Source organism: Bidens hawaiensis, unplaced genomic scaffold (assembly GCF_021521415.1).
Source record: "Bidens hawaiensis isolate Kalapana, Puna unplaced genomic scaffold, B.hawaiensis_p1.1 tig00032424_1, whole genome shotgun sequence".
NCBI classification, from domain to species: domain Eukaryota; kingdom Viridiplantae; phylum Streptophyta; class Magnoliopsida; order Asterales; family Asteraceae; genus Bidens; species Bidens hawaiensis.
Window position 1 is genome coordinate 115,659 of NW_027495519.1, and position 72,089 is coordinate 187,747.

The 72,089-nt window shown below is 36.2% G+C and overlaps 1 protein-coding gene and 1 pseudogene across 2 annotated transcripts; both read right to left on the reverse strand.

Annotated features, from left to right (window-relative positions):
- Positions 1-2,093: 2,093 nt before the first annotated feature.
- On the reverse strand, positions 2,094-3,486 carry LOC143583487 (uncharacterized). The gene is made up of 2 exons (XM_077065780.1): positions 3,109-3,486; positions 2,094-2,507 (listed from the first exon to the last, which is right to left on the reverse strand). The coding sequence occupies exons 1-2, from the start codon at positions 3,484-3,486 to the stop codon at positions 2,094-2,096; spliced, it is 792 nt and encodes a 263-aa protein (XP_076921895.1).
- An 18,259-nt stretch (positions 3,487-21,745) lies between these two features.
- LOC143583488 (uncharacterized) lies at positions 21,746-53,287 on the reverse strand (annotated as a pseudogene). Its single transcript, XR_013144180.1, has 23 exons — positions 52,811-53,287; positions 40,487-40,548; positions 35,863-35,962; positions 35,681-35,765; positions 32,597-32,636; positions 32,255-32,503; positions 31,689-31,785; positions 31,530-31,604; positions 31,077-31,175; positions 30,634-30,750; positions 30,435-30,550; positions 30,227-30,326; positions 29,394-29,752; positions 27,626-27,950; positions 26,840-27,054; positions 26,546-26,764; positions 26,272-26,458; positions 25,668-25,915; positions 25,498-25,590; positions 24,546-24,646; positions 24,086-24,458; positions 23,171-23,308; positions 21,746-23,078 (listed from the first exon to the last, which is right to left on the reverse strand). The product of XR_013144180.1 is annotated as an uncharacterized LOC143583488 (transcript).
- Positions 53,288-72,089: the final 18,802 nt, after the last annotated feature.

Here is a 72,089-nt window from a genome sequence, read left to right on the forward strand (position 1 = left end):
CGTCACACCCCAACCTACGACGGAAATATCGGAGCGTGAACTGATTGCCACAGCTCTCAAGGTTACTATCATGCAACATTATAAATTTGAATATCTAATTAATAAAATTTAAATAAAACAAATATTCAAATACAATATCCAAACAAAAACAAATAGTGCATCATAAAAACATAAATCTCATTAAATTTCTCTAACTTTATTCCTTAAGTAATCTTCAACTTGAACTAACTTCACATCACATGATAACCTGCATATGGGTTAAAAGTAAAGTAGTTTTGTCAACACAAGGTTGACTGAGCAACACACCAGTTTAGTGTATATATAATATATATAAAAATAGATAGTGCAACAAGTCATATGAGATAAACAAATCAACCAATAAGCAAAGATAAATGAGATGTCGAGAAGCACGATGGCTATAATGACTGGCGTATGATCATACTATTATGAGATTATGTTGGACCTCTCCGAATGCGGTTCACATAAAGCAAGTAAGCACATAACAAGTATGGTATAAAATTTGTTAGCACATAAGACAATAGTTGCAGTTTTGTGTAAAAGTATATATGAGAAATATAATTTACGCATATGTCCCCAAAACATTAAAGCGGTAAAATAGGGGAATGTGGAACTTACCTCAAAAGACGAACAACGGTGATTGAGAATATTAAGAATGCGGGAAATCACGCGTTGCTGATGAAGCCTAATAAGGAAAAAGAGAATACGAGTACGTTTAAGTAAATGAAGTAGATCAATTTTGAAAGCTCAATAATTATAATTATTAAGTTAATATTATCCCCTTTAATCATAATTAATAAAAGTATATATAAAGATATTATATGTAAGATTATTAGTTTATTAAATTATATATAAAATATATTATAACAATTTATCACATATAAAATTAAAATGCATCTTTTAAAGTATTATTAGTTATATATGTTATATAAATATATTTATACAAAGTTTGCTTGTTATATATGTTTATATATTAGATCATTAATTATCGGTTTATTATATATACATATATATATATATATATGTTTGCATATAAATACGAACTAAAGACGCGAGAAAACAAGTGTTATTTTGTCGGTTTTCAATAAAATAGTTTTAATTAATTATTATTATTAATAACATGTTTATTAATTGATTTAAAAGAAAATAAACAAAAAAGTTGCTATAAATCTAGGGTGGCAGGGGGTTGAAACCGCGACCTACACCCCCCCTCCCCGTGACTCCAAGACTTAACCAGCTGGGCTACCTTAGCGACGTGCAACAAGAACCAGAACTTATTATATATATACAAACACAAAATAACCCAGGTTTGAATATGAATCCCAATTGAGAGATCATATCCATGTACGATCAAACAAGTTTAGGGCTTTTAATCATTAAGAAACACCAATCCTAACCATGTATATTAATTACCTTATATCGATTTGATTGATGGTGAATGAGACCAAGTTATTTACGGCCAAAGAACACACCGGAGATCTGCCGAGATCAAAACGAAAATGTAATTGATTATGGGGGGAATATAGGCGACGAGGTGAGAGTGTTGTGGGTGATTTTAATTGACTCAAAACACTCGTTTATATAAGAATAAATTTTAGGGTTTAGTTTGATTTTTAAAAATCGGATAATGGTTATCGATTTGGCCGAATATTTCAAATAGATAATGACATGAAGGTCATAAATTACTCGAATGTTCCAAAAACCAAACAAATTCTGAGTTAAATCCGCGTTTTCATCAACAATTAAGAATCCGGGTCGCGAAATGGGTATAAGGGTCGGGTTAATGGGTTGGTTGAACCAGCTAGATGTAATTTAATTAATAATATTATTATTTAATCTAAGTTTTCACTTTTAGTCCTTATAGTATAAAGATAGTTACCACATGCTTTCAAAGTTTAGTTTTGGGGTAAATCTTGCCAATTCATGAAAGTTATAATAATAATAATATAATAATCAATTTAAACACGATAAATGAAGAAATTTTTATTGATGCGAAGTCCTGGGCCCGTAAATGGGTTGGGTAATGGTTACAAAGGATAGGCCGGAAACCCGAATTGTTACAGTATCCCCTACTTTTAGGAATTTCGTCCCGAAATTAGATAATCACCAACAACGAAAAGATGAGAATATTTGAGTTTCATCTGGTCTTCACGCTCCCACGTAAACTCGAATCCTTGCTTGGAATTCCAACGAACTTTAACTAGAGGAATGTGGCTCTTCTTAGTAACTTTATCCTTTTGATCCATGAACTCAACGGGTTGATCAACAAAATGCTTAGTCTCGTAAATACTAACTTCATCGAGAGGGATGTTGAGATTGCCCTCGGCAAGACACTTCTTGAGGTTAGATGCATGAAACACAAGGTGAATATTAGAGAGTTCAATAGGAAGCTTGAGTCGATAAGCAACAGGACCAACTCTATCGAGAATTTCAAAAGGACCAATGAAACGAGGAGCTAGTTTTCCTTTCTTTCTAAAACGAGCGACTCCCTTCCAAGGGGATGCTTTGCGTAAAACAAAATCACAAATACTGAACTCTAGGGGTTTACGTCTCTTATCAGCATAACTCTTCTGACGACTATGAGCAGCAAGGAGGTTTTGGCGGATTTGAGCAATACGATCAGTAGTTTCTTAAACTAATTCAGGACCAGTGATCTGAGATTCACCAACTTCGTTCCAACAAATCGGGGAGCGACATTTACGACCATAGAGGGCTTGAAAGGTGTCATACCAATGCTAGAGTGAAAGCTATTGTTATAATAGAACTCGATAAGCGGTAGATGTCCCAATTGCCCCCAAAATCGAGGACACAAGAACGAAGCATATCTTCTAAAGTTTGAATCGTTCGCTTGGATTGACCATCAGATTGCGGATGATAAGCAGTACTAAGATCCAAACTAGTACCCAAGGTAAATTGAAGAGACTTCCAAAAGCGAGAAGTGAAACGACAATCACGATAGGATATAATAGATAATGGAGTTCCATGATGACAAACAATCTTCTCAACGTAAATATGTGCCAATTGATCAACAGAATACGTCTCTTTGATATAAATAAAATGAGCACACTTGGTTAAACAATCAACGATTACCCAAATACTATCGTGTTCATTGCAGGTAGAAGGAAGCTTAGTGATAAAATCCTTAGCAATACTTTCCCATTTCCACTCGGGGACGGGTGGTTGCTCGAGTAAGCCAAAAGGTCGGTGATGTTCAGCCTTCACTTTGGAACACGTGAGGCATTTAGAAACATACAAGGCGATATCTTTCTTCATTCCAGGCCACCAAAAGATAGAACGAAGGTAAGCGTACATTTTATTTGCACCGGGATGAATGGAATATCGTGACTTGTGAGCTTCGTCCATAATAAATGTGCGAAGATCATCACGATTTAGGATCCATAAGCGGTTTAGAAAGTAAACCAGACCATCGGGTTTAGTTTCAAGTTGGGTTTTGGCACCACACGACATCTCTTCATACATACTGCCTTCGGTGACGGATTCGTGTTGAGCATCGAGAACACGCTTTTCGAGATCATTTTGACCAAAACGAAAGTAAGGAGTATGGATTTGAGTGGTTTCTTACGACTGAGAGTATCGGCCATGACATTTCCCTTTCCAGGATGATAGCGAATTTCGAATTCGTAGTCGCTAAGAAACTTGACGCATCGACGTTGTCTCATATTGAGTTCTTTTTGGTCAAAAATGTGTTGGAGAATCTTATGATCGGTAAACACCACACACTTTGTACCATAGAGATAGTGTCTCCAAATTTTCAAGGAAAATACGACAGAACCAAGCTCGAGATCGTGTGTCGTATAGTTTTTCTCGTAACCTTGAGTTGTCTCACAGCGTAAGCGATAACCTTGCCTCGTTGCATGAGAACGCAACCAAGACCTTGGTTAGAAGCGTCGTATAAAATGATAAAATCTTCATTTCCTTCGGGAAGTGCAAGAATAGGAGCATTGCAAAGCATGTCCTTAAGGGTTTGAAAGGCTTCTTCTTGCTTTAACCCCCACACGTAGGTTTTACCCTTGTGTGTTAATGCGGTGAGGGGCGATGCGATCTTTGAAAAGTTTTGAATGAAGCGACGGTAATATCCCGCCAAACCAATGAAAGATCGAACTTCGGTGGGAGAAGTAGACGGGTTCCAATTCTTAACAGCTTCAATCTTCGCGGGATTAACAAGAATATCCTTGTCGTTGATAATGTGGCCCAGAAACTGAACTTCCTTTAACCAAAACTCGCACCTAGACAACTTGCATACAATTGCTCTTTACGAAGCAGATCAAGAACAGTATGGAGATAATTCTTGTGGTCGTTCTCTGATTTCGAATAGATTAAGATTTCATCAATGAAAACAATAACGAACTTGTACAAGTAGGGTTTACACACACGGTTCATAAGATCCATAAAAACCGCGGGTGCGTTAGTTAACCCGAAAGGCATAACACAGAACTCATAATGCCCGTAACGAGTACAAAAAGCGGTCTTGGGGATGTCTTTTTCACTAATTCGGAGTTGATGATAACTCGAATGGAGATCGATCTTCGAGAAGCATGCAGCTCCTTGAATTTGATCGAAAAGATTGTTGATTCGAGGGAGTGGATAGTGGTTCTTGACGGTAAGCTTGTTGATTTCACGGTAATCGATGCACATGCGGAATGAACCATCTTTCTTCTTAAAAAATAGCACAGGTACGCCCCAAGGAGAAGAACTCGGGCGAATAAAACCCTTGTCCGAGAGTTTTTTGATTTGGCTCGAGAGTTCTTGCATTTCGGAAGGTGCAAGACGGTAAAGGGCTTTAGCTACGGGGTTAGCTCCGGGTATAAGCTCAATTCGGAATTCAACTTGACGAATCGGAGAAAGACCAGTGACATCATTGGGAAAATCGCGTACAATCGGAATATCGGATATTTTCTTCTCTTTCCGCTCTTTTTTCCACTACAAGAGCTAGGAAGGCGACACATTCCTTGCGTAAATAACGTTGAGCTTGAAAGCACGACATAAGTTTAAGCTTAGACGTTGGAGTATAACCGAAAATGTTAAGAACGCGACCATTCTCGAGAGGTATACGGATGAACTTTTCAAAACAAACAACTTCCGCACTATTAAAGGTTAACCAATCCATCCCTACGATAACATCAAAATTACCCATTTGCATCGGAATGAGGTCTATATGAAATTCGACTTTGTTAAGAATTATGAGGCAATACCGAACTACCAAATCAATAACAATAGAATTCATGTCGGCTACTTCTAAGGTAAAAGGCTTAGATAACTTATCTCGAGGCTTATCAATAATATACGCAAAATCCAAAGAAGTAAAACTCTTATTGGCACCCGTATCAAATAATATCAAAGCATAATGATTATCAATGAAAAACGTACCATTCACCACATCGCTAGAACTTTGAGCTTGATTCACATTCATTATAAATGTACGACCATTGGACCCTTGAGGGGTTTGAGCAACTTGGTTCAAAGGAGGATCTTGAATAGTAGGAGCTTGAGTTGATGCCGATAGAGGAGCCATAAGCTGAGGCAAAGGAGGAGCATGGGTTTGCGGTGCATAGGCTTGGAGTTAATAGGTTTGCACCTTGTAGGCTTGAGCAGTATAGTATGGTGCAGGGTACATTTGGGCTTGCGGTGGATGATTAACATAGTGAGGTGCAGGCGTAACATGGGCTTGGTGAGCATGGGCATATAATGGGCAAGCGTTACGAAGATGGTTAGGGTCTTTACAGTGGTAGCAAGCACGGGTGTTGGAAAAACAGGGCTGAGTATGGTTTGCAGCAGGCCTAACAGTAGGGGGTGCAGACCGGGTTTGGATGGCTTGAGAGCCAGGCGGTGCACGACAAGAGTTAGCAAAGTGGCCATAACGGTTGCATTGAGTGCACAGTCGGCAACAGGATTGAACAGGATAGTGACGGTTACACTTGGCACAAAGGGGATGAGGACCAAAGTAAGTCTTCTTGTTTGGGGATTTAGGGTCATTGGGAGTTTGATTGTTGGGTTGGTTGACGGAGCAGTTTTGGTGGTTGGTCTTACGTTTGTTGTTGTTGTTCTTGTTGAAGCTGTTATTGTTGTTGTAAGCAGGCTTGGTTTAGACTTTGGCATCAGTGGAAGAGTCGGCCTTAGATTTTTCGGGAGTAGGCTTGGAGTCATTGTGTGACAAGGTTCCATCCCGAACATGACTATCGGTGAGAGAGGCAGCTAGGTCCATCGCCTCACCGATAGTTAGAGGGTCACGACTCACCACGGCATCGCAAAAAGGGGCGGTAGACCGCGAATGTATTTCTGGAAGTCGCGAGCCTCGGGGGTTACCAAGTGGGGTACAATTCGGCTAAGCTCACTGAAACGGTTAGAGTAGGTGGAGTTATCCCCACCAATTTGTTTAAGCTCCCAAAACTCAGTCTCAAGTCTCTGCAGTTTGTGTTCCGGACAAAACTCTTTCTTCATTGCCTCCTTAAGTTCCTCCCAAGGCATGGCTACGACCAAGTCAGATCCTTGGTCATTCCTCAAGGCATTCCACCAGATAACAGCTCGACTCTCTAATAGGCTTGAAGCGAACTTGGAACGTTTGGCATATGGGTATTCGCAATGGATGAATATGTTTTCCATTTCCTCAAACCATTGAAGCAAAATGGTGGCGTTTTCCTCACTGTGGAAGGATGGAGGTTTGGTGCTCAAGAAGTTATGGAAATCATGGTTATTTGGTGCGGTCGAGGTGGTTGAACCGTTGAAGTTAAGGCTTTGGATCTGAGTGACAATCATGGGCATTGCAGCATCAAATTCCTTTGTGAACCTAGCAGCTAAGCGGCGATCGCGTGAACCAGATGAACCTTGGTGACGACGGTGGTTTCAGAGTGAAGACATTCTACGAGAAAAATAAGAGTAAAGATTTATGAGTTGAAGGATCATATGTGTAAATATTCATGAGTTGACGCAACTAATGAGGTTAATGTGAGATAACTAGAATGAGGAGACGGGATTAGTTAAACAATATTAAGTTTTTGTTGGTTAATTTAGCTTCATAATAACTAACGAAATGCATTTGCGGATGTTGGCCTTCCATGAGCTTTCCATGGCCATTTGAATGGCCCAACAAAATTAACAAATAAAATCAAGGTAGTTGGACGGCCCATGAGAGTTACATGGCATTTTAACTACACCAACTAAATAACGATTAACAGTAGGTGGGTTGGACAGCCCATGAGCGTTACATGGCATTTTAATTGTCCTAACCAATTAACGAATTATCAATGCGATGAAGCTGGAGGCCCATGAGCGTTTTATGACATTTTAACTATCCCAACTAAATAACGAACTATCGAAATAAAATTTGGGATAGTTGGAGTATCTCGTGAATCACCACGTTGATTACTCCAACAAAAAAAATACGAAAAAAAGTTGAGAAACGGATAGTCGAGGTTTCCGACTAACCATTTAAAATAACATAACACCATAATCGGAGTGGTTACCGAATTTAAGCCACGAACCATCCGTGAATTCGATTATTATAAGGAATGCAATCGCTAATGTGGTCACGGTTGACAGACTAGGGTGTCGGTCTTATGGCATTGGTGTCCTACTTTGGCCTATAAGATCGAGTATTGTGGTCAGGTTATCCTCAAGGAAAGGAATAGCATCTTACCTTTGGTTCTTGGAACCGTTTTGTCAAGGCCCGACTCATAGTCCTCCCCCCCCCCCTTCAAGTTACTACAAAGACTTGCCACATAACCTAACCCTAAGGCGAACGAGCAAAAACAACAGGTGGGAATTCTTAAGGAATTTCCCAAAATAAAGGCAATCTATTTTTAAAATTTTGAATTTTGAAGCATAGCCTCGGAGTGGTGTGTGTGTGTACATGACTATAAAATAATTATTAACTAAGGAAAGCAGTAAACAATTTAATAGAACATGTAAGGTAGGCAGATAAGCACGTATAGGGGTCCTAAGCATGTGACTACCTTAGCGACGTGAAACAAGAACCATAACTTATTATATATATACATACACAAAATAACCCAGGTTTAAATATGAATCCCAATTGACAGATCATATCCATGTACGATCAAACAAGTTTAGGGTTTTTAATCCTTAAGAAAAACCGAACCTAACCATGTATATTAATTACCATATATCGATTTGATTGATGGTGAACGAGACCAGGTTGCTTACAGCCAAAGAACACACCGGAGATCTATCGGGATCAAAATGAAAATGTAATTGATTATGGGGGAATTATAGGCAACGAGGTGAGAGTGTTGTGGGTGATTTTAATTGACTCAAAACACTAGTTTATATAAGAATAAATTTTAGGGTTTAGTTTGAATTTTAAAAATCGGATAATGGTTATTGATTTGGCCGAAGATTTCAAATAGATAATGACGGGAAGGTCGTAAATTACTCGATTGTTCCAAAAACCAAACAAATTCTGAGTTAAATCCCCGTTTTCATCATCAATTAAGAATCCGGGTCGCGAAATTGGTATAAGGGTCGGGTTAATGGGTTGGTTGAACCAGCTAGATGTAATTTAATTAATAATAATATTATTTAATCTATGTTTTCACTTTTAGTCCTTATAGTATAAAGATAGTTACCACATGCTTTCAAAGTTTAGTTTTAGGGTAAATCTTGGCAATTCATGAAAGTTATAATAATATAATAATAATCAATTTAAACACGATAAATGCAGAAAACTTTATTGATGCAAAATCCCGGGCCCGTAAATGGGTCGGGTAACGGTTACAAAGGAAAGGCAGGAAACCCGATATGTTACAATTTCCGTCGTAGGTTGGGGTGTGACAGATTGGTATCAGAGCCGATGGTTTAAGATAGGTCGTTAGTGGTACCATAGTAACATGCTTAGGAGCCCCATACGTGCTTATCTGTTTACCTTTATGTGTTTAAATTAAATTATTTACATCTTTCTAGGTAATTATTTATTATTTATCGTATTGTATGCACACACACACACACAAACTCCGAGGCTATGCCTCAACATTCAAATAAAACTTTTCGAAATTAGACTACCTTTATTTTCAAGAAATTCCTTAAAAATTCCCACTTGTTGTTTTTACTCGTTCACCTTAGGGCTAGGTTATGTGGCATTTCCCTGTAATAAATGAAATGGGAAGAGAAAACGTGAGTTGGGCCTTGGCAAAACGGTTCCGAGAACCAAAGGTAAGACGCTATTCCTTACCTGGGGATAACCTAACCACAGTACTCGACCATATGGACCCGAGCGAGACCCAAAAATGCCATACGACCGACGCCATAGGCGTCAGCCGTGACCACATTAGTGGTTGCATTCCTATATATTTTTAAACCGAATTCAAGGTGATTCATGGATTAAATTCGGTAACCTTTCGATTTTGGTTTTATGTTATTTTAAATGGTTAGTCGGGAATCCCGACTATCCATTTCTCAACTTGTTTTCGTATTTTTGTTGGAGTAATCAACGTGGTGATTCAAAAGATACTCCGAATACCCAATTTTTATTTCGATAGTTCGTTATTTGGTTTGGTCGGTTAAAATGCCATGTAACGCTCAGTGGGCCGACAAACATCATTGCATTTTTAATTCGTGAATTAGTTGGACAATCAAAATGCCATGTAATGCTCATTGGATGTCCAACTCAGTTGTTTTTTTTTCGTTAGTTCGTTGGGCCATTCAAATTGCCATGGAAAGCTCATGGAAGGCCAACATCCACACTTTATATTTCATTAATTTATTGTAAATCCTCATTTTTGGCTCCTATAGAATGTCGTCTCTAAGAAACGATCATCGCAACAACCACCACGACAACAAGCGTAAAGTCTGTGACGTTAACCAACCCAATAACCAACCTCCTCCTAACCAAAACCAAACTGCCTCGAACAAAAAGACTTACTTTGGTCCTCATCCCGTATGTGCCAACTATAACTTTCATCACTCTACCCAAACCCCTTGCCGGCTATGCACCCAATGTAACCATTATGGCCACCATGCTAACACTTTCCGTATCCCACGTAATGCACAAGCCACCCCACGTGCTCAACCCGGTGCTCCTAATACCCGTGCTTTCTATCATGGTGGAGACCCAAATCATCTTCGTAATATGTGCCCTCAACTTATCCATGCCCATCAAGCCCAAGATATGACTACACCCTACTACTCGGCCATGCTCACTAACTTTAAACCCAACCACCTCATGTCCTTCAAGCTCCTCCTGTCAATCCAGGTCAACCTTACTTAATCCAACTTTATCAGACCCCGCATCTGCAAGCTCAAGTGTACCAAGCCTACTCCGCTCAAGCCCCTGTTGTGCAAGCTCAACCTATTCAAGCTATTCCATGCCAATCTACCTCAACTGTTCCTACTCCTACAACTCCTCATGGTGCCCCAAGTCACACCGGTTAAGCTACTCAACGATCATGAAGACCTTTTCCGTTCCCTTTATCTATCTTAATTTATTTTGTCTTTTTTTCTTAATCATGTATTGTAACGCCTCTTTATGGCCTTACATTATTTCCGTATTTGGACTTTTATCTACTATGAATGAAGTTCCTTTTGTTTAAATAGATTGTTTATTAAAGTCTACTTTATTTTTATTTTCTTACCTTCATTAACCTTAACTGTTAATAAGTGATGTCTTCTTCAAATAAATTTCCTTGCTTTAGTAAAATTCCATTGCAACTTTTGGAATCATTTTATACATTTATTTTCTGACTAAAACTCCTTAAAATTTTTGTCTTCCTCAAAATTATGTTTTACTTAAGCGTTTTGTAACCCACACAATGGTACGAGTTATGTGGACCATCCGACGATCTAAGTTATTATGGTTGCATACATAATTACCAAAGTCCTCGCATGGAAATTATAATCCGAAAGTTGTGTGTCATAATGAAGAACTGAAAGTAGTTGAGATAACAGTACAAATGTAAGGATGATAAGGACATGTTTGTACGCCGCTGGTACATCCTATATATAAGTGCCCTTATTGTATTTTCATTTGGAGCGTTACTTCAACTATTTAAAGTTCTGTATTATGTATTTTTTTTATTTTATTTTATTTAACGGTGTTGTTATAGTATTCCTTAATTTCGGGACGAAATTCCCTAAAGTATGGGAGACTGTAAGAACTCGGGTTTTCGAACTTATACATTTGTCCGACTCGATTCAATGTTCAGGTTATTTTATTAAATATATTGCGCTTATCGAGTCTAAATTTGTTTAATTATTAATATATTATTATTAACTTATTATTTAATTATTAATATATTATTATTAACTTATTATTTAATTATTTATATTTAATTAATCTTTATTGTTTTTACGCATTTAACCCAAACTATAAAGTTTTAACCTTCTTGTATCCAACTTCAAACTTCAAGGACCAAACTATAAAATAGTTATAACCCATATCACAATATGGATACCCATGAACCACAACCGTATCTGTTTTCTATTTCTTGGACCCGAATACACAATTTGGCTTGCTTGGACAACGATTTACGTTTATTTGATTAAATTGATCTTGCATATCACCTATTATTACCAATTTCGGCCCTAACCGACGATTTATACAAGTTAATAATATCAAAATATGATCCGATCTCCTTTTTTATTCAAGCCGAAAATTGTATTAACCCTAGCACATGAAAACGTTTGTTATATTTCAATTAATTTACATGATACGATCCTTATATAGTGGCCGACATTACCCCTGTATATAATTAGATTAACTTGATCATTAAGTTGTCCGTTCATACACCTTATTGTGTCGGCACTGTTTGGTATAATTAACCTCGTCTGGTCATCAATCAAGGTAAACAAATTACATGGTTTTGATCACGAGATGGTGTTTAACAAAAGCCAAAGCCCCATATTTGAGTTGATTAATATTAATGGATTGGATCAAATCAAATGTTAGTGTTAATAATCAAAATTGATCGTTTCTGTTTGTGTATTTATATAATGGAAACCAACTCCTAATGGCACGTCGATGTAGCCCAGCTGGTTAGTATATCTGAGTTATGGGGCGGAGGTCGCGGGTTCGACGCCCTGCACTCGATATGTTTGGATATTTTTTTGGTTATTAATAACTAATTAAGATTATTTTAATAAAAACCGACTTTGTAATATTGGTTTTTCTCACGTTTTCGTTCATATATATGTGCATAAAGGAATATATATATATATATATATATATATATATATATAAAGTATATTATCACTTAGAAATTAATGTGTTAATAAATATATAACCCGGTTTTACCGGCTCCTCGCTGTCGTGTCGTTTGGCGGGCGTAGGTGTCGGGTTTCATCCGGGGAATCCCTCAATAGGTGGACCGCTAGGGGCTCCGTCCGTCCGGACTAGTGGCCGGCCCCTGCTACCTTTAGCCAATGGGGGTCGCGTACGGAGTACTCGGTGTTACTTAGTTGGTCGTTCCAAAAAAAAGTAATTTTATTTATAAAACTACAAATAATTTTTATTAAGTTATGTTTTTATAAATCAAAATAATTGATATAAAAAATCTTAACATATAATAATAAATTATTATAACATTGTTTAACTAGTGTTCATAATAAATCTTTACTTAGCGTATCCGTTTGCTCTTGTTTCCTCATTAGGCTTTATCGTTCGCGTGTGACTTTCTTGCATTCTTATTATCTTAATCATCTTTGTTCGTCTTTGAGGTGAGTACCAAATTCCCCGTATTTTACTCGTTTTCCACGTTTTGGGGACATATGCATAAATTATATTTCTCATATATACTTATACACAATACTACAACTATTGTCTTGTGTGCTAACGAATTTTATACCATACTTGTTATGTGTTTATTTGCTTTACGTGAACCGCATTCAGAGAGGTCCAACATAATCTTAGAACAGTATGATCATACGCTAGTCGTTATAGCCTTTGTGCTTCTCGACATCTCATTTATACTTGCTCATTTGGTTAATTTGTTATTCTCATATGACTTGTTGCATTACTTATTTTTATATATACTGTATCTCTGCATTCTCGGGTTTGAAATATAAGGAAAATAAATGATAAGATTGAATAGGGGAAGAAAGGAAAATAAATTATATACTTAAAAGGCATTCTCGAGTTAAAAGAAAAGAAAAGAAAAGAAAGTGTTAATTACATTCTTGAGTTAAATTGGAAGGAAAAGATAGGGGGAAAATGTAAAGTTACAATTATGTCCTCATATCAATAGAAACCATGTCACATATGGACTAAAAAAAGCACTAAAATGATAAAATTGCTTCAGTCAATGGTGGTCATCATTTCTTCTAGCATATCCCTCCGCATAATGTAAGGACATCCAAAGAGTGCGCGTGTTTTTTCCGGGTGTTCCACCAAATAAAGATATGCTTTCCTAGTCTCACTAGGAGCCAAATCTAAACTTTGTATTTCTATGTAGATCTCCTCCTCAGAGTAAACATGAGGATGAAAGCTCTTCATTACCTTAATAATAAGTAGACATTAAAATAGTCCACAAGGAAGCTACTATATCAAAACAAAAATGTCAGTCATTCATAAGCATGATGTTATTTAAAAATAGCTTTGTATTTTCTCTAATAGCTTCAGCTACATCTTTAATGGAACTCATGATCTTACACTCAAATTCGTCATGATCTTCCAGCTTTCTTTTCTTTGTATTTTTTGACTTTGTTATAGTCGGAAGCTTCTCCTTTGACTTTATGTTGGTTGTTTCAGCATCAATATCAATTACAGCTGGAGGAGTCTCCAAAATAACCTCATTGATTTCAAGCAATTGATCAAGATCTTCAATTGTTTCTACTCTAAGCTCATTGTTCATCTTATTTTTCCTCTCCTTTGCAGTTATAGCAGATGAACCCATTGCTCTATCTTCTGCAAACAAATATAGCATTTCCTCGTAATAATTTACTTTTGTGTTTTTCACTTTGCAGCTGCCGGCTTTTCCTGTTATAAAATAACAAATGAACATCTTTTTATAACGATAAATATATGAAGGAATTATATGAAACAGGATGGGAAAAGGATAATTACTTATATAAATCAATGATATATATGATTGGTAATATATATATATATATAATGACAACCTTTAGTTTGTTAGTGTAAAACACTATTCAACTTTGTTGGTACTTTTCATGCATATTCAAAGTTTTACGTATGTTTTTCAGTTCAGTTTAACAGTCCACCCGCAACTGGCGGGTTCAAAATACTACTTAGTATTAAAAAGAAATTACGAATCTTACTTTGATTAGCGTTTCCCATACTTCTTCCTCAGCCTCAATTAAGTTTGTCTCAGGATTCCATGCAAAGGCACTCAACGTAACTCCGCGAAATAGATCATAACATTGTGAAAAATGGTGCTTTAGAGTTTTGAGTCGGTTCATTAAATGCCCTTTTGTAAACTCCATTTAAGATGTTTAGTTAAAAAAATCACCATTAATCGTCTGATATCCCTTACGCCCACGATATCTAGCCGGATCTTTATTACTCACTCTCACACGAACATGTGTTCAATCAACTGTCCCAATACAATCCTTGAAAAACGGATAAAATCTCTTTTTTTCTTGAATCTCTTTTGGAACTATATCACCGGTAGGTTGTTGAATGTACTGATCTTCTAATAATAATATTGCATTCAAAACTCTATGAAAATGTCGATTTGTGGCTGATTCCGATCGACGATATAACCAAGAGACATGGCTAGTTCTCAAATCATGGCCTACTATATGTAAAAATCTAAGAACTTGTTCTCTACACACATACGTTGAGTTGCTTGAAGACCGCATTCGTTCTTCAACTTATGACATAATATCATGAAAGCATTCTCACTCATTCAGATAAGTTTACGACATTTTCCACTTGTGGCGAGATTGTGCAATATCTCATGTCGTACTTTTTGATTATGTAACATCATCTCCGGATCAATTGAACGTCTTCTATTACATCCCCTATGATGTATAATAAGAGCCGCCACTAATCAAACCAAATTAATTGCAACTAAATGTTGAGTCCTGAGATATATTCTGTCATCCATCGCAAGTCTATCTACGTATCCAAATAATTTTAGTATCAATTCTAATATTGATTTCTAATAGGGCGAGCATATATCAGTTCGGTTTGGTTAATCGGTTTTGGTTCGGTTATTTTGGTATTAATGCTCAATCCTAATTTCTAATATAAAGAAATCCTAGATATTATAAAGTAAAAAAAGAGATTGAAATAGACCCAAGTCAATGTAGTCAATTACTACCACTTAAATTGCTATACACCTAAATAACCATTTCTTTACAAAATAAAACTAGAAATTATTCCTTTTATAAAAATAATTTAAACTTGTTTGTGTTAACTCATTCACTTTAAATACATGTAATTGTCCATCAAAAACATCAAATGTCAATTGTCCATCAAACACACCATAAAATTAAATCAAAAAACTAAATGTGAATGAAATAAAAAAAAAAAACCTTAAACCCTTCAAAACAAAAAAGAAAGCACTCACCTTTTTGTGTAACAATTAATCATCACATTAATAATAATGGATTTGACGATTTAAGAAAGCACGATTTAAGAAAGCACCCACGTAATATAATAAACAATTTAAGGGTATACAGCATAAACTCAACTAATATAATAATAAAGCACTCACCTTTGTTTTGCTTGCAAGTCTGACCGTAGATATTTCGATGCCGATGGTTTGTGTTGGCGGCAGAATAACTGTGTGTTTAGAGTTGTTACTTTAGGATCAATTAGTAATATTATCATGGGCTTTAATTTTTCCGTCACAATCAGGCCATATTTGGCTGGAAAGTTTTGAAGGAAAAAAAAACCCATACTTTTCTTTCCATACCGTCTTCACCACGACTACACCACAATCTGTTCGACCACCCCCCTCCCCCAAACCTCCTTTTTGATTTTCGAAATTACTCTCAGATCACTCCTTCCATTCGCCATGTCTGCACTTCCTTCCATCTGCTCAGTTGTGTCAGTTTCTGTAGCGCCCACAAGGTGGTTGATGAAATGCTCGGTGTAAGTTTTTCAATGAGCTTGGGTTCAAAAAGCTTTTGTACTGCCGGGTGTTAGCTCTTGTTTCTTTTCTTTCTTTTTTTCCTTCTCGTTTTGAAATGGAGACATTGCCTAAATGTCTTGGTTGAAGTTGTTCTCAATTCGGTGTTTTTTAGGCCATGTCTAATGGTTTTTGGCTTTGCCCCTTTAAGGGGTTCCATTGTTGCCCCGATGATGTTGTTGGGTCTAAGGGGATCCGAAGGCTTATGCCTCATATTAAAAGTCACCATTTTGGTTCGGATGATAGAAAAGATACTTTGAGGCATGCTATTGCTGAAGACCCTTATCTTTTTACCTCTGTTTGCGAAGCCCTTAGGTTGTCTGAACAATGGTTGTGTTGGGAGTGCATGCGTCTTCATTCCTATCGTCGGGCGTGTCACCATGAAGATCGGGTTATTCGGTTTATGCCAAGGGAAGGGGATGAGGAGGATTTTATTGTGGGAGTCCCTAGACCGTGTGTCGCAATGGGGGCTTCCTCGTCTGGAGAGGTATGTGTGGATGTTGCTCTTCTTGACCGGGTTTTTTCTATTCCTATTAAAACTGTTAAGAGCATCCCTTTTAGTTGTCGCATGACATTTGCCCAAGCCTTGACCACAGCTTTGGATAACGTGGTGGCTATGACAGATTCGGTTGATGCATGGATTCGACTGTTACTTTTACCTCGGTGTACGTTGCGTGTGTTTACGCCAATCATCCGCCAGGATAAGAGGTCGGGCAACAGGAAAACCGGTCAATGCGTCAGTATACAGCGGGCGTTGGCCCAATGGGGTGACCGTGAGGGGTTTGTCACTCTCATTCAGTCTTTGTTTGCTCAACTTACAATGGAGGGCCCAAACGGTTTTAAGAAAGGGTCTGATAAAAAAAGCGAGGATACGGGTTCTAACGTCAAGCAGTGTTTACGTAAGGTTGCCGATGGTCACTTTACCGCTGCAGTTAAGGTTCTATATTCTTCTGGGGTCGAACCACTTGATAAGAAAACTTTGAAGGCTCTTGAGGATAAACACCCGTGTATGCCTCCCCCTACCATGCTCGCTTTCTTACCGGCAGAGCCTCCCCTTGTAGCAGAGACTGACAGTGTACTAGTGTGTATCAAATCCTTCCCTAAAGGGACGTCATGTGGGAGAGATGGTTTTGAGGGCTCAACACCTTTTGGACACCCTTTGTGGGGAAGGGTCCGTGATCGCGGCTAGTCTGCTCAGGGCGACTGCAGCTATGGTTAACTTATGTTTGAGGGGTGGGTGCCCAAGGAATTTGGCGGAGTTCGTTGCATCTGCTCCCCTTATGTCTCTTCTCAAGCCCGATAATGGGATTAGACCTATTGCAGTGGGTTCGATCTGGAGGAGAGTAGTCTCCAAGGTGGCTATGAAGGGGGTGGGGAAGGATATGGCCAAATATCTTGGCGACTTTCAGTTTGGGGTCGGGGTTCCAAACGGGGCTGAGGCAGTTCTTCATAGTGCGAATAGGTTTGTAAATGTGCACCACCGGGACGGGTCGTTAGCTATGCTTACCGTCGATTTCTCGAATGCCTTTAACCTTGTGGATAGAAATGCCTTTAAAATGTGTCCATCCATCTCCGCTTGGGTTGATTTTTTATACGGGCAGCCAGCTAGGCTTTATGTGGGAAATGATAATATTTGGTCTTCCACAGGGGTTCAGCAAGGGGATCCCTTGGGGCCTCTCCTGTTTGCCCTTGTTTTACACCTTCTTGTCCACCAGATCAGAGATCGATGTAAGCTTCTTTTTCACGCCTGGTACCTGGATGATGGGACCCTTATTGGAGATGCTACTCAGGTTACCAAGGCTTTAGACATCATTAGAGTGGAGGGCCCCTCTTTGGGTCTCCTTATCAACATAAAAAAAAACTGAAGTTTTTTGGCCTACATGTGATGGGGTGAAGACTCAAGAGGGTTTATTTCCGCGGGAGATTGGTTGGCCGGTGCATGGTGTGAAACTTTTGGGTGGTGCTGTCAGTAGAAACGAGGAGTTTATTAGTGGTTTGGCCCTCAAAAGAGCAAGACGTGCGATTGATCTGATGGAATGCCTCAAAGGCCTTCGTGACCCTCAAAGTGAACTCCTCCTGCTTCGTTCGTGCATGGGGTCGCTAAACTACTGTTTGGGCTTAGGACGTGTCAGCCTTCCTATGTCGGAGGAGCCGTCTCTGTTTTTGACACGGGTATTCGTAAAGAGATCGAGGACATTGTGGTTTATGGGGGTGCCTTTTTTGGGGACCTCCAATGGAGGTTAGCTTCCCTCCCAACCCGTTTTGGGGGTCTTGGGATTGGCTCGGCTGAGGATGCCTCTTCCTACGCTTTTGTGGCTTCAAGGGCCCAATCTTGGGTTCTTCAAGACCACATCCTTCGGGAGTGTGGGGGTGGGTTGCTTGACTCTGATTATAAGGGTGCGTTAGATACCCTGCATAGTTCTCTTCCTGATCTTGATCTTGGCGGTTTCCACATTAAAGACACCGCCCCTCCTAAAGTCCATAAAAGTTTGGCGAATGCCTTATATGGTGAAATCGTCAAGACAGTTGAAGAGAAGTTCGCTTTGTCCCCGCGGCAGCGAGCTGTGTTTGAGTGTTTACGTGCCCCTCATGCTCAGGATTTCCTGTCAGTTGTTCCCATTGAAGGTTTAGGGAAACGTATGTCGGCAGTGGAATATCGGGCTATCCTCAAATACCGGCTGATAGTACCCCTTTTCCCGGTTGATGACCCGTGTCCCGTATGTCGGAAGGCTTGTTTGGATTCTTTTGGGGAGCATGCAGTCCATTGCAAAGAATTACCGGGCTTTAAATATCAACATGATCTAGTTTGAGATGTGTTTTACGACGTCCTTAAGCGGGCCGGGATCTCGGCAAAAAAGGAAGCCCCGGTGAACTTCTTGACCGACCCTTTAGATGGGAGATCAACCCAACGACCCGCTGACATTCTTGTTTTTGGATGGGAAGGAGGTAAGCACGCGTGCATTGATTTGACAGGTGTGTCCCCCCTCGTTGGGCTACGGGACCACGGGTTTGTGGTGGGTCATGCGATAAACAAGGCTGAGGCGGGTAAAGTAGCTAAGCACGAGAAAGCTTGCCTTGAGAATCAGCACGTGTTCGTACCGTTTGCTTTTGACACCTTTGGTGCTCTCGGCCCTGACGCGGTTCGGTTCCTTAAGCGGGTTCAGCAGGTGGTCAGCAGTAACTCCGCTCATGCTAAGGGGAACGTTGTGTTTAGTAGGGTAGAGTTTGCTATTCAAAAGGGGGTAGTGGCGCAGCTTGTTGCCCGTCTATCTGCCGTTAGTCTGTAATTGTCTATGCTATTAATCTAATATATATTCTCTTTCCTTTCTTTAAAGAAAAAACTCAAGAATGAGAAAATACAATTTTTCTTTTCTTTTCTTTTCAAACCCCTTAAATAAAAAACTCAAGAATGCAGTGTATGTACATTTAAACTGGTGTGTTGCTCACTCAACCTTGTGTTGACAAAATTGTTTGTATTTTCAACGCGTATACAGGTTATCGTGTGATGTGAAGTAGTTGAAGCTTGGAAGATCACTTAAGGAATTATATTAGAGAAAATTTAATGAGACAATTATTTTTATTGTTATATTTGTTTGATGTTTTATTTGTTTTTGGGATATTGTAATGAATATTTGTTTTATTTGAAATTTATTAATTAGATATTGAAATTTATAATGTTGCATGATAGTAACCTTGAGAGCTGTGGGCAATCAGTTCACGCCACGACTTTTCCGCCGTAGGTTGGGGTCTGATACCACGTCATCAAAAATTTAACAAAGTTAACGGTCTGTTAGATTTAGATTGGTATTAGTAATATAGCTAAAAGTTGGGATTACTACTACTCACATTGTTAGTTGAGATCATTATTGACCAATAATCAATAGTTTGGATTATTAAAATTCAATTTTTCTTAATAAAAAATAAAAAATGTCTTTCAACTAAATAAAAAATGGTTTTTTATTTGTAATAAACTTAAAATTGTTTTCCCAAAAAAAATTTAGAAAACCTAATAACATTTTTAAAGCTAGTATTTTCGTTTTTCCTAAGATGTATTTAAAGAATAAATATGTAATATCTTAGAAAAATAAAAAATAATGTTATATATACCTTCATCATATCATATGCCTCTTGTAAAAAATAAGAAAAGAAAATCAAAACAGTTTTAACTTATTTTTATAATGTTCGGGTGCGTGAGATTATTGTTACTTGAGAAAAAAACACAAACTTGTTGATAAAGTCCTACGTTATTTGATCTTATTTATTAAAAAAAACAATATGATTTTTTTAAATGTAAACTATCTGTGAATTTATTGTTTAAAAAAAGTTCTAAAAATTATAACAAATTATAGTAAAAAAAAATTTAATATTAAAAAATGTTTTTCTTTAAATAAAAAAAAAGTTGTTTAAAAGTAAGAAAAAAACTAATCTTGTTTATATAAAAAGAAAAACACAAGTTTTTATTATAATATATATATATAAGAGATTTGTTTAAACATAAAAAAAACAGTTTTTTCAAATGATAATAAAATTAACAAAATGGTTAAAAAAAGGTTTGAATAGTACTAACGTCAAACTTTCGATAGGCTTGTAAACGAATTGAACGAAGATGGACAAGAGCGTGTTCGTGTTCGTTCATTTAACTTTAATCGAACACGAACAAAAACACTTAATCAAACAAATATTTTTGTTCCTATTCGCTTATTTAAAAAATTAAGCATGCTCGTGTTCATTTGTTTAAAAGTTAAATGAACAGTTCACGAACTTAAATGAGCATAACCGAACAAGGATAAAAGAACATGAGTGAACATATAAGAACAAGCGTAAATGAACACAAACATAAATGGACACCCTTAAATGAACACAAACGAACAAATATAAAACCATTTAATTGATGACTCATTCAGATAATATTTAATTATTTTATATTAATATGTAAACTAACATAAATAAACGAATGGACATAAATGAATGAATTAAATATTTGTTCATGTTCGTTCATTTAATTAAACGAATACAAATTTTTTTATTCATGTTCATTCATTTATTAAATAAACAAACTTTCCGTCAAACAGTTAATGAACAATTCACAATGATTCGGTTCGTTTGCAGGCCTAACTTTATTAAGAGAGGTATATGTTTATGCGACACCCTTGATCATTGCACGGTAATAATAAATGTGTAATCATTACTATTACTAATATAAATAATTAAGAACTTTGGTATCGCAAATGGCTTGCATCGGCTTGCATCGTAGTGATCGGTTATTTTTGGTTATTTTTTTAGTTCAATTACATAATATACGTAATGGAAACCGATCAAACGTCAATTTTTCTTTTTTTAGTTCCGGCATCTTAACAAACTTGAAAGAAACCGACCGAGTTCGCGCAGACTCACGGCTTTATTTAAAAGTCCATGACCGACAACGTTTGGGTTTTACCACTGCCCGGGTTTGCCAGCCAAATAAACATCATCTTAAATATTTTGTTTCCTATATATTATGTTTTTATACGTTAATTTGATGAATCGTTTTTTGGATTTTGACACTTAGATTTTATCAATGGTGTCTATATGGTAAAGAACACAACCGGTAATGACCGAATATGTGTTGACTCATCGTCGTAACGCTCGGGTTTTACCAACGCCCGGGTTTCAATGCTGGGATTTTGCTAGCCGCCCCATCACACCGGGTAGAAAAACTAGTTACTCGCAAAACTGAACCATATTTTTGGATTGTGGAAGAGAAAAAACACTCGTAAAACAAGGTAAACCACGATCGTAGCTTGATCACATGGATCGAGTGAACCACGCAAACCTGTCTTACGTTTTTCTCTTCTAAAAGTTTATATTTATCGTTTGTAACTATCTTTCATGAGTTATTTCAATAGCCAAAACGGATTGCATCGATGACATAAAAGTATTAGTGTTCATGAGCCTACCTCGACATGGTCATATCACGTGACGGCCCAGCAGGTTTTCTGAATTGGTCAAGAGACTCCAAACTCGAAAACAAATTCACACAACACGTTTTTCAAATGTACGCTCGCTTACTCGTATGATCAATACATTCTTCAAAAAATACAGTGGACAACAAGATCTACATTAAGAAACAAACCACCAAAGATACCTCTTCCTAACAGCTCCAAGTCAGTGTTTAAAAAAAGAATTATCAAGTTGTATATAATGAGAACATACAAGGGCCGAATGATCAAGTCCAGTCAATCATCGGTAGTTCCTCACAAACACCACTTGGAACTTGCGGTTTCTGAGTAACAGGCGGCTCTGTTGCTGGTAGAGCCGGTGTACTCGTAGAGTTCAAAGATCTGTCACTTCCCACTACAACCGCGTCCGCAAGGTTAACCGGTGCCTGTACTTCTAAAGGCACACCAGATGCACTCGGTTCTGTTGTAACAGCACCAGAACCAGAACCTGAATCATTTGTTGTATTAGCTTCAGCAGTCAGCTGCATCGTATCCCCAGATTCAGCATTCGCTTGAACCGTATCCCCAGATCTGCAGTCGGTTGAACCGTAACCCCAGGCTCCGTCGCAGGTGGTTGAACCCCAGCTTCAGCTGCAGGTGGTGGTACCCCAGATTCGCCAGTTCCGTCAGCGTCAGCAGGTTCCGGCACAGCACCTGACTCGGAAGCAGGTGGCGGCGCAGCACCTGACTCGGCGGCAGGCGGTGGCGCAGTAACCGATTCGGCGGTCGGTCCTTCTATTTGCAAAGGTTTAGGGGGTTGTTGTAGAGTGCCTTGTAAAGTAGGCCCGGTTTTTTTCTGAATACCGGGAAGAGGAGCATCAATAGATGGCATTCCAGGAGGTAATATTTCAATTGGCGGTTTCTTTGCTGCATCTGCAAGGCTTGTGAGTTTCGGTTCCTCAAGTGAAGCCAAAAACGCACTTGCAGCATCCATTTTAGTTGATGGCCCGTGTTCCATCTCCTTTTGTAGTGTTTTGTTCCACGCTTGAACTAATGTCATCAGTGTAGTTCGCCCGTGTGCCTGAGAAAATAAAACCAATTACATTTGATATATATGTATATATTTTATTTTTTTTAAGAAGAAAGAAGAAAAGAAACTGAGTTGACTCATACATGGGCATGAAGCACGGCTTCAGCTAGCATTCCAGTATCCTGCCATGATTTCTCCATAAGAGCATTATCCCCCAAAACAGCAGCTGCAAATGCAGCTTCTCGTCCAAAGCCCACCGATATCAAATTATTCACCAACCCCTGGATAAACATAACCCTAACTCAGTCAACTCACTAATTCATAAGTAGGAGCGTGTTTGTGTTAATTCGTTTAACTCAAACCGAACAAATGATAGAACACAAACAATTAAACGAACGGGGTTTTCTTGTTTGCGTGCAATCAATACAAAAATGAATACGTATACGCTCATTCATTTTAACTTTAACCCAACAAAGGATCGAAAACGAACAATTAGACAAGTGGGGTTTTCATTTTCGTGTCTGTTTATATTCTCGTTCGCTAAAACTCTAAAAGTATAAACGAACAGTTCACAAACATATACGAACAAGCATAATTGAACATACATGAACATAACTGAGCTAAAACTAGTTAAAAGTATGAGAACAATATGTTGGGCCTAAAAAATTCCAAAAACTGGACAAAGTTACAATAATAAAAAAAATTAAATAAATATCTTAACGAACGAATTTTAAAAAAATAAAAACAAATAAGTAAACTAGCCAACGTATCGGATCAAAAAAAATTAATGTAAACAAAAGGTAAACTAATGAACCAACATATACGAATTTAAATGAACAAACGAAACGAGATATGTGTTCATGTTTGCTTGTTTAACTAAATGAACGGAACTTTTGTTCATGTTCGTTCGTTTATTAAATAGACGAATTTAAACGAATTTAAACAAACGAACATTCACAAACATGTTCGATCATTTAACTAAATGAGCCAAACCTTTGTTCATGGACAGGTTTAATCATAACCAAATTACTAGTAGATAGAAAACACAATTAACATACACCAAGTCGGGTCAATTCTCCATGATTAGCAAGGCGTAAAGCGAGTCCGCGTAACTGATGACCTTGTAACGCACCCTTAACTGCACCAGCAGCTGCTAACCGTTTTAAAGCTTCACGTGCCACCTCAGCTTGTCCGGTTGCATCTGCTGCATCTATAACATCCAAAAACTCCTGTGCAAATTTGACCACACCATCAACAGCATCCACAATAGCTTCCTTTTTAGTATTATCAGTAGTTGTACTTAGTGACATGATGTCGTTCAAGTTAAGTCCGACAGTATCCTGCCCTATATTCCTGCTGTTACTCATTGTCAGAAGACATTGAAGTGCTCGTTTTAGATCACTGCTCTGCATTGCCAAATCAAACTCCAACCTGAACAATAATCAAAATGGATATTAATTATTAAACAAGCAGAACCAAATAATAAAAACATAACCATTTGTGTTTGACAGCACACACCTCTTAGATATTCCGGGTAGATGAAGGGCTTCGGTAGCATAACCCATCCCGAGCAAAAACTGACTAAATCATCATGGTGCTCTCTACCAAGCCTACTTGCCCTACAAAAATGTACACGCCAATTCAAACGCTTAAAACAGTTAAAATACAAAACTAATTTCAAATATATCCTAAGAAACTTGGAAATTTTCACATATACCAAAGCAAAACTAAAAATATCATATATGGGGTGGGATCCGGTACAAATAAAATTAATATACTAAACATACAAATAACTAGAGTGTAATTACAGTTTTGAACTTATGTAATAAAAAATAATAGTGTAATAATAACTAATCTAGTTCAAAAGTTTTAGAGTAATAATAATTACTCTAGTGTTAACATAATTACTCTAGTTATTTGTACAGTTCTCACGATAAAAATCATTTGTATTTGATCCAAACCCTATCATATATATGCCCAACTCTAACGAATTATTACTTAAAAATCATTCTACCCCCTTTCCTTAACATTTGTTTAAACACTATTTTTTGGTACCTATGGAAAGCTAAACACTATCGACTACTTTCATACTTGTGTCATCTTTAATATTATAAACGAAAATCTTCGTTCCTATATCATGTATGCTTTCTATATAAGAATTTAAGTTAAATATATTATTTTGAGAAAAATAATGTTTATGGATAAAAAAAACTAAGTTAAAATGGGTAAAATAATTGAGCCAAAAATGGTATAAATAACAAAAATTGATGTTAAAATGGCATATACCATATTTAATGTTTTAGAAAAATAAGAATAAGTTGGTCCTTTATTAATTTGTTTTTAACGAATTGGGTATCTTTAATATTTTAACTACTTTCTTTGTAAGTCTATATGATGTTTTTCAAGTTTGTAGGGGTATATATGAAACAAATAGTAGCAAAATGAGAAAAATGAGGTAATATATATGTACCATTTTACTGCACTAACAGCATCCCCGTATGCAGCAAGACAGCGACATCGAATTCCAGGATGACTAAGGGATATTGCATGAGCAAACATGTACCTATAACATACAAACAATTAGAAACAATTATTTTAAAAAATATATATATAAATGAAATAAAGGTTTTTGACGCGTACCTATCAATTAGCCATAGAACACCGTCTCTAACACCGACAAGAACGAGGGGTCCAATAGGTCGCTTTTGCTCTGATGGAAAACGAGTGACTGCAACTGCCACCCCTCCACCACCAACTGCTACTTCATCAACCCTCCTACCTTCAGCAAACTTTTGCAACGCGTCATCACCCTCAACTCGGGTTTGTTTAGGCAATGTCAAGAATGGAGGTATAGAAGGGGGATGCTGGAAAGATGCTAACCGCACAACCTGCATATACCCACAGTTATTTCTTCAAACATAACTAGCAAAAAATAATACTCCAATCTTTACTTTTGAGTATTGCATATTTTTTTAAAAAAATTAAGCGTGTTTGAACAGTTTAATGGGGTGTCCAGTTTTTTTACAACATGGAGTCCACATGCTTACAACGGAGCGCCAATATTTTAATCTAAAAAAATGGCCCTTTTTACCCCCTAAACACACACACAAACACACGTATGTGTGTGTATGTGCAAAATTCCACATTTGCATGGTGTACTGGTTATGGTAAGCCACATTGAAGTTAGAAAACCTAAAAAGAAGGTTTAAGCAAGATAGTTTATATAATAATTATAAGCATATACTTGTAGCATTGGTGGTCTGAGTGATATCCTCTCCTGTGCTGCAGATTGTGGAGTATCAACTGCAATTAATGCTAGCTCTCCATGCTCTGCAACTGCTCTTGCCTGTGCCTCCTTCAGTTTCATCTCTTCTTTTCTCCGTTTTGTTTCAATATCAATAGGTGCAACACCAGCATCCACAAATACACACCTAAACACGTGTACACACACACACACACACACTTAATAACTGCAAATAACATACCTAAATTTCATCATAATATAGAATGTAACTTACTCGATTGTTGTTGGTGTGGCCACAAACAGCTGTCTACGGTGCCATACTGCACCGGTGGCATGAGGAATCGCCACGTCACCCAAGTATCTATATTGAGGTCTCAAGGATGATATGGCAATGTATTGATGATATGCGAACGCACAATACTCAACTGTTTGGTCCCACGCTGTCCATTCGGGCTGAGGCAGCATTCCACCAACCGGTTGAAAGCTTTCCCAACTAAACATCTCAATGTTGTTAAAAATAAGTAGCACGATTAAATATTTACAAAACAAAATAAAGTAAGGTAGTTACCTGTATAATTGAAAGTTGTGAGGTGGCGGTTCAGCAGGATTCTTTTGTGAAGAGAAGGGATCATCAATGGTGCTGAATGAAGAAAGGGCACTATTTCCAAAGCCAGATAAGGGCATTGATTGGATTGATGAAATAGATGTAGCAGCAACAGGACTAATCCTTCTAGAAGTTTTGTAAGAGATACCAAGTAGTGTCCCACCGTGCAATCCAATCACCTACAAGCAAACAAACAAATACAGAGTATAATATGATGCACTAGATATACGGCTGCTATAAAGCTCGTGTTTCGCTTAAAGTTGGCTCAAAAAAAGTTCATATCTATGCAAGCCGAGCCCGAGCCAAGGTTAGCTCAGGTAGTGGCTCATTCGATAACTGCCTCGTTTGTTCAATTTGATTGGCTGGTTAAAATTAAACCACAAATTTTAATATATAATAGTAATAACATATAAAAATATGAAGGAAAAACAAATAAATTGATATAACATGCTTCTCAATCTTCATAAATAATAGGAATAAAAATAATCCATATGATGTTATAAATTCTCTTGTTCCATATTTTCTACTATGTGTATGTTATTAAACTGTTTTTTTTTGTCTTTTACATATCCATAGACGTAAAAAAAAGAGAGAGAGAGAGAATAAGTAATGAGTTGAGCTGAGCTCGACTTTTCAGCTCATTAAAACAAAAGAGCCGAGATGAACCGACTAGTTTAAAGTTGAGCTCTAGTATGATAGACTTGGGATATATTTTAGGAAAAGCAAAAAAATAATGAAACGTAATCGTACTGGCTCAGTGCGTTAACCAATTGACCTCATTAATATGTTGGAAGTGCCATCGTCGAGCAAAATACGAACTTGAACACTTGCAGCAGAAGCGGCTGCTGCCGCCGCTTGTGCGGCAGCAATGGCAGCAGCCTCCTTGGCTTTTTTTGATGAGCTGGCTTTAGGTAATATGGGCATCCTGGGTGGCGGTGCGGATTCCAAAAGTGCAAATCTGTCTCGACACGTATCCCAAGCCAAAAGTCTTGCAGTGCCTGAGTCAACAATTGACCAGTCACTCACCTTGTAGATTGAGAAGTATGGAATATCCGGCCATACAATTGCAAGATACCTGCAACAGATTGGCCATAAATCATCGTACACATTTTGTATTCATATCGTGCCATTAATATTATGAATTAATCAAATATGTAATACACTCCGGGTGACTTTCGACCCGTTTGTCTGGTTCAACCCATATTACATGTTTACTTTTTAGCTTCTTTTTTTTTAAATTTTTGACCCGGTAACAATTCAGGCTTGTAACGAATCGCAAGAACACGAACGAAGCATGTTAGTTCGTCTAACTTTAACGGTAACAAATGATGAAACACATACAATTAAACAAACAGAGTTTTCTTGTTGGTGTCCGTTCATTAGAAAAGTTAACGTGTTTGTGTTCGTTCATGAACAGTACCAACAATGTGCTGGGCGGCTGGGCCTTAAACCAATTAAAAGTAAATGTGAACAATGTGTTGGGACTAAAAAAGTTATTGAAACAAGCCAAAATTATAAAGTCTCTAAAAAATCTTAATGAACATATTAATGACTGTAAACAAATGAACTTGTAAACTTAAACTAACGCACATAGATGAACGTAAACAAACGAACACAAACTGTTTTATATAAACGAACGTTCGCCAACATAAGTAAACAAGCAAGACATGTGTTAATGTTCATTCGTTTAACCAAATGAACAAAAGAACTTGTTCATGATCATTCAGTTTTAAAATTAACAGAACACAAACGAACGAACATAAACAAATTTACGGAACGAGCATTCAAGAACATAAATGAACAAACGAAACGTTCATGTTCGTTTGTTTAACCAACAACCATACCCAGTAAAATCCCACCAATAGCAAAGCTATAGGCAGGGTCTGAGAAGCAGGGTGCGTGCGATGTAGGCAAACCGTACCTCTATCCCAAAGAATAAAAAGGTTTCTTCTTCCTGAAACCCCCAGCTCCAAAAACCATATGCATGAGTCAAAGTTTAATCAAATGAACAAAAAAACTTCGTGTACGTTCGCTTAGCAAATAAACGAACATCAATGAACGAACATAAACGAATTTAAATGAACAAACATTCACGAGCATAAATGAACTAAAGTGACATGTGATCATCTTCACTGAAGTAAATGAACAAAAGAAATTGTTTATGTTCGTTCATTTATTAAAAAAACGAACGAGCATAAATGAATACGAACATAAATGAACAAACTATTCATGTTCCGTTCATTTAACCAAATGAGCAAAAAAAAAGTTTGTTCATGTTCATTCATATATTAAATAAACGAGCTTCCCGCCAAACGGTTCACTGAAAGATCAGCTCGTTTACAGGCCTAGTTAACACTTAACACAACCCGAATCAACCCATTCATACGTAAATTGGTTTCAGGCTTCAGCACATTCACATGTATTTTGGTTTCATATGTAAATAGATAAAGTTTCACAAGATCAATTAGTTCATGCTAATGTGTAATGGTTTTAATAAAAAATGTTTGGAAGAACTTACTTTCCAGAACTGCTGACAGAAAGAACAGAATATGAATCATGTGGAACAGGCGTACTGATATGCTTTTTGATCTGTTTAACATTGAGTTGTTCAGAAAGCTCTCCCCTTAATCTTCCTGTTTCAGTTAAAGATCCATTACTTCCAAGAGAAGGGTTTGCTTGGTTGTTTAACTGAAATTGCAACAGTTTCAGTTCCCGTTCAACTACATAAACAGCTGCATGTTCGCGGCTTTCAGGTATTGATGGTAGAGGCGCGACAGCTGGAAGAGATCTAGGGTCAAATTCACTGAGTATGATGCCTATATTTGTTCCAGTTGCTACAATATGTGGCTGTAATGGATGTGCAACCATTGAATATACCTAACATTGCAATCAAACAACCATCAGCATAAAAAAAACAACATTTTGACTGACAATTACATAAAAATAAAACTATAAAACTCTCTTAAATAAATATTGGTTTTCCCATAAAGCTTGGAACTGTCAAAAAACTAAGAAAGTTACAGTTTACTTTCATCAATGTTCTTATTTCGATTAATAGAGTTAGGGTTGTAAACAAAAGGAACCACAGGAAGCATTATTCGTGTTCGTTCACTAAGCTTTGACTGGACAAACGTCACAAACGAACAGTTCAAGAACACATAACCAAATGAAATTTTGTGTCCACATTCGTTCGTTACAAACAATAGAAGCAAACAAATATTAATTTGGAAATAAAAATTTAACAATCTCAATATTATGCATTCAACAAGAAACTTTGATGCCAGAAATCGTAGTGTTTAATTTGCAATTAGCAACCACAAGTACAGATAAATAAAGAAAGGAAATAATTACCCTAAGCTTTTTGTGAGGTACAAGTACTTGTGGAGGAACAAGAGAAGAAAGTTCACATGATGGCCTTGTTATAGCAGAATAAGTCGGGTGCTCAATAGCCCTGCAAGTTTTCATAAAAAACAAAGATTATTGCTACCTACAGATATCCTTAAATATCTCAAACATCCTTAAAATGTAGTAAAATCTATACAAGAAGATAATATGTTACCATATATGTGAATCTTTGACACAAGTTAATATATCAAGGTTTGGTGCTCGAGGATGGCACCAAGATGCCACACTATGACAAGCCATTTTAGGGACAGGCTTAATACGCCTTAATTCCTGCAGATATTAGTTGAAATGCATGAATGATATAGTGAATTAATGATTGCATAAATAATTATACGGAAAAAAAAAGGTAGTACCTTGAATGACATTGTATCCCAAATGGCTAAAGTCTTATCTGCCCCTATTGTTATGAGCTGAGGTGCACTTCCACTGACTCTAGATAACTCAACTGCCACAACACCACCATCATGTGCCTTCAATAGAGTATCTCAGATTATTAGCCTTTTCATATAGCATCTTGATTATATCATAAGAAACAAAATGTTGTCTGTTGTAGAAATAATACGTAGAAACAAAATCACATAAAACAATCCCCAGACCTCAAGACTACTAGTCCAAAATTTAGGGCATTTTAAAAAAATATTTGAACATATAAATTACCATTTCAAGATACGTAATTACAAGAATCAAGATAACAGTATGAACTGAAACTAATGGCAAAATACAAACATATATAGATGCTGAAATACATTATCAATGTAAGAAATGTTTTCTAAAGTTTGTCACAAACAATAATTACCTTCAAACTCAGCTTAGGTACAAGTTCTCGTGAATCTTGACCATGATCCGCACTCCAAAGTACAAGTAAACCATCACTACCACCAGAAACTAGTAGAGCCTGCAGCACATGAATTAAAAATAACATTTTTAAAAACCCTGTAAAAAGTTTACAAATACACATTAGCAATATCTAATTGACAACTGGTAGATACCTCTCCTGAAGAAGCCATAAAGGTCATCAAGCAAGATATCGACCCTTTGTGACCCCCTGTGTATCTTCTTACAAGCTACATCCAAAAAGCATTATCACAGGATGCAACAAAATTATGATAAAATAGTTTTAAGTATAGATGAATATGTAATTAGCAAACCTTCCATGTTATCATTGAAAGGACTCTAATCACACCATCTGATGAACCAAATGCAACAAGAGGGCCATCTCCACCATCGTAGTCAGGAACTCCATACATACCTCTCCTGAAGAAGCCATAAAGGTCATCAAGCAAGATATCGACCCTTTGTGACCCCCTGTGTATCTTCTTACAAGCTACATCCAAAAAGCATTATCACAGGATGCAACAAAATTATGATAAAATAGTTTTAAGTATAGATGAATATGTAATTAGCAAACCTTCCATGTTATCATTGAAAGGACTCTAATCACACCATCTGATGAACCAAATGCAACAAGAGGGCCATCTCCACCAGTCGTAGTCAGGAACTCCATACTGCACAACTAAACAAACATGTTACTGAAGATGAACAACACCCTAAAATTTAGATCCTATAAAGTTCCAACTTTTATGCATCTTCAATAAACAAGAGTAACTTACTTTTTTCTCGCCACCAATAACTATTGACTCTTTTAGACATTTAACATGTCCCCATGATATATGATAATATAGTTTAAGTCATTAGCTAATAAAGATCTTAATTTCAAATACTAAAGATAAAAAGTTAACCGTTTTAGGGTACTTAGTTAATTAAAATGCAGTCAGTACACACAAATGAAATCAGAGGAGCGTAAAAGCTAACTAGCGTGTAACTTTCTATTTGAAGTTAAGCTAACTAGTGTGTAACTTTCTATTTGATGTTTTGAACTTATGTAAACTCAAGAAGACATACAAAACTCTACAAATATATTTTTCTTGGTTTTTTTATTAAACAGTCATAAAAAATGTAGTAGTTATGACTTGCCAGATAAGCGAGCGGTTATCCAGGTCCTGCTTTGGTACATCACGACCACGCATCGTTACCAAGTCCAAAAAAATGGCCTTATTTTCACAACATATGACAAGAAAATGTCGTCCTTTTGTTGATGGAGCAGGGGAATTAAAGGCAGAAGTCAACTGGTTGACAGCTGATGGTGGTTCAGCAGCGGCAGAGCGGTTACGCCACAGTTGCCAGAACCGAACATCATCATCATAAAAGCTAACCTGTCGTACACTGAAATAAACATATGTTTTTTTTACTTTATTCCAAAAAGTGTAAAAACATATCAGCAAACAAATGGAACACAAAGATTAGTGGATCTATTACCTCCCACCACGAAGGGCTTCTGTTGGTTTTCCTTTAGACTCTGTCAAATAAAACATAAACTTCAACCTTTTCACATACCAACATTTAAAATGTATAGGTGGCAACTCTAACAGATCATACAAAAATAAGCTAAAAGGCAAACAGGTTGAAAGTCACCCTAAGCATTAATATCATGCCTGAATCTAAACCTTAAAAAGTTATATAAGCATTGAAATAATATAACTTTCTTAATTGTATTAAACACCAATTGTGTATACAAAATTTCAACTTTTTGACAGAAAGTGTTTTTGGTCAATCATGGTACCCAACACGACATGTTGAGAAAAGTAAGTTGACTCAAATGCTCTTGTAACTAATAATTATGAGAATTTTAACTCTTCTGACTTGGCTAAATACTGTAATTAAACTTCTACGGTCAATGTGGCCTTATCCGTCTGTGTAAAGTTTAGGTTATTATAATTAACATAACATAGTTTGACATGAATAAACAAACACATTTCAAGACCTCTGTTTGTTCTCCGTATTTATGGTATACCAGTACCACACAGCATAGTGTACCAAGATCTAATGAGTTCAGGAGCACAATATGTGTTTATTTGTATTCCATGTAAACGTGACTCAATATGTACTTCAGAATCAAATTCATAATGCCTTCAAAGGACATGTGAGATGAAGTTACACGGTTGCTGATAGAATTCGATTCTAATTAATAGCAACGGAAATTGAAATTGAATGAAGTAACATAAACTGAAAGTAGAATTGATATGAAGAAGATGATCCTATCGGATCTTACAGACTCGATAGACTAACACCGAAGTGTTCCCGGAACTGTGCCCTCTCTCAATGCCCAGCAAAGAGCCTAACAACTTACTAATATCATTCCTGCCCTCCCTAATGAGTTATTAACCTATTTATAGAAAAGGAAATTACACTTAATACCCTTCTAGAATAGACAAATGATACTTAGAGGCTAACTATAGCATGAATCCTATCATTACTCCCCCCTTCAAAACAGTCTTGCCCTCAAGACTGAGAACGAACTAACTCAACACCCAAGCGGAGGCTTCCCCGAGAGCTTTTCAGGTGGACGTCCCTGCCCATGCACCACCCACAAATGATATGATCCAACAGCAGCTGCAGCAACTTGACTTGCAGTCTTGCACCAACCATGAAACAGCTTCCATAACAAATCTGATTTAGGGTTTGTATACGGGTCATGTGGTTTAGGATCCGTATCCAAAACAAACAGCTTCAAAGCAAAAACAGGAGGTCGGGTATAGTCGAGCCAACCAAAGTCCCAACCCGGTTTCCACTCAAAGGTTTGAACATCACGGAATTCACTAGCAATTTTCTCTCGACTTTGAGGAACAGTAGGCAGAATATTTGTAAGCCTGTGAAATACCGGAACAAAATTCATTGAATGAAGCTTGAAATCACCAGTTTCATGTGGATTTCCCGTTAACAATTTGGTAATTGCATCGTGGTTGGTGAAAATAAACTCTGAAGACAAAGGTGAAGAGAGAAACAGGGCGACATGTTGAACGGAAATTATAGCCTTCAATTGATTTACAGGTAATGATTTACCAGTCATATAGGAGGAAGAGGAAGATAGTAGAGGAACGCCTGGAGGAAGTCTTCCATCTAACGAGCCCAGATCTGGAGAGTCCAGGCCCACTGCCATTTTCTGCTCGATATCTTGGCCCACCACAGTCTCGAAGCCCAATTGTCTCTCAAAACAACCTGATATCACTCCAGTTTCATGATATTTCGATCTGACGTCAACAATTTGTGCACGTGAAGACTGAAATTGCTCAATTGGAGCCGCCGATGTAGAATTAGATCCTGAAAACCTTGAATCCGACGGACTATTCATCATCAAATAGCCATGGTCGGTTGAAATTTTTTCAAATCGGTAAATGAGCGCCTTCAATTGATCTAGATCTGACACCGGGTTGGTTGTTGAGTGGCCATGGACAAACACGTTTACACCGGAATTGAGACCAGAACCCGAAGAGCCATCGATATGCCGCTTCTCCTGTTGCTTCATCCAGCCCAAAACCACCTTCCTGAACTCCCTGGAGTCAGCCCGATCTGCGTTCAATGCAGTAAGCGATGCCTTAATCTCTGTAACATCGGATTGTAATTGTTGAATTTGTTGTTCATGAACATCCAAACGAGACGTCTGATCTAGGGTTTCCATGATTGATCAGATTAAAACGGCAGGTCTAGGGCAGGTCGGACCAATGATAGAATTCGATTCTAATTAATAGCAACGGAAATTGAAATTCAATGAAGTAACATAAACTGAAAGTAGAATTGATATGAAGAAGATGATCCTATCGGATCTTACAGACTCGATAGACTAACACCGAAGTGTTCCCGGAACTGTGCCCTCTCTCAATGCCCAGCAAAGAGCCTAACAACTTACTAATACCATTCCTACCCTCCCTAATGAGTTATTAACCTATTTATAGAAAAGGAAATTACACTTAATACCCTTCTAGAATAGACAAATGATACTTAGAGACTAACTATAGCATGATTCCTATCAGTTGCCAATAACGATTTACACACATAATGTGTTTATTATTTCCTTCTTCGCCAAAATATTAAGGTAAGATCAAATACTTTTATCATTTTTATCGCTACACGTATGCATATAATTGTTTTTTGGTCCACTAAATTCCCCTATCAAAGTTGAAACATATCAAATGACAGTCATATGATGCTTTTGTTAATTCATGTAAAATATCATTATATGTGGATATAAGTGATAGAAAATTGTTAAAATTACAAACAGATTGATTGCTAATCCATGATTAAGATGATACAGTTCAGTTTGATTTATCACACAATTGTTGATTCAGCAAATTAAAATCATGCATCATGTCTCAAATAAAGAATGCTTCAGTCATTCTGTATCACCTCTTCATTTCTTCTAATAAGAGAGGAATGAAGTGAAAGTCGTATGTATGAATTGTAATTGTAAATGTAATGAATTAGTTATGAAGAAAAGTGAGTGATTGAATTCATTTGGCATGTGGATAATAATAATAATAATAATACTGAATTAGTTGAAGTAACCTGATTCGCCTTCGGCAAGCTTCTCCAACTTAGCACCAACCAAACGGCGTTCATCAACACCTCCAGCTTTCAACTCATATATAACCTAATCAATAATAAAGTTTAAGATGAATAATTGTATAGTATATATAGTAGAATTAAACAACAACAAAACCTAAAAATAATAATAATAATAATAATACCTGGCGGTGTTCCCAATTCCAAACGGAGACGTGATCGGAAGCATCAGCAGTAACAAGCCATGGATGAGTAGGATGCAATTGGATCTTGTCGGCCGGAATGCTTTCAAACGCAACATTTCACACGTGGATCTAGGGCATAAACTGCCTCCTGGAACTAAGTAAGTAGATGGCTGTACTGAGATTCAGTTTCGCCTTCCTTGGCAGCAATGGCGTGCGTGATGATGGATCGATCGTAAGATCTGTCCGCTCGCAATTATTATTTATACGTTGGTTTACATTGATGAATGAGCTTTATTACGGTAGCAGCCTATTTTTTTCCTCACGTTATTTGTCCAATTTACTTGTTTTTGACATAAAATAAAAATGTTATTACTGAATCCAAGATTCACCACGGTATATAAAACCATAACCATAACCATAACCATAACCATAACCATAACCATAACCATAACCATAACCATAACCATAACCATATGAATAATGCCTTAACCATAACCATATGTATGTATGTTCTTTATTCAATCATGTTCATCATAGCAAAATTTACAAATTTATTTTATTAAACCATATTTTACATCCTAATTAAAATATTTTAATTCAATCAACTTCAATTATTTAAATCTTTATAAATCTAGTTAATCAAGTTATTTTATATCTATAATATATATAAACGAAAATATAAAAAACCTACATGTCGCGATATGGTCGCTCCCCCTTTTTTTGGAGTCATCAGATTTTTCTGATTTTTAAATGGAGGATTCGCATGCATTTAACCCGAATTCACGGGTACGGGTCTTACCAAACCCAGATATTCCTTAAACGGGTTTTAACATCTCATTAAATTAAAAATTATTCACACCAAATTATTGATGAGAAAATCTTATAAAATAGGATATACTAAAAATTATTATATGATTTTTAAAAAAAAATATTTATAACTAAGAAACAATTTTATAGTAAAAAAATAAGCGGGTCTTGGGTCTTACCAAACCCAGATAACTTTTAAACCGGGTTATAACATCTTAGTTATTTGTGAAATCTTTTTATCATCAAACTCTAAGTATATTATAAATTTCATTACAATAAATAAAATTAAACCCAAAAAAGTATATAGATATTTAAAACTAGTAATGTAAAACAGCCCCCGTAATATACATAAACGAATTTGTTTGATTTGTTTGATTTTAAAATGGAGGCTTCTCATGTATTTGACCCGAATTCACAAGTATAGGTCTCATCAAACCCAGATATTTCTTAAACGGGTTATAACATCTCATTAAATTAAAAACTAATCTCACCAGATATTTGATATAAAAATCATATAAAGTAGGGTTATACTAAAAATTAATATCTGATTTATTTAAAATATATATATATATTGTTTATAATTAAAAACTCAATTTTATAGTAAAAAAATAAACGGGTCTTGAGTCTTATTAAACTCATATAGCTTTTAAACCGGGTTATAACATCTCATTTATTTGTGAAACAATTTATCATCTAACCATAAAATATATTATTAACTTTCATACAATAAAAAAATTAAAACTCAAAAAAATAAATAAACATTAAAAACAAATAATATAAAACAAAATACGGGGGATAAAAACTAGTTAATATATAAAATAATATAAAAATTGAGCATTGCTTCGACTACTCAGAGTTCCATGAATACGATTAAAATTTTAAATGTTATTTTAAAGGTTATTCCTTGAAAATTTTCTCTAATTTTGGGACGAAATTCCCTAAAGTAGAGGAGACTGTAACAATTCGTATTTTCCAATTAAGATTTTATCCGTAACCCGACCCATTTTTTTATGTTCGGAAAATTTTAACAATTAAAAAATACCGCGTTTATCGAGTAATCATTATCATATCATTAATTGTTTATTATATTCATTTAATATTAATATATATAGGGTGCTGGGTGCAGTTACTGTACGCTAATGCTTAACGTACGATAGGTACGCGAGACGCTCAAAGGCAAAAACCAAAGGCAAAAACCTAAAACGCTCAGATAACGCTCACAAAACTTAAACGCTCAACAAACGCTCAGCAAACGCTCAAAAAATGGTAATCGCGAAAAAAGTGACAAATTGATCGATTAACCATCCAAAACTGTTTTTTCGGTGAACAAATGATTAATTGGGTATGTATTGACGATTCCGAGATGTTTGGATGTGATTTCATGGATCGATTCGTGAAAAAATGAATTCGCGTACGTAATGTACGTTAAGGCATTAGCGTATTGGATCTTTTCACTATATATATAAACAAACTTTCATTTACATTCATTTTAACCTCTAAACCAAACTTTAACCTGTTAATGCATCCATTTTCAAACTGCAAAGACTAAATAGCAAATATGTAAATATATTATTATATTCTTTTTTCTCCTAACCCATAACCAGTAACCGATAAACCCGTTTATAATCAAGTTCGCAACCCATTTAGTTTACTTGTAGCTTAATCCTCTTTCGAAAATTGGAATTGGTATGCGAGTATCGTTCGTATTACTTAGACGTCTATACCTACATAAATAATTAAGAACACAAAATCAAATAATAAACGAATTGATCTTATGTTCAAGTTGTCCTTAACCCGTTTGTGATATACCATCTAATCATCATCATAACTCAATTAAACCTAGCAATAGCACCCTTATACCATCGCTAAACAAACCCCTATAATTATTTTTATTGTAGTGGTCTGCATATATCAGTTCGTGTACCCGAGTAGCCGATCTGTTCATTCGTTATTTAAACCTCAATCAATCATTGTTACAGGTATTATTATATATGGTTATGATCGTCGTCTAAAGCTTTACAATAACCCCATGATTAATTAAGAAAATATAAACCGGTTTAATCGATTTGATTTTTTAGGGTTCATAGTATATGTTGGGTCTGCAACTGCATGTTTATATGTTATCATTATCAAGGTATTATCAAACTAACACCCCAGCTTAGCTGGTGGCGTGTATGTGTTTAAACCTTTGAGCTAGCCAGGGACATGTGTTCGAGCCCCCTGGACACAACTTTTGTATTTTATTTTTCTTAATTATATTTTTAGGGATTTAATGAATTTATAACTAATATTAATATCAAATAAACATTTTTTTTATAAAAACTGACATATTAGAGTTTATGTTTCTTGTCAAATCTAGTTTACGTATATATATATATATATGTATGTATGCATGTATGTATTTTAAGTATTTATTAATAATAAGTAAACATTATATATATACTAGTAAGAGTGTCCGCGCGTTGCGGCGGGAACGCAACGGGGATTCAGTTAATAGGGGTTTGGTACGATATGGTACCGCCATTTGGTATAGCTAAATTTGTAGTCGGTCTAGTTTATGATTAAAAATAGGGTATGCAACAAATATGGTATTAAAAAAGAAGCTTGTAAAAAAAATAAATTCTTCAGCCCATTTGGCATTTGGTAATTATTAAGATTTAATATGTCTACACTATAATAATTGGAAGAGTACATCAAACTAATCTGCAACTTATTTTTAAGATAAAAATCTAACCAAAACAGACTTACATATGAATACACGCCCAGGGCGTGGCCATATATTGGCGATTAGGTGTCGGTTATTCTTTGGCTCTTTGCCTCAATAATGTGATTGAAAGTAATAAGAATGCAAAACTTAATCCGCTATTGTTTGTTTAGCTAATGCAAAAAAAAAAAAACGTTTACATTAGCTAGAGATGAAGGTAAAAATGGAGATGTTGCATCTCTTAAATCAATCATGGAAATGTGACATTAGTAGTGCAAATCAACCTGAACAAACGATTAAACATGGGCGACTAAATGAAATGGGCTTTATTGTGCGTGCTCGTTTATGTACATTCATTATTAGTATAAATAAATGGTTCATGAACGTGAACAAACATAACATATTAAGAAAATAAAAGTGTTTTTGAGTCAAGTGAACTTGTTAAATGGGCCAAATGAAATATGCATACTCCAAAGAAAAAAAAATGTATTACAAGTCAAGCATACTGGTCAAACGAGCCGAATCAAGTATAGGCATTTAGAAATTTATCAAGGTTATATATATATTTTATACTGTACCAGCCGGTAAGCTCGTGCTTTGCGGCGGGTATGTAGTTTCAAAAGTAATTTAGCCAGTATGGGTTCGGTTCACTATACCTAACATTTAAGCGAAGATAAGATAGTTAAGTGTAAGTTTGCGTTCAGGTCGTGTTCGGACTCGCTTAAGGTATTCACATTCATCTTCGATTGGACCCCTGTAAGGGCGACCAATTTAGCACCCCCAACTAAGCACATCAAAGAAAAACTCTACTGTCAAACGTGTCGTTTTCGGGTTAGCTCGTGAACGCACGGTTCCTTTTAATACATCAGCATATATTGAACATAACAATAAGATATTTTATATGTCTATAACATCTTATTTATGTTATATTTAGTGAAATTATAACATTAATCATGAATGAAATTCTAAAAACTATTATACCAAGTTTTTCGAGCTCAAACTTCTCTTTTTTTGTGATCCTATTCAAAGTGATACCTGCATGATAACATACTATTTCAAAGGTAGATGTCAAATTACCTAAATACCCTTAGCTTTAAAGAATCTCTTTATTACCTGATTTGAGGATCATATAGCTCATATTCATATTTTCTAGCTGATAACCCGACCCGTTCCACCTAAATAACAAACAATTAAACGGCTGACCTTTGGGTTAGATTCCATTATGACCAACTCAATGAGCCCGAACTGAACAACCCGATGACCGATAGTTCTACCCGAATGACACCCACTTTTTCTCACTTGCCCAATTTATTAAAGTCACATGCATAATTCAGAACAGTCACAAAACATTTAACCAATACTTAAAGTCTCCGACGATGTAGCATTAAAGTTAACGGCGTCTAGCCGGATATGGTTCAATTACCGTTTTGTCCATCAAATATGTTTTGTATGTAATATATAAATATATATATATATATATATATATATATGGGAGGGTTATCCTAAAAATAAGTAGTTTCTTAGGAAGACTAGGAATAAATTATAGCCATTTGAACATGTTAATCAATGATTGAGATTTAAAATTACCAATAACCGACATAGTTTCCTAGAACTGTTCTTTCACCATAATTTATAATGCCAAATGTCAAAAATTTATTAATTCTTACCATTCCTAGGAAACTCCTTATTCTTATCTGAACCCTTTTATATATACATATACTATATATAATATAGGAGGTATGGGCAAATTAAGATGGTGGATTTTTAGGGATTTACAATTATTTATACACATGGTACAACCTAAAGTGAGAGCAAACTGGTCATTATATCACTAAATCTTGCGTGTTTTCCATTTTTCTCCAAAATAGTTACAACCTTGCCCCCTCAGTTTTAATCAACTTTTTATAAATTTAAAGAATAGTTATAAATTTGGTCCTTCATCTTTTAACCATCTATTCTTTATATTTTCATTTTTAACCCAAATACCCCCACGATTTTTAAACGGTCATAACTTTTTTGTACGTTAATATTTTTTTAAAAAAATTGCACCATAAAAACGAGAATTTGATTATGATATTGTTATAGTTTCTTTTCAGTTAAAATAATAAAGTTTTATGTATAAGCATTTGTCGTCCGGTTTTGATGGTTTTAAATTAAACCATGAGTCAAGCCATTATTAACAGTTTTTGGTCACCGAAAACTGAAACTAGGCCGTTAACGATTAAAACCCAACAAAACCAAACCATTAACAATAGTTATGTACCGTTTTCGTTTGTACTTCGATATTAACTTAAGTTTAAAATAAGAACTATGAATCTACTTATAACAATAAATTGTTGGAATTACGTATGCCCGAGACACATACTTAAACTAATGTGGCTAACTGTGTTTGATCCAAGTCGGGTCATACCCAATAACAAGCTAGACAACACCAAATGTATTCTTTTAACGATTTGATCATTTAAAAGAATACCGAACACTACGTGTTTAGAAAATTGGTTTTCTAAACAAACACACTTGAGGATTCAAATAAATTATTTGGATAATTTGTTTATATAAACTAATTATTTAATTGGTTAAATAATTAAATAGATGTATGCACATTTTATGAAAATGAGTTTTATAAAATGAATGGAGAAGTTTTAAATGTTAAAACACAAAACAAAAAAAAAAAAAAAAAAAAAAAAAAAAAAAAAAAAAAACAAACAAAACCGGCCACCCATGTGGGGGTGGTGGTTTTACCCAATCAATAACAAGATGCTCTATGTAACTTGTCTTGGGTTCCTTTTAATCCTCCATTCCCCATACATGCAAATGGTCTTGTTCTTTGATATTTTTCAAGTGTTGTAACAAGCAAACAAACTCTCTCTCTTTCTCTCCAAAACCCACGGCTCACTTGGGCATCATTTGGGAGTTTTGTGAGCTAGTTCAAGTGTTCAAAATCCTAGCAACTAGTTGGTGTTGTTGCTCAAAGCTTGGGGTATACAAAGCTTGAGGGTTTCTCTTTGCAACCTTGCCATTTGAAGACATCATCTTCTTCATCCATCTACATCTTCTTATAAGGTATAAGAAGGTACCATTTACATTTTGTAAGCATATTGTTCTTGTAATATTGATCCTTGTTCTTTGGGTTTTAGTTTTAACATAATGGTATGTTCATAACAAGTTTTAAAATCTAAGCTTCCGTTGCGTTTTTCTAGTTAAATATGGTTAACTTGAACTTTGATAATCTTGTATAAAACCCAACAATGGCATCAAGAGCCGGTTACAAGGACTTATGCTTCTTACATGTTCATAGATTTCGGGTTTTTCATGGGTGAAAAAGGGGTCCGAAATTTGGGTGGATTTTACCCCTCATGGATTTGTAAGATCTTGACATGCATGAAAGATCTTAGGAAACCATTAATAACATTTGGATGTTGAAAATAAAAAAAAAAAATAATAATAATAATTTGGGCCGTAGCCTCTTGGGGGGGGGGGCCGATTTTATTTGGTGATTTTGGGCATTGGTTGCTTAGGTTGCATGCTTAGAACATTTGGTATGTTTGGATGTGTCATAACCGAAACCTAGACCTTGGATGTGTTGATTGTTGTTTGTGTATGTTGATTATGTTTATTATTCAATATGGTTGTAATAATTCATAATCTTAGGCTTGTGTAATTTATTTATTCATAAGTTGGTTTGTAATAAATAGATTAGTTGCATTTTCTTTTTTTTTAGAAAAATATGTATTAGGATACATTTTGTAAAAATTGAAGATGCAAGAATTGGTGGATTTGGGCCTTGGACCGAAATTTTGGGCTTGTTGGGCCTCACCGGCCCATCATGGGATTCAAGCCCATTAGGCCCATAAATTTCACTCTTGGGCCCAAGAAGACTTTTGGAAGTTTGGAGCCCATTAACAAGCCCAACAAGAACACAACAACTTGGAAAGGATACTTGAAGCATTTGGATGCAAGGTCAAGTGGGAGTCAACATTCCATCCTTGTGTCATGTTTTGTCCCTTAGGTGTGACTTATGACCTATACTTGTTTCGGCTAACAAGTATGGTCAAACTTAGCGGTTCTCGGTTATGACTATATTTTGCATGTGTTTGCTTGGTTGTTTGTTTTACTTATTGTAATGTGTGGTTGATAGATATTAGGATATCCAAACCGTCACATAGGAACGACAACAAGCATAAAACGGGTTCTAATATATATTTGGTAATATCGCGTCAATTAGTTTAATTAAATGGGTTTATTAAAACTAAGCGATTACTCACATATAATAAAATTGGTTTTATTATAACTTGAACCTTGAAAATTGGTTTTCAAAATCGCCATATTACTAAATGCATGTTAGGATATGGCATAATGTTTTTCAAACTAGAATATTGGAAAACTTAAAATCCCTTTTTCATAATTACCAAGGAAACAAGTCTTACACCATCCTTTTGTATGACACTTAACGTATTAGGGAACTTTAAATGGGATAAAGGTCACCTAACCATTTTGAGCAAACTAATATACTTAGGGTAATATTAACATATTTGTGGGATAAAGGTCACCTAACCACTTGTATGTTAATCTTACATGTTTATACAAGTAGGACGACTTGAATTGGAAACCATGTGATAAAGGTCACCTAAGCATGGGGATCTAATGGTGTTGATGGGATAAACATGCCAACACGAAATAAGGATTTCGAATGGTCCCATACCTCTAGAAGTTGCAAAAGGTTGCAATTGTCAAGATTGACTACCTTGTTAAATCAAATAACGGGATAAAGGTCACCTAACCGAAATTTGATTTATCGTTGGATTCTAGAATTTAATTATTATTTTAAAATTTGGAATAAAAGGGTATTAATAATTAAATTGTTTATAATACTAAAATAAAACTTTGTTAAATTTTGTAGATGGCCGCTAACAATGCAAACACCTCTACCCATAACACCCGTAACCTATCCTTAAGAACCATCCTTGAAAAGGATCGTCTAAACCATAATAACTTTATGGATTGGTATCGCAACTTGAGAATAGTTCTCAAACAAGAAGAGATATCATATGTCTTAGACGATCCCATTCCCGACGAGCCTAACGTGGAAGATGAGGAGGCTTATATCGATTGGGTCAACTACACCAAAGATTCGGTGCAAGCCTCTTGCCTCATGTTAGCGACTATGATTCCCGAAATCCAAAAGGATTTCGAGCATCATGGGGCATACGACATGATAACTCAATTGAAGGAAATGTTCCTTCAACAAGCTAGAGCCGAACGTTTCGAAACGGTTCGAGCGTTTCATGCATGTCGTATGGAGGAAACCCAAAGCGTCTCATCTTATGTCCTAAAGATGAAAAGCTACATCGAAAAGCTTCGTAGGTTGAATTGTCCCGTGTCTAATGAGTTGGCTACGGATTTGATCCTCAACTCTTTGACCAAAAGGTTTGAAACCTTTGTCATGAATTATAACATGAATGGATGGGACAAAAGCATTGGTGAGCTTCACGCAATGCTAAGAACGGCCGAAGCGGGAATGGGTAAAAAGGTTTTACCCGTTCTAACAATCAATGAAGGAAAAAGGGGGCATAACTCCAACCCCAAAGCAAGTGTTGCTAAGGGCAAGGGCCACGTCCAAGGAAAGGGAAAGAGGAAAGCCATCACGCCCACCAAACCGAAGGAAAAGAAGCAAAAGGTTGCGGCGCAAGATCCATGCTTTGAGTGTGGAGAGATAGGTCATTGGAAAAGGAATTGTCCGACCTATCTCAATGCGTTAAAAGATAAGAGGGATGCGGGGCATACCTCAGGTATTATCTTTACTATACATATTGAAGTAAATATTATTTCTTCAAATACATGGGTACTTGATACCGGATGTGGAACTCACATTTGCAATTTGTTGCAGGGGTTCAAAAGAAGTAAACAACTCAACAAAGGGGACATTAGTCTCTTTATGGGCAATGGAGCAAGAGTTGAAGTCCAAGCCCAAGGAGACTACATATTAAAGCTTCCAAGTGGTTTGGAAGTAATTTTGAAAAATGTTTTGTATGCTCCTAAGTTAAGGAGAAACATTATTTCCGTGTCTCTTTTAAAACAATGTGGCTTTGATCTTAAGTTTATTGATTATGATATTCATGTTTTGATGAATGGCATGTTTTATTTTAAAGCTATACCCATGAATGGTATATATGAAATAGATCAAAGTGGTATGTCACATAGTAGTTCAATGTACAATGTCAACACCAAGAAACTCAAGAAGGACTTGGGTGATTCCTATCTTTGGCATTGTCGCCTTGGACATATAAGTAAGAATCGCATGCAAACTCTTCGCAAGAGTGGTATTCTAGAAACAAATGAGTATGATTCATTTGATGTATGTGAATCTTGTTTACAAGGCAAAATGACAAAGCAACCCTTTAATAAAACTTTTGAAAGGTCAAAAGAATTATTGGGTATCATACATTCGGATGTATGTGGTCCTTTTAGACCAATGACTAGGAATGGTGAAAGATACTTCATTACCTTTATTGACGATTATAGTCGATATGGTTATGTGTACTTAATGAAACACAAAGATGAAGCTTTTGAAATGTTCAAAGACTTCAAAACTGAAGTAGAAAGACAACTCAAGACCACAATCAAAGTACTTCGTAGTGATAGAGGAGGTGAATACCTAAGTGGTGTTTTTCAAGATCATCTTAAGAGTTGTGGAATTATTTCACAACTTACTCCACCTGGAACACCACAACATAATGGTGTGTCTGAAAGGAGAAATCGTACCCTATTAGATATGGTTCGATCGATGATGGCTAGAAGCACTTTACCTCTATCATTTTGGGGCTATGCTTTACTTTCCGCTGTTCGCATATTGAATATGGCTCCAACCAAGAAAGTGGAGAAGACACCTTTTGAAGTATGGCATGGAAAGGCTCCATCGCTATCATTCTTAAGAGTTTGGGGTTGTGAAGCTTATGTAAAGCAATACACCCCAAACAAATTAGAAGTCCGATCCACTAAGTGTATCTTTATAGGTTATCCTAAAGATGATTTAGGATATTACTTTTACGATCCTAGTGAGCAAAATGTTATTATTGCTCGAAAGGGTAAGTTCTTGGAAACTAAGTTCCTTGAGGAAGGAACTAATAGTAGAACAGTGAAATTTGATGAGGATCAAGAATCACAAGATGATACACAATTGGTTGATACTAGCACTCAACAAGAGGTTGTTGAAAGTGATCAAGTGGTTGATCAAAACACACAAAACGTTCGCAGATCTGGTAGAATTAGCAATCCACCTGAAAAATATGGATTTTTTGTAGAAGGTTGCTACGTGGTAGATTCGGATGAACCGACCACATACCGTGATGCAATGTCCAAGAATGATTGTGACAAATGGCTTGAAGCCATGAACGTTGAGATGCAATCCATGTATGACAACCAAGTTTGGGAATTGGTTGAACCACCACTCAATTCCAAAGCTGTTGGAAGTAAGTGGGTTTTCAAAAGAAAAACTGATATGCATGGAAACTTGGATACTTATAAAGCAAGACTTGTAGCTAAGGGTTTCACTCAAACTCAAGGGGTTGATTATGATGAAACTTTTTCGCCTGTGGCAATGCTAAAGTCTATTAGGATATTATTTGCCATAGCTGCACATTATGATTATGAAATTTGGCAAATGGATGTCAAGACCGCTTTCCTAAATGGATATCTTGAGGAAGATGTCTATATGGTTCAGCCTGAAGGTTTTGTCGATCCAAAACATCCTAATAAAGTATGCAAGTTAAAGAAATCAATCTATGGATTGAAACAAGCATCTAGAACTTGGAATCATCGTTTTGATGAAGAAATCAAAAGTTTTGGATTCATCAAGAACGCTGATGAGGCTTGTGTGTATAAGAAAGCTAGTGGGAGTATAATTACCTTCTTAGTATTGTATGTCGATGACATTCTACTATTTGGAAATGACATTCCAACCATGGAAAGCGTTAAGGCTTGGCTTGGAAGTAGATTTTCCATCAAGGATCTTGGTGAAGCTGCCTATATTTTGGGAATAAAGATCTATAGGGATAGGTCAAGGCGCTTGATAGGTTTGAACCAAAGTACATACATTGATAAGATCTTGAAAAGGTTCAAGATGGAAAACTCCAAGAAAGGTTTTGTACCTATTCAAAGAGGGACCATATTGAGTTCAGCTCAATGTCCAAGCTCAAAGGGTGAGCAAGAGACGATGAAACAAATCCCATATGCTTCTGCTATAGGATCCATCATGTATGCGATGATATGTACTAGACCGGATGTGTCATGCGCTTTGAGCATGACAAGCAGATACCAACAGAATCCAGGAAACAGTCATTGGATGGCTGTTAAGAGCATATTGAAATACCTTAGGAGAACTAAGGATATGTTTCTGATATATGGATCTGGTGAGGAGGAACTCGCTATAAAAGGTTACACGGATGCGAGCTTCCAAACTGATCGAGATGATTCTCGATCACAGTCTGGGTATGTGTTCACACTTAATGGAGGAGCTGTCTCTTGGAAGAGCTCAAAACAGGAAGTGGTAGCATTGTCCACTACAGAATCAGAATACATCGCCGCTTCATTGGCAGCTCAGGAAGCTGCATGGTTGAAGAAATTCATTACTGATCTAGGGGTGGTCTCTTCCATTCAAGACCCTCTAGAAATCTTTTGTGACAACGAGGGTGCGATTGCACAAATCAAGGAACCTCGTTCGCACCAAAAGACTAGACACATAGAGCGGAGATTCAACTACATAAGGGATGAAGTTGAAAAGGGAAAGATATGTATTCGCAAAGTTGGAACTGATCAAAATCTTGCGGATCCATTCACGAAGCTCCTAGAAAGACCGAAACATGAGCGTCATGCGAGTGGCTTAGGACTTCGATATTCTAGTAATTGGATTTGATCTATTTTGTATTTACGTTTAAAAGACTTTTGTAATTTAACTCTTTTATATGATTATGGAATCTTGAGTTAAATTCTAATTTTGCATGTTTAATCCATGAATAAGTTATCTTATTCTAAAAGTCCGTAGTCGATCACATTTGTGGGAACAAATATGAAGCAAGACTATTATGAACTAGGATTGGTGGATATTCATAAGGAATGAATATGGAGCATAGGTTTGCTGCCAAAGTTCATAGATATTTGTGGGATACAAATATTGGACTGACCCGCTCTCAATATTACTACATGGAGTCGATTGACCTGATCATTAGTAATTTTGAGTAAAGGAGAATTTCATATTATCCTTAGACCTGAGATGTATACTGGGTCTTGATTTTCACCGAGTATTACACTTTGACTCTCCCCTTCGCTATTCGTAAAAGATGGTACATGAGGATGAGCTCAGGTGGAGTATGAAAGTGATAGTGAGAGGCGTATACAGTCAAGATGGAATTTGTTCCTCTTATGTGTTGAGAGTTTAGATGTCTAAGGCCTGATAAAGTTGAATTGTAAAGAGAATGATCGCCTATGTCTCTTAGATCCAACATGACATCTAGTAACAAAGGGATATAATGATAAATTCACCTAAATCATATCAAGTAAGGGACTTGAAGGGATGATGTTATTGAATGGCACTTCGTCAAACACATTAGGGGTGGTGAACTGTTGTTAGGCGGTATTCACCACTTGCATTAATTTTCTATGTATATCGTGCAAGTGGGAGATTGTTGGAATTACGTATGCCCGAGACACATACTTAAACTAATGTGGCTAACTGTGTTTGATCCAAGTCGGGTCATACCCAATAACAAGCTAGACAACACCAAATGTATTCTTTTAACGATTTGATCATTTAAAAGAATACCGAACACTACGTGTTTAGAAAATTGGTTTTCTAAACAAACACACTTGAGGATTCAAATAAATTATTTGGATAATTTGTTTATATAAACTAATTATTTAATTGGTTAAATAATTAAATAGATGTATGCACATTTTATGAAAATGAGTTTTATAAAATGAATGGAGAAGTTTTAAATGTTAAAACACAAAACAAAAAAAAAAAAAAAAAAAAAAAAAAAAAAAAAAAACAAACAAAACCGGCCACCCATGTGGGGGTGGTGGTTTTACCCAATCAATAACAAGATGCTCTATGTAACTTGTCTTGGGTTCCTTTTAATCCTCCATTCCCCATACATGCAAATGGTCTTGTTCTTTGATATTTTTCAAGTGTTGTAACAAGCAAACAAACTCTCTCTCTTTCTCTCCAAAACCCACGGCTCACTTGGGCATCATTTGGGAGTTTTGTGAGCTAGTTCAAGTGTTCAAAATCCTAGCAACTAGTTGGTGTTGTTGCTCAAAGCTTGGGGTATACAAAGCTTGAGGGTTTCTCTTTGCAACCTTGCCATTTGAAGACATCATCTTCTTCATCCATCTACATCTTCTTATAAGGTATAAGAAGGTACCATTTACATTTTGTAAGCATATTGTTCTTGTAATATTGATCCTTGTTCTTTGGGTTTTAGTTTTAACATAATGGTATGTTCATAACAAGTTTTAAAATCTAAGCTTCCGTTGCGTTTTTCTAGTTAAATATGGTTAACTTGAACTTTGATAATCTTGTATAAAACCCAACATAAATGGTTTCATGGTTACAAGTGAAACAACAAGCACCCATAAATCTACGTGACTACAAGGTCTGTATTTCCTGCTGCATCGCGTGGGCACTCGTCTAGTATGATATATATATATTATTCTTTAAACAACAATTTTAACCAATGTATATTAAACTTATTAATTATATTTATAAATTAGATGTTCGTTAAAGATTCCAAGCTATATATTGTATGATAAATATATATTTTAACGTTTGTATTCAATTGTTTAATATATTACAAGTTATGCTTAATTATGTACACATTTATAATTGATTTATATTTAATTAAATATAATTTAAATAATTATATAATTATATTATATTTAACTCATATTTATTTACTTAAGCTAATAATAACGTTTTCGCAATATCAATCATAATAGAAATCCATCGATCAATAAATAAACATCATGATCCCAAACATAACTCAAATCACATCGAAACTTTAATTCATTAAATCGTTTTATATCTTTTATAACTAATTCATATTACTATTATATAACTAGGAATCCTTGACGGTATATCCCGAATAATTTATCTTTCTCACATCATCCTCATTTGTATTTCGTCCATCTAATCAGGTGAGTATCTCACTCCCCCTTTTTACCTATTTTAAATCTTTTGGGGACATATGCGTTTCTAATTATTTTATTATTATTTAATACTCAATTGCAACTGTTAATCATGTGTGTATACAAATTTATGCCTAACGTGTTATATGCTTACTTGGTTGTACCGTCGTAGTAGTCGTCGTCTAGTGCATCTGGCATCGAGCTTACCGACAACTTATTTACTTGCTTATTTGGTTGTATAGTTGTAGTAGCCATCGTCCAGTTCATCTGGCATCGTGCTTATCGACAACATATTTAGCCATCGTCCAGTTCACCTGGCATCGTGCTTATCGACATCTTATTTACTTGCTCATTGGTTAAATTGTTTATCTCACTTGATACAGTCTGCACCTTTTTCTATAATTTTACTTATATGGTATTTTACTCACTCAACCTAGTGTTGACAAAATTATTGTATTTTTAATGCATATGCAGGTTACGGTAGGATTTTATTATCAAGATTTGTTTAAGAAACTTAGGTTTGCATGCTAGAGAAGGAGATACAATAATTTAAATTTGGATTTGTTTTATTTGTTTTACTTATGAAATATTTTACTTTGGTTATTTGAACTTTGTTGAATTATTTGAAATTGATAAATAGATATTATCGTTATAAATATTGCATGATAGTACCTCGAGAGCTTTGAGCAATCAGCTCACGCCCTGACATTTTCGCCGTAGGTTAGGGGTGTGACAGATTGGTATCAGAGTCGAAGGTTTAAGATAGGACGTTAATGGTGCCAAAGTAACATGCATATGAGCCCCATACGTGCTTATTTATTTACCTGATGTGTTATATTTAATTGTTTACAGCTTTCTTAGATAATTATTTAATTAATTGTTTATTTTTATTGTCATGCGCACACAACTCTGAAGCTATACTGCACCTTCAAAGTATTTTTATAACTCCGAAACTATGTCTCACTCTCAAAATATTTTTGTGACTTTTCTAAAAATATTTTTATTTTAAGTTAGTTGATTTCTTTTATTGGGAAATTCCTTGAGAATTCCATAGCCTTGTTTTTGTTCTTTTCACTTAAAACTTGAGAGTGTGACAAGATTCCTCACTATAGTGTGATTAAACTCGTTAAACTAACACAAATCACAGATCTGAGATATAATTAATCTAACACGGATCTAGTTCATGATTACTCTTGATTGTATATAATACTTTATATGTATGTGTGTTAATTGTATGTATGTGTATATAAAATATTAAGATAAAGATCGAGAGAGATTCGGACATGGTTTCGTTAATTAACTCTCAAAAACTTAAATTAACTTGTGAACAGAGTTCACTACATATAGAAGATAGGTCTAGTTCGCTAACATTCCATAGCGAACTAGACACTACTTCGTTACATACATAATCAGATAAATAACTTAACGAATCATCTCCTGATTCGTTAAACATCCTTAACGAATCAGGAGGAAACTAACTTAAGTCTTAGTTCGCTAAACATCCTTAGCGAACTAGACATTACATATAACGAACTACAATATAACTTAATAGTTTATTACATTAACCAAAACGACAAATACATTAATAATAAATACAAAGACTCGAGACGCAAAACCGTGCACTAACAGACACCCCCTCGTCTTGAGCTCTTTGTCTTTAAATTACTTGAAGCGCTTGGACTGCCAGTCTCTGCAAGTATGAATTCCGTTCTCATAACATATGCGCACAACGCGTTGGAACTGCATAGCCAGGTCATAGTCTTCATTGTGCTCAATCAAAATCTTGTTCTTGTGTAGCACATCATTGTCGGTCTCGGTTGAATTCACCAACCACATCGGGTCAATGATCTTGATCAACTCAGTCTTCAATCCCTTTCCCAAGACAATGACGGCCTCGACAGTACGATTGTCATAGTACCAGCGGTTGAAAGATAAATAAATGTGTTGATTCATTGGCTTCACCAGCACATGCTTCATCGTCTTCGGCGGCTTTACTTTAAGAACCAACTTCTTCCAACCAGTCCTTGGGTCAATCTCATTGAGACGCTTACGGATGAGAATCTGTGGTTTAAAAAATTTGAACCTGTGGTCCACTTCAAACAGCAGATGTTGGTGAAACCAACTTGAATGTTTATTCCCACCTCTATTAATGAATGGACGGTACGCCAGAGTACGTACATCCCATCTCGGTAATGAAAGAACATCAGACATCCTTTCGTAGTACTGGACGCCTTTCTCCCATTTGACAATACATACTTTAAGATCAGGATCAAAAAGCCAAGAAACGATATTACCTTGTACTTTTGACACGGCCTTGAATGTAGTCTTCTGGTTGGCTTTGGCCCGTGCAACAGCTTCTTCTTTCTGTTCTTGATCAACATATCTGTAAGCCTCGATGATCTTACCGACTTTCTTGTGTCTAAACCATCTAAGAATGTCATCATCAGTTGGGTTCTCAAGAGAGTTAAATCTTGTATCAACGACCTTCTTTCCTTTGGACGTCTTCTCAAGATGATCTTCTGCTTCTTTGACGGTTTCTTCATTAAACACAGGAGCACCCTGATCAACATTGGTATGTTGAAACAGATCAGGGAAATCCTTAGCAGTTACATCTTCCACCTCAATTTCCTCATTCTCATAAATAAAATTCGTCCTTATCTCCACAGTAGGATCATTTAAGATCTCATCATCATTAATTACTTCAGCAGCAGGCTCAGTCTCTAACACGGTCATCTCCTCTTCATTCAGACCAAGCAAGATCGCAATCTGCTCTCGTGTCAGCGACTTATCAACAAACTTCCCCACATCTATCTCATCGGCATTCACCATGATTCTAACTATCCCCTCACCATCAATAAAAATAATCGTATTGGCCTCAATCATTTCAATTGGTTTGGCAGCCGCATAATCATGATAAACAATAACCTGCTTGTTTGAATCATCAACAGAACTTGTACCCGTACCAGAAGCTGGGTCTTGAGTTTGTTTAGGCTCACCGCCAGCACCAAACTCATCAGGATCTTCCTCATCATTCTTGATCGTCTTTAAATCATCATCTTTGTAAGTCAATTGCAAGATCAGATCCTCTTGTTCTTTAAGCTTCACCCCCTAAGACTCAACAATCTCACGTAGGGCTTTTGTTTCTTTTTGGCAGAAAGAAACATAACTGATTAGCTTCTTCTGGTTCTGCATCAAGCGTTCTTGATTCATACGGTCAGCAGACATTTGATTTTCATACAAATGTAATAGATTCAAAAGCATATCTGTCTGACGATTCGGTGGCATAGCATACAAAGATGGATGAGTAGGCTGGATTGGTCCCTGAGGCCTTGTAATTCTCATAAATGAGATATCACTAGGTGGAGGAGGCCTCATAGACGGTGTTGGAGGAACAGTAGAAAGTGTAGCAGAAGGAAATGGTATTTCAGTTAAGGCCGATTGTGGAATCATACCCAACTGCTCATGAGGAACCATCGTCATCGTCAAGGTCATCTCCGGAGTGCTAGTAGTAAGCGGCACTACCGGGCGTTGAGGAGTTGCAGGACGAGACGGTTGAACACCAAAAGAGACTCCAGCTCCAGCTGATACACGTCTCTTTGCTGAGCACTCAGAAGCTGGCGCTTTACCCTTACATTTACGTTCACGTTGAGCTGCAATAGTAGCAGCCAACGCAGCTTCAACTGCAGCCTGTTGCTCTCTAAGAGCTACATCACCATTACCACCCTCGTCACCATCATTACCATCATCATCTCCATCTTTCCAACCTTCTCCTCCCTCACGCTCAGAATCTGAGTCATCATGGATCCAGTGATCCTTGGGAGGACATACATAATCAAGATTAATAATATGACCAATCATACGTTTGTCCTGCGGCCTTTCTTTATGATAAATCGTCATTCTACGCACAATATCGGCCTTCATGTGTTCTAAAGGAAGCACATCACTTACCAAAGTTCGATCGATAACCAGGTTGGGTATCAAATCGTTGATAATCAGCTGAATAAATCGTGGATACATTAAGAACTTCTTCTTCTGAACCGTTTGTTGAACTTGCTCCTTGAAATGATAAAACTTTCTGAGAAGTTAAACGGTTTGTTTAGGACGAGTGCCACAAAAGCCAATTGCAACATGATTCGGCATTCATCGAAACCCCCTTTACGACCTCCCAAACAATGTATCAGAACATGTAATAAATACTTGTAGGGTGGGCACAGTCCATTCTTGTTGTACTGAGAGTCTTCGAGAACTCCACCATAACGTACACGTCGAAAAAAACCCTTGATTAATTTCTTGTCAAACTCACATGGGTTATTGACATTGTCACCAAAACGTAGCACACGCCGAATCACTTCAACGTCCACTGTGATAGGAGTTTGATTGATTGTGGCTCTAATGTAGTTTTCTGCTTCAACAAACTCCGCAGTAATCCAGAACTGCCTAATAATGCTCAGATAAACAGTGGGTCGAGCAGTTATGGCATAGTGGATCACTGATCATCGTAAGAAGGCTAACATAGGACCAAAAAGAACTTCATCATCAACATTTGGATCAACGTAAGCGCAGATGTTGTGTTTCTTGTTATATGGAAGAAAGAGCACTTCCTCTTGTACTTGATTTTCTTGCTGTTCTAGTTGTTCTTCTTGTGGAGCAGCAGGTGGGTCTTGATCCATTTGATTGGCCATGATATTGAATAAATAAAGATGAATATAAGCAATGTGAAAGTTTAATATACTTTAATCACGTATATATAAATCTATCAATAGGAAATGTAATTAATGTTTAGATGTCGTGTGTAATCGATGTATCGACGCGTTTAGATCTTTTGAATATTTTATTAATTTACATGACTTAATTAGATTAATTAAATAATTAATTTGAAATGTCATTCGTTATCAAAATCAGTCTGATTCGTTATCAAGTAAATAAGTTAACGAAATAGACTTAGCGAATTACTATTAAAGGAATGAACAAAACTTCTAGCTCGTTATGATTTGACGAATCCACATCTGATTCGTTAAATAAATGGTTCGCTAATCTAGTTTGTATGATTCTTCAACGAATTGGACACTAAAGAGTTTCAATTCGCTAAAGTTAACGAATGGCCAATAATGGCTTAATCTTTGACTCTCAAAGTCAAAATTAACATGAACACAGAAGGTCAAAGAAGCCAATTGAAAATCAATTACTCCATAATTGACGATGAATAGCCGAACAAATGACTCGATGAGTCTCGGAAACTCATAGCGAAGCCAATAATACCGGTTACGAGATTCTAAACCAACAAATAAGTTAGGGTATTCAAAGTGTGTACAGTGTAAACCACCCGTAACAATAATCAATCAATAAACCCAGCAATCAATAATCAAAGTCCAATTAAAGGCCACCAAGGGTGTTGAAACACTATTCCGATCAAAATGATAGCAAGTTAAAGTGTATTAACACAATATTAATCGATTATACAGGTTTCAAAAACTATAAAAACCCTTAAATAGAAATCACATAATTATGCTATCAAAACTGTGTTATTTTTGACGAAAATCACAAAGAAATAACCATCTATACCTTACTAACACAATGGTATATTCAGAAGTTCAAATTTAGATGGTTGGAAAGTTGTGAAAAATTTTGGCAGAGTAACACTATGTGTAAGGAAGAAGAAGAAGGTGTATAGGACCGTTCGTATCACGCCGTCCTATATACACCGTTTGTACACGTTTCCCAAGTACGAATCAAACAGATTCGTTAGAGATTTTAGATAACGAATCAGCCGATTCGTTAATATTACTTTAATACGTGACATAACGAATTAGATTCAAATCGTGTATTGATTCGTTAAAAATGCATAACGAATTGGATGTATTTCGTTACAGAGTGCGGAAGCGAATTAGGTGAACGAACTGGAGTGTAGTTCGTTAAAAACACCTCTAATTCGTTATCCATAATTAACGAATTAAGCCTTATTAAATTTTAACTTTAAATAAATAAATTCAATGAATTTAAAAATAAATTAAAGATTTAATAAATTTAAATAAATTTAAATATTTAATATTAAATTAAAAAGAATTATCGAGAACATTAAAATTCTTAAAATTCAAAATATTTTGATTTCTTTTCTTTAATGTTTTTCCCTTAAATTTTTTTTTTGATAAACCAAAAAAGTTTTAAAATTTGAAAATCTAAAAAGATTGTGATTTATGTTTGTACAGAAAAATCCGAAAATCCAAAAAGATTGTGAAGTTTATTTTGTTTATAAGAAAAAAAAATTAAAGATTTAATAAATTTAAATAAATTTAAATATTTAATATTAAATTAAAAAGAATTATCGAGAACCTTTATTCCCGATAATCGAATACCTTAAAATCCATTTCACCTCTTGAAACCGATAACTAAATAATTAAATAATATGTAAAAAACGAAATGAAAAATATTTTTAGTATTTTGTAATATATAAAGAATGTATTTACATGAAAAGAATCCGAAACAAAAAAAATAAAATCTTTTTGTGTTTTATATGATTTTCAAAAACAGTACATATTTTTGATATTTTTGTTGAGTTTGAGCAGAGAATCATATTGACCAAATTGCCCTTCCATCAGAGTTTTATATTTCAGCGATATTATGACTGGCGTTAAGTCAGTCATTGGTATTGTTGTCCACTTAAATCTAATAACAAACTTTCAAGTGTTTTTGTGATATGATTAATTGGTTCAATTAAAGCACAGAATATTAGAAACTATCAGCCTCTAATCTCGGTTCAAGCTTACTTTGATTTTTCCCATATCACCCCAACTTGACTTAAACCATTATATTGTTGATCAAAATTTGTTTTTTATAGAAGTTTAAGAGCAATGCATTGATTTTTTGTTACTATGAGTGAATATGCATAAGTCCATCTGTCGGCTTACATACATTGTATCCCCTGGGGTCCGTTTCTTAATGGTATTAAGACGCGCGCAAGGGAGGAACAACGTATGACTAACAGCGGATTTTGATCATGTCAGTAATTTAAAAATTTGTACGAAATACAGTAGTGATCAAGTTTAATGACTTTGGGTTTGCTCTAAAAGCGAATGAAATATTCATGCATATGAATACCCAGATGATTAAGCCGTATAAAGACTCATAGTGTCCAGAACCTCAAAGCTTGTTATTTACTTAATTTTGTTTTTAGTTGATCAAACGAGTATAAGGCTTGAGTATGAAATGTTATTACATTTCTGCCATCCTCACCGAGACTTTTTCTAGAGACTAACACCCCTTTCAATTTGGCGTTTCTTTATGTTTATATCACATACTTTACTCAACTTGTTTGTTTTAAGACCTACCAAAGCACCAATGCAATTAAACACACAGTCTTTTAAGCTTACTTCTTGCTGGATTAGGGGTCAAGATAATCAATGTACTATCATTTTCTCTTTTTGCTTCAAAAACTCAAATATTTTGAGGAGTATAAAACAAAATAAAGATAAATTTAATCGCCCCAGTTAACTTAAGTCTATAAATAAATGGCTATTCTATCAATTTAACAAGTGAATAATAAGAACAAGACATGCAAGCATGCTTCACAAACTTAAATAACCGACATAATTTTCAGCGAGAAAATAATCTAAAAACGCATAACGAATGCCCCAACTATTTTCCATTATAAGGTGAATGGCTAACCCGATCATTTATAAGTAAATGTCAGGACCAAACATATACACGCACATGCCCTTCAAATGTAGATAATTGACATAATTTTCAGAAAACGCATGCAAAAATATTTTTGGTTTTTCTCTATACATACATTAAAAACACAATATTTTTGCCTTTTTTTTTCTTATAAATAAAATAAACTTCACAATCTTTTTGGATTTTCGGATTTTTCTGTACAAAAAGAAATCACAATATTTTTGGATTTTAAGAATTTTTAATGTTTTTTGGGTTTTATCTATACAAGCGAAAAACACAATCTTTTTGTATTTTCTAGATTTTCACCCCCTAAAACAAAAATAAATTTTAAAAGAAAAACTGAGATAAAATAAAAATAGTTATCCTTGTTTAAGGATATCAGCGAGGGTCTTCAATCCATTTAAACCAAGCAAAAATTGAAAACACGTTTTGTCAAAAGCTTTGGTAAACAGATCAACTCTCTGAAAGTCAGTATGTACTTTCTCAAGGTCAATCAACTTCTTCTCAAAGCAATCCCGTATAAAGTGATATCGAATTTCGATATGTTTTGTTTTCGAATGTTGTACGGGATTCTTTGTGATAAAAATTGCAGCAGAATTATCAATCAAAATAGGAGTAGTAAGAAACTTCAAGCCGTAGTCGCGAAGATGTTGTTGTATCCACAAAACCTGGGAACAGCAACTCGAGGCTGCAACAAACTCAGCTTCGGCGGTTGAAGTGGAGACCGTTGTCTACTTCTTACACTACCAGGAAACAAGCCGGTTTCCTGAAAATTAACATCTTGCAGTCATTGATTTGAAGTTGATCTTGCAACCTCCATAGTCCGAGTCTGAATAAGCAGTAAGATTGATGTGCAAAACGGTCTATTAAAAACTTAACCTAACCTAGACACTCTAGTTTTAAATTTATAAATCTAAACTATCCTAATGCTAGACCACTAGACAGGCAAGTGTACCTATCAACTGTAGTAAAGCCTAACGAAGTCCGAATGTCGAACCCACATGACACTAGCGACACCTAAACTAGACTCAGACTTAACTAAACTTAATTAATTGATTTTTATTTTTTTTTATTAAATGTAAAATAAATAGTACTTACTCTAAAACTAGACACGGAAAAATCAGTTTAAAACTCAATTAGGGGAAACAACTACCTAGGCGAGGAATCCTACTATTCAACTCGTAAACTCTCAGAATTGGATTTATGATTGGTACTATATTCTAAAAATATGAAACTTAAGGTATAACTAAAGTACGCTAGATCACCTCCCGGTCTCACCAACAATACCTAAGAACCTTAAATATCATGTAAAGCTCAACGGTTAATGGTTCGGATCACCTCTCGGTCTCACCTCACCTAACTATGCTAAGGTACCCAAAGATTAAATCACCTCCCGGTCTCTTGAATCACAAAACACCCTAAGGCGTAAGGGGTATTTTTATTAAATTTGGTTATGATTCGGATCTGTAAGAATCTAAAGAAGTCTAGGGTAACCCACTCCCGTGCAATCACTACCCAAACCCGCGAAAGACCAAAACAGACGACACTTAATTACCTCCCGGTCTCTCAAGTGGCAGAATATAAGGTATCTCTAAACTATCAATTACCGTTCCTATGGAATACGTTAACTATAAACCATAAACTAGTTACAAACACACAGTAAGTAACCTAATACGCATCCATACATGAAAGACATTCACAAAGACGCATATGGAACAATAAACTGATCATAAATTAATACCAAATACGCATATGCATCACAACCAAATTAAATAAAAACTTTGCCAAAATATGAACCAATCAATATTAATCCAAAACCAAAAATAAAACGAGTATAAAAAGTATTTATCCAAACCCATGCAGTATAAAAGTTAGCCTCTCATAATAATAAACGATGAAACAAAGACATAATAAGTATTAAGGTTCATCAAATAATATAATATATGAGACCTGCTAGCTTTCTTGATTCTTTTTCTTCTTTTCGATCGTAGCTCCACACGGGCGGCTCCTGTGCGTCTCCTTAATCCCACGACAACCGTTGGAAACTCTTAGTCTAACTACCAAGAAAATAATAACCTTTCTGCCTTGCGCAGGGTTTAAGAAAACCCCACTCACGACCACACCCTTTTTGCGTTGACCTCCTGGGCTATTTAATGAGCCATTATCTTTTTTTTAGCTTTGGGCCTGCACCATATAAACTAACTATTAGTGCCCATGAATAAATTTGGTTCTTTGTGGGCCATACTCAAAAACCATACGTGTGGTAAATATGAATGAATGAGTATTCTTCATAAAATTGTTATTATCACAATAAATTTATATTGTTATTATTAAAAACATGTGACATTTAAATTAGATGACAGGGGCATCGATTTAAACCAAATAAAAAACCAAAAACAATAAATAACAATCAAAGTTAGTAAAACATTTCGTTTTAGTTTTTTTTCACATAACCATTAAACACCACATATAAAATAAGCAGGATCAATATTAAACAAAACTAGCCCGAAACTAATTTAAAGTGTAGGAAGTATTTATATAATAATATGTATAATTTGAACCACATCAAAGATCAAAAGTATCATCCTTGGGGTACCACAACCCGATGTCTGGATTTCCCCTCAAATACTGAAGTATTCTCTTAACCGCAGCTAGATGAGTCACTCGTGGACTTGCTTGAAACCTAGCACAAAGACAAACATCAAACATAATGTTGGGGCGAGAAGCCGTTAGATACATTAAAGAACCGATCATGGCACGATAGAGGGTAGGATCAATGGTATTCTCAAATTTATCCGGTGATAAATTGTGACCCACGGGAAGAGGAGTAGAAGGGATTTTTCCAGCAGATATCTTGAATCGGCTCAAGACATCGTTCACATACTTTGTCTGGTGAATAAAGATTACGTTAGCAGACTGGTGAACTTGCAACCCTAAGAAGAAATTCATCTCTCCCATCGAGCTCATCTCGAACTTTGTTTTCATGGACTTCTCGAACTCCTTACATAATGTATCGTTTGTAGACCCAAAATAATGTCGTCGACATAGATCTGAACTAGGAGAAGATCATCACCAACAGTTTTATGAAATAAAGTGCAGTCGACAGTCCCTCGTTTGAAGCCGTTATCAGTCAGATGGTCGGCGAGCATGCCATACCAAGCTCTCGGGCCTTGATGTAGACCATACAGGGCCTTGTTTACTCGGTAAACTAGGTCCGGATAATCAGGATCTTCAAAACCAGGAGGCTATAAAACAAACACTTCTTCATGTAGTTTACCATTGAGAAAAGAACCTTTAACATCCATTTGATAGACCTTGATATTCTTATAAGCAGCATATGCCAGGAAGATTCGAATCGACTCTAATCTCGCAACTAGAGCATATACTTCTGTGTAATCAATACCCTCTTGCTGATGAAAACCTTGCACCACCAAACGTGCTTTGTTTCTGACAATCACTCCTCGATCGTCTTTCTTACATTTAAATACCCACTTAGTCGGAATCGCTTTCTTGACTCTAGCAGGCTTGTCGATTAAATCCCAAACACCTAAACGTGCAAATTGTTGTAATTCTTCTTTCATAGCTTCTACCCAAGAAGGATCTTCAAGTGCCTTACGAGCCATCGTTGGTTCAAATTGAGATAGAAAGCAAGTGAATTTTGAAAGATTTACAATTCCTGATGAATGTAAATCAGCATATGCACACAATACGTTATTTTCACTTGACGAAGCAACTTGATAACGTGTTTGTACTCCCACATCAAGTTCACCAATGATGTTTTCCTGTGGATGATAACCATGAATCCGAAGAGTGGGATTCTCAGGAACAATAACATTATCAAATAATTTAGTGTAATGTTCACCAAGCTCGGGAGATGAAACATCACTATCAAGTTCAATAACTTGATCATTAACTTGCTCATCATCAGAAGAAGTAGATACATTATCAAAGGCAGCTGGAGAAGCAACATGAGGTTCCTCAGTTGGAGCTATAGGTGGAGCTTCAACATCTTTAGAACTTGAAAATCTTGGAATGGTCAAATGATCTTCAAAGTATGCTCAAACTAGATCTTCGTCTATGTGTTTAGTCGATGGAGTAAATGAATTAAATAAACTATCATAGTCAAACATCCAGTCGGGACCTTTCCCTTGATGAGTAGTTGTGTACTTTTGACAGTCCACATGGTACCATTCCTCAGCACAACCAGACGTGAAGTTAAATACCATTTTCTTTGGAGATGCATATCCCAAGAAATACCCTTCGATAACTTTTTCTTCAAATTTACCCGCATCCTTCTTCAACATTGTACACGGACATCCAAAAGGTTCCAGGTACTTTAACTTAGGTTTTCGATTGTTCAAAAGCTCATAACTCGTCTTCTTGAGTTGTTTTACTGTTAAAACCCGATTAAGCGTATAGCAAGCTGTATTCACTGCCTCATTCCAAAATTGGACGGGAAGCTTAGAATCAGCAAGCATAGTTCTTGCAGCTTCAATCATAGTTCTATTCTTTCGTTCAGTAACACTGTTTTGTTGAGGTACATAAGGTGCACTGTATTCTCGATGAATTCCTTTTTGAATACAAAAGAAATCTAATACAGTGTTTTTGAATTCAGTACCATTATCACTTCAGATTCTCCTCACCTTTTGTTTGTATAGTGATTCGATCTTAGTGATAAGGTTTTGTACCAAAACCGGTGTTTGATCTTTCGAACTCATAAATAACACCCATGAGTATCTTGAATAATCATCAGTGACACAAGACCATACCAATCTCCAGAAATACTCGCATGATTTATAGGACCAAACAAATCCATATGAAGTCGTTCAAGAGGAGTATCAATGGAATTTAATAACTTAGAAGGATGTGACTTCTTCTTCTGCTTGCGCTTTTTGCATGCAATGCAGTGATCAGATAACTTAAAGTTCTTCAACGAGACACCCTCAACTAAGTCATTAGCCATTAAATAATTCATCTTTCGAACATGGATGTGACCCATTCGATGATGCCATAGAATAGAGTCCTTCTCGGTTGCTTTGGAGACAAAACATGTTTCGATAGACGTTGATACTTTAGAACTCATATTTAAGACATAAATATCATTCGATCGTGGTGATTGCATGACAACCATGTCCTCGGGAATCACATAACCCGGTTTCAAGATAAGACACTCTTTGTCAGTAAATATCGTAGTGTACTGTTTATCGCAAATCTGCGACACACTCAATAAATTATGGTCCACCTTGTCATAGTAATTGACCTTTTCAAAAGTAATGTGACCATTTGAAACTTCACCCTCTTGTGTGATCATTCCCCCAGAATTCCCAGAAACGCTACATAACCCCCTTTAATATTTCTTACGTTGGTTAATAGGTCGAGATTTCCAGTGATATGACGAGAACATCCACTATCCATTATCCAGTTTTCACCAGACACAGTCTTGGATATACCCTACACACAAAGTAAAGATGATTAGTTCAAAAGGCAGCCCAAGCCTCAGTCTTGGGCACCTTTTGGTTTTCTCTTTGATCATTAACTTGAACAGACTTCAACTGTTGTTCAGCAACCTGAGAATATGTTGCAGGCATTCTAGACTTTCGTCTCAGATAAGAAGCTTGAACAATGTTTGAATTCGTGTTCCTACATATGGGCTCAGTTGGAACGAATTTTGGTTTCACTTGACCATGTGTCTCATTAACATGAATAACCTTCCGAGGATTCACGTTAGAGAACATTATGTGAGTATCATCATCATCATACGATATTGGACGTTTCAGAATCTCTTTAATCAAAGGAACTTGTTTTGAATGTTCCTTCACAAAAGGATGAAGATTTTGAAATTTCTGTTGTCCACAATTCCTCACAACATGACCCTGTTGACCGCAAAGAAAGCAACTTCGCATATCCACATGATCACTTTGAGGTTAAGCAGTAGCATATGACAAAGATGGTTGATAACTCTCATTTTTAGTAAAACTTTTAGCTAACTCATCAGATGACATTGATTTCTTCTTTAGATAAAAATCCAAATTAGAATTATTAGAAAAACTTTGCAAAGTATCCGTTCCAATTGATTTAACAAATTGAATTTTCTTAGCTTGTTTTAAAACTTTATTTGCTTTAGTTAACGAATCAGATGTCATTGATGTTTTAGCTTGAGAATACTGACGTTCAAGTTCTTGAATCTTAGAAGTTTCATTGTGAAACACACTTTCAATCAGTTCTGGTTTAATGATACTAATTGGAATGTCTTTCTTAGTAAACATTGTGTCAATTCCTTTAAACTTGAAAACTCTAGCAGATGATGGCTTAGAACTAGGAGGATTAATGAAACACATCAAGTCCTCATCAGAAATCTTTGGTTTATCTGACTTCTTTGCCTTCATTAGTTTGGTTTTCACAGTTTCTTCCTTTTTCATTTGAGACTTGAATAAACCATACACAGCTTCCTTAAATTCTTGAGGCTCGCAAAGAATATGATTAGAACTTGGGATGTTCTTATTCTTGTGTATTACCTCAGGTTCAAACACGTCTTCGATAATCACTTTATCAACATTCTCAACAAAGACTTTGTTGCTTTCAACATGAGGATTTTGAGGAGCAACTTGGGTTTTAACAGTTTCTATTTTAACCGGTTTAGATTTCCCAGAAATCACAGATTCTTTTTCAATCAAATCCTCTTCTTTTCTGGCAAAAGGATTAATTTTATAATCATTATGAAAAGGTGGCGGAATTTAAACAAAACTGATGCCTTTCTTTGAATCATTTTGTTTTCCAGACACTTTAATAATTTCATTCAACAGTAAAGAAGAATTTCTAAATTTACCCAATTTGTTCTTCAACTCAAGAACCTCATTCTCAAGCTCGGTTATCTTTGATCTATGTTTCAAAATTTCTTGAAACTTTTGGTCATTAATTGTCATTTTCACATATAACTCAGCCTTGAGATCGTGGTTACTTGTCGACAATGCTTCAATCTTTTCTTGAGATCTCATTTGAGATTCAAGAGATTGCCGAGAAGTATCCTTCAGATAAGCAATTTCTCTTACTAGATTATCATTATGATTTTTCAAAGCTTCTAACTTAGGTTTGTTAGATTCACAGTCAACACATGATACTTTAACAGATGAAGTAGCAGAGATAGAATGACTAACCTCATTGATCTTAGCCATGCAAGCAAATCCAGTTGGAGACTTGTCACATGAATTGTCAGAATCAGATCAGAATCATTATCAGAAGACAGCTCACTTTCACTTGCATCTTGACAGTCTTTAGTTAACCCAAACATAGCCAAATTTGCTTGAGTGTCATTACACAGTAACCGTTGTGACCAATCATTTCCATCTGCCAACAATGTTCGGTTTGTCACATTCCTTTGCAAAATGCCCAAACTCTTAACAATTATAGCATTTCACTTTCAACTTGTAAAATCCCAATTTCTTGTTTAAGGCCGGAAGGTCTTTTCCAGTCCTTTGCATGAATCTTTTAACTTTACGGACGATCATAGCCATGTTCCACTTTAAATCCATGATTTCCAAATCATCTGGATCAATCTGATCATAATCCTCATCCGTTAGATCACTTGTGGCAATCTTACTACTAACCAAGTTTTTATTTGAAGACATAAAGGCTGTTAGAAAAGCAAAATTCTGTTCAGCTTCCTTCATATTGATACTAGATGGTGAAGCAAATGGATTAGTAGTAGTTGAACTTCCAGAACCACCAGATGATACAGAATTACCAGCAGTGTAAAAACATGCTTTTGGATCATTAAAGATAGTTGATTCTTTTTCACTTGCAGCTTGGGTAAGGAAAGCAGTTATCGGAGAGATAGTTGAACTTAGAGGCATACTTCCTCCATAGAAAGCAGGATCTTGACTTTCCTTGGAAGATTTTTGACAATTAAGATCGTATTCTCTTGCCTCAATCTTTTGTAAGAATTCCATGGCAGTCAAGTCTTCATTCAAGAAATAATCATTCTCTTTCAGAACCATTAGAAATGTTGAGTAAGAACTTGGTAGCACACTCTTAATAGTGTCAATTTTATCAGTCTCAAAAATGTCCAGTTTCATTTTGTCCATCTCAGCAATTAAGTGATTGAACCTTGTAGTTATTTCTTCAACTGTTTCTCCCTTCAATAAATTAAAGTTCCGAAATTGAAACTTAAGCATCACTTTCTTACTCTCAGCTGTATTTCCCATACTTCTCATACGCAGATGTTGAAATAAAGAAGCACATCTCTTTATGCTACCCACTTGGTGAAAGATATTTTCGGGTAATGCCATAGTAAGAGTAGAATAAGCTTTTATCTCGATCTCTAAAGCTTTCTTCTCTTCTTGTGAATATTGAGAAACAGCTTTAGGAGTATACCCAATAGTGTCATCACCAATCATTGGTGCAACATATACCTCATCTAGGCAATACGAGCAGTCAGGGTGAACGGAACCCAAGTGAGCACGAAAACGGGGTTCCCATTTAGCAAAATCGCTAAATTTCATCAACCTTGGACATTTCGAATGTGAACCTATCTCGGTATCAAGTTGCAACATTTGTTGCATCAACATGTTTTGAGAAGCTAGTGCGTACATACCAGCCATTTTTGTAAAAGTTTGAAACTTTAAGGATTTAAAATTAAAATTAGTTAAGGAACTGAAAACAGTGTAACGAGCTGTGAACAGTGTTTAGCGAATCTTAGATTAACGAAGTAAAGATTAATGTTAACGAATCAAAAATGATTTAAGCGAATCCGATGATTAACGAATTAGACGGTCAACGAATCAGTCAACGAATCAGTCAAACTAACGAATTGACTATCAAATCACGAAGTGCAAGCTTAGCGAACTAGAAGGTTTCCTGTAACGAATCACTAAGAAATCCTTAGCGAATTAGATAACGAACAAGCTACAGTTGATAGCGAATCAACCTATAGCGAATCAGTTTGTTACAACCGTCTGTAACAAACTCTGACACCTAATGCCACGTGGCACAGGTTGTTATAACACAATTTCCAAGGTAGACATGTGTCACACGAATTAGTTGACACGAATCAAATGATGAAATGAACTGGTTGACGAATCACTAAGAATTTATAACGAATTGACTAGATCAGTTAACGAATCAACATAGAGATGATAACGAATCATAATCATATTCAAATATTCAAATCTTTAAAGAGAATTTCCAGATTTTCTGGAAATGATGAACACCAAACCCAGAAACCCAGAAACTCAGATTTGTAATACTACCTCAATTCCTAACCAAATCACACAAATAAGCTACCAAAATACTCGCCCACCGATCACGAATCCACTCGTATCAAACCCGTAACACAATTACACTTATCACACATCCAATTTGACCAAAAACGATCGTCTGTTTCTCGGCCAAACTCAGATCCAAACCAAACAATCCAAACTCAATCCAACACTCAATTCCAATCAACCACAGCTCACAATAACCTTACCAAATCCAAATCGAATCCAATTCAATCCATAACCAGTCCAATTTACACTCAATTGTTCTAAATCAAACCGGAAACATAATTTATACCACAATAACAATTAAACGTCTATAATAACAAATTAACTATCAAATTCAAGAGCAAAAGAGCACCGAAAGCTCTGATACCACTTGATTGAACTCGTTAAACAAACACATATCACAGATCTGAGATATAATTAATCTAACACGGATCTAGTTCATAATTACTCTTGATTGTATGTTATACGTTATATGTATATGTGTTAATTGTATGTGTATAATATTAATACTAGATTTGAAGCTTGAGAGAGGAATTGGACATAGTTTCAATACTAAAACTCAAAAACTTAAATTAACTTGTGAACAGAGTTCACTATATATAGAAGATAGGTCTATGTTGGTGCATAAATGTCAGTAGTTCATAGTCTAGTGTCTGTAATCGAGTCTGTAATGTTATTTATGTTTTTGTTTAAGCGAAGTTGTTAACAAGTTCGCCTAGGCGAACTTGTTGAACAAGCGAAGTTATGGACAACTTCGCCTGAACATATCAGGCGAAGTTGTCGTGTATTTATATTAGATGTTACGGCTTGATAGTGGTTAATCGAGTTGATAGTTGTTAGCAGTTTTGGTTAACCAGTTTGTTCGGTAACGTGAGTCTGTAATAGTGATATCGTATCACGTGTTCGGTTATCAATATAACGTGTTCGTTTATCGTATCGTGTTTGTTTGATTTGCTTTCTACACTCGTAACGATCTACGCAGGGATTCCGCACCTGAGTAGACCGCGATATCTCGTGTGATCCATCCAGGGAACCAACAATTGGTATCAGAGCGTTTGCTCGATTGTGTGGTTCGGGATATTCACGCGGGTGTAGAAATCGTCCCGTTTCGACTATTCGCGGGACGTGTTTTCTGTGCTTTTGATCATTCTTACCTCCTACCATCGTGTTAAAGCCTTTACACCGTCAAAAACCTCGTTAAAATCCGATTTACAGATCTGCAGAAACTTCGTGTTCTTCAGGCGAAGTTGCCGTCACTGTGCGTAGGGTTTCGGCGAAGATATAAGGTTAAGCGAAGTTATCCACAACTTCGCCTACCTTCTCAAGTTCGCCTAATTCAAGCGAAGTTCTCTACAACTTCTCCTACTTCTTAAGTTCGCTTACCTCAAGCGAAGTTAAGAATCAGCGAAGTTAATCAGCTGTGTTATCAGCGAAGTTCTTCAGCGAAGTTCTCTACAACTTCGCCTACTGCAAGCGAAGTTATCCGTAACTTTGCCTACAGTACTTTAATATAAAAAAAAAAAAAAATTAATTTTTCAGGTTTCTTACTTTTCGGGAAAGATGTCGTCGATCAACATCTCTGAGTTAGTGAAGATGGAAGTCGAAGCAGGGTCAGCTACCAAGGCCCCAAGATTGCTGAAGGGAACCGATTTCGTTGCATGGAAGGATCGGTTCATACAATACGTCAAATACCAGGATGCGAAGATGTGGGTATGCATCCAGGATGGTTATATTCCACCAGTCATGGAGTATGAAGGTCGTGATCAAATTAAAAAGTATAGTAAAATGGAAGAAGAAGAGAAAAAGATGTATGAAGCCGAGAGCAAGGCTCATGCTGCTATTACTATGGCTCTTCCTCAAGAGATCCTTCATACGTTCAGAAAGTATACATCAGCAAGAGAGCTTTGGGAAGCTCTTGAGAACAGATTTGAAGGGAATGTAGGAATCCGTGCTTCAAAGATAAAATTGCTCAAAACCCAGTTCTCAGTCTTCAAGTATTTGAAGAATGAATCCTTAGATGATATTATCACTCGATATTACCATCTGATGACTGAATTGAGCAACTATTCTATTTCCTACCGAGAAGAAGAAATAGTTGAGAAGCTTCTAGATGCTCTCCCACCAAAATGGGAGATGTACACTGTGCTGATGAGGGAAGACAAAGACTTTCCCACATATGATCTAGAAACGACAGTCAACAAGCTCAGAACCTTTGAGCTTAACATGGTCAGGAAAGAGACACCTATGGATCAGGTTCAAGATCCAGGTATGTATGGAGCTAAAGTCAACACTAGCTCAGGATCGAAGACTGAATCTGCTGCCTACTACACAAAGGGAGAGTCGGGCCCCAACTCATCACAAGAGGGGCATGTGTCAGTTAACACAAATGGGGATGTTTGCTATGTAGCAGCTGGTTCGAGTGGTTCTCAACCCCAGGTAAGCAAGAGTAGTTGCTCTCCAAGTTCTCCCGGCAACAACTACTCCAAGATGCCTATGAGTGTCAAGTCTGCTGAAGAGCAGTTTGGTCTCTATGCTTCTTTCATTGCTTCCTATGAGAACTACATTCAAGGGAAGGTTGTTGATCCAGCTATGTTGGATGAAGATTACGATCAGATTGATGCTGACGATATGGAAGAAATGGATTTACAATGGCAAATGGCCATGATCGTGAGAAGAGTAAAGAGGTTTATGAGAAAGACGGGAAGGAAGTTTGTCGGTGGAAAGCCGGGGTTTGACAAGGCAAGGTGAGATGCTACAATTGTCAACAAAACGGTCACTTTGCAAAGGAATGCAGGAATGAGCGTGTGGAACGAAGTCAGGGAAGGTCTCCACAGCAAAGTGAGGGTAGAAAAGATTATAGTGCCATGATGTCTAGAGCAGATGGAGAATACAACTGGAACCTGCTTTCTAAAGAAACTTTTGAGCAGGCAAATTTGGCAAAGGTAGAAACTGAAGAAAGTGAGAAGGTTACCGGAGAGGAAAAAGCTCTAATGGCAGACGTTAATGACCAGCTCTCCGAGGTATGTTCTAAACCAACTTGTTCAAAATGTGAGAACTTGTCTGAGCAACTAGCAACCATAACCGATCAGTATGTTAGGTTGGATGCTGAATTTAAAACCTTAAAAGAAGATCATCACTTTATTAAATCAAGAGAAAATAATTATAAAATTAAAATAAAAGCTTGTGAAAAAGATGTTAAAAGTCTAAAAACAAAACTTGCTGAAAAAATTGAAGTGATTGATTTAAGTTATGAAGTTTTGGAAGAAAAGACCAAACTAATTGCTGAGAGAGAAAAACAGATTGCTGACCACCAGGTGAAAGTGGTGGAACTGAATCGAAAACTGGAGCAGTTCAGAAATTCTTCTGCTATTCTTGATCACCTTGTTAGTGATCAAGGTTCCTCTGCTAAGAGAGGAGGAATCGGTTATCATGAGGTTCCACCACCGTACAATCACAATTATACTTTTAACCCTAGTGTTCAGAAATCTGTTGATTTTGAGGTTGCTCAGACAGTGCCTATTAAAGTAACTGTTAACGAACCAAATGTTAGTAGAGGCGAAACAAGTTCGCCTGTTTCAAGTGTTGAAATTTCTGATCAAAGTCCAGTCTCGTCAGATTCGGATAAGTCATCCGAGTCTGGTAAGGCAAAAGAGGAGGTTGTGTTACCCAAGAGTGGAGAAAAAGATAAAACAAATAAAAGGAGTACTCCACTAAACCCGTACGTCCCACCATATGTGAGACGAACGGGCGGTAATATAGCCTCGACATCTAAAACACCGGTTGATAAAAAAGTTGAGCATAGGTGTTGTTTTAGATGTAATAAATTAGGACATCTTGTTGCAAATTGCCCTCTGAAGCAGCGATTCAGAGGTGTAAGGCCTACTAAAGCTGAGAATAAACCTAATAGTAATTATCATGCTGCTAAAAATGAAAACCACTTAAAATTCAAAAATGTGAATAATTCAGGTTTTCATAGAAACAAATCTCAGTTTTACGCTACTAATAACCAAACCACAAGCTATAATTCTTTCAATTCACAACGGTTTGGAAGGCCTCACAATCAATCTTCAATGAGATATCCTAATGGGACTTACAGGAATTACCGAGATACTAACTTTGGAAAGCCAAAGTTTGGGATGTATAGATCCAAGACCAATTGGTCTTGGGTCCCTAAATTCTAATCTTTTGCTTTATTTTGCAGTAACAGTTGAACAGGGCTGCCAACAATCTCTGGGTTGTAGATAGCGGCTGTTCCCGGCACATGACGGGTAACAAATACTTGTTACACGATTTGAAACCTGTTCAAGGAGGGAGAGTTAGCTTTGCCGGTGAAAGTGGTGGCAAGATTACTGGAATGGGAACGGAGTCAAACGGAAAGATGACTTTGGAGAAGGTTAACTTTGTAGAAGAATTGAAGCACAATCTGCTGAGTGTGTCGCAGATCTGTGATAAGGAGTACACCGTTCACTTCACAAAGAATGAGGCGATTGTGTTGAAACCTGGTTTTCAGATACCAGAGGAGTGGACTGTGATGAAGGCTCCACGTGAAAGAAACACATATATCATGGATATGAGATCAACTGAAATGGCCACGGCAGAATCAT

What these genes read in the sequence shown, in the direction of transcription:
- LOC143583487 (XM_077065780.1), bottom strand. Translation starts at nt 3,486, where the DNA reads ATGTCGTGTGGTGCCAAAACCCAACTTGAAACTAAACCCGATGGTCTG. An exon ending in ATGAACACGATAGTATTTGG is followed by an intron (nt 2,508 to 3,108) that starts GTAATCGTTGAT and finishes TCCCCTTGGAAG; the next exon opens with GGAGTCGCTCGTTTTAGAAA.